The sequence below is a fragment of the Podarcis tiliguerta genome (assembly GCF_965153285.1).
Source record: "Podarcis tiliguerta genome assembly, chromosome: 6".
In the NCBI taxonomy this organism is placed as follows: domain Eukaryota; kingdom Metazoa; phylum Chordata; class Lepidosauria; order Squamata; family Lacertidae; genus Podarcis; species Podarcis tiliguerta.
Window position 1 is genome coordinate 70,711,514 of NC_139539.1, and position 72,089 is coordinate 70,783,602.

At 43.1% G+C, this 72,089-nt stretch overlaps 1 protein-coding gene across 5 annotated transcripts; it reads left to right on the forward strand.

The window, feature by feature from the left end:
• Positions 1-4,475: 4,475 nt before the first annotated feature.
• Positions 4,476-32,571, forward strand: CDC7 (cell division cycle 7). Of its 5 annotated transcripts, XM_083444939.1 has the most exons (14): positions 4,509-4,618; positions 5,379-5,470; positions 11,389-11,448; positions 12,269-12,355; positions 16,437-16,520; positions 18,143-18,278; positions 19,034-19,127; positions 19,214-19,356; positions 20,121-20,370; positions 22,073-22,168; positions 23,761-23,933; positions 25,125-25,207; positions 27,882-28,031; positions 30,788-32,571. In XM_083444939.1, the coding sequence occupies exons 4-14, from the start codon at positions 12,280-12,282 to the stop codon at positions 31,177-31,179; spliced, it is 1,677 nt and encodes a 558-aa protein (XP_083301065.1). In that variant the 5' UTR covers positions 4,509-4,618; positions 5,379-5,470; positions 11,389-11,448; positions 12,269-12,279; the 3' UTR covers positions 31,180-32,571. The 5 variants fall into 5 exon arrangements, with proteins under 5 accessions (XP_083301063.1, XP_083301064.1, XP_083301065.1 ...); XM_083444937.1 differs by lacking the exon at positions 5,379-5,470 and having other exon boundaries at positions 4,476-4,618; XM_083444938.1 differs by lacking the exon at positions 5,379-5,470 and having other exon boundaries at positions 4,498-4,684.
• Positions 32,572-72,089: the final 39,518 nt, after the last annotated feature.

The window sequence follows — 72,089 nt, forward strand, 5'->3', positions numbered from 1 at the left end:
GTTGCTCTGCCCGCCGGGATTTACACACACACACCTTTCTTGGGCCGTAGAAACTGAAGAGAGGCGGGGGAGAAGCGCTGTTTTCTCAGCATACGTTTCTTTGTTCTTCCGTGTCGGGAGTATGAAGTAGTTTTTCTTACGAATCGTCGGGGTTTGTTCTTTGCTGGTAGCTCTTTAGAGCTGAAAGAATGGCAGATAAAGTGAGCAACTATACCGGCGCAGTGCCTTTGTTGCCTCCTGCCACGGCTGTCTATTCAGTGCACAAAGGGCCTGACTCTGCTGCCAGTTGCTTTGGTGTTAAAGAAGAAAAAGAGCTGGCGTCAACGGAGGCGACAGCGATGTGAAGGCAAGGAGGGAGGCACACTTGGCAGATTTACACAACATCTAAAAGAAAGGCATTGCGGTGCGGAGAAGCAGAGTGCTCAAGCACAGAGGTTCTGAAAGTGTGGTCCACGGACCACCAGTGGTCCGCAAGCTTCATTCAGGTGGCCCGCATTCAATATCCATATAGATCCTGAATTGCTATTTTTTTTCATCGCTTGCTTCACTTCTTACGCCGCATGCCTTCGCCTCACCGTTTGAATTCTTTGCCGTGCAAATCGTAACACGACAAAATGCAACGTACGAAAAGATGCACTAAAAATGCCGTTAGAAAAACAGACGGTGTCTAGCTCAGAGCATCACGATTGTGACAATGGGCAGAAAAAGATAATCACTGAGTAAGCTGTCAAGACCATCAGTGGTTTTCAAGTGGTCTGCAGTCGGGGTGAGGGGAGACTGCCACTATAGGAGTTAGGGTGTTGGATTAGGATCTGGGAGTCCAAGGTACAAATTTCCACTCCTCTGTGAAGCTCACTGTGTGACCTTGGGCCTATAACTGTCTTGCTGTATAACCTACCCCTCAGCTTATTGGAAGAACCATGATAACCCAGAAAGTCTGGCTTATCATTTTGTGAAACACCACAACGGCCTAGTGGTCATTGCTATTTCATTGAGAGGAAGCTTCAAACTCCTCATTTTCAATCTATGCACCTTACAATAAAGTATCCCCTCAGGGAAACAAAACAAACAAAATTTTCCCCAGTTCCACTTTTGTCCCACCCGCTCCACATCAATAAAGGGTCAGACTCATTTGTCAACGGAGAAAAATGATAATGCTGCATACATGTGCCCAACGACTGTCGACACTAGATTGGGAAATGCCAATATACATTATGAGGTTCATAGAGAAAGAAATAAAATGATATAACAGTGTTAAATATTCTCCTTAAATGCCATGGTTTCAGTCACTAAATATATGGAACTTTAATTCTTTCTAATCTACCTTCCAAAAGATATCTCTGCCAAGGACTAAGGAGAATGGCAACAAGATAATGAAAGGGGTAAAAAATTCATCTATATAATGCATTGTTTCCATTATAACTCTATAACCTACAATTATGTACTCCTTAAATCTTTGTATTTTGTTACAGCTCTCATAATAACAAAGGCTTGATATATAGATTCTCTCCCTTGGCCGTTACCAATTGAGTGAAAAAATATGCATTTATGAAGCTTTATTAATAAGATGTGAATAATTCAAACAGCTTCTACCGTGAAGAAAAAGCAGAGTCTCTTCTTATTTGCATATAAATGAAATGATGCTTTAGTGTCAGAGTTGAAAATTAAATAATATAAAGTTTTACTGTGCAGTCCTGACACTATCATAAATATTAAGGTCATAAGTTGAGATTTTCTAACATCTCATCTTATCTTCTGTTGCAAAAGTGTGACTGAGAGGCCAAATCCTGCTTTGCCATATTGTGTGAATAGTCACAGAGTCCAATGCATGAATTAACATGGATAATATGAACAGATTCAAAACCTTATTTGATAGTAGAAGACAAAGGACCAGATGCTAATCCATGAAAATAAACAGAAACCGAAGTTATGCATTGGAAAGAGTATTAGAACGAATAGGAAAAAGAGAAAAACAAGCAAGTACTCTTGGAATTCTGCAGGTGGGAGAGGAAAGTATTTTTTTTAAAAGGCCAAGCGGATGAACTCTAAGGCCAAGCGGGGTTTTTAAATATGTGATGCATTCCTACAGCATTCTGAATTAAAAATTAAAACAGTCCCATATTGACAAAAACTTAACTTCCTGCTGAATTACCACAAAATCTAGGGGCTGCCAAGAAGGTAATGTTTCAGACCATCAGTGAATCACTTTCCACCCCACCCCTGAAAAAGAGCTGCTAGAATATGGGGGGAAACTCCTCTCCGAAAGTGAGCAGAGTCACCATCCACCAGTGTAGACAATACTGAGCCCGATAAGGACACGCGTGGCGCTGTGGTCTAAACCACTGAGCCTCTTGGGCTTGCCAATCGGAATGTCGGCAGTTCGAATCCATGTGATGGTGGTGAGCTCCCGTTGTTCTGTCGAAGCTTCTGCCAACCTAGCAGTACAAAAGCACAACATTGAAAGATGATAAATAGGTACCGCTGTGGCGGGAAGGTAAACATTGTTTTTGTGCACTCTGGCACTCGTCACGGTGTTCTGTTGCACCGGAAGCGGTTCAGTCATGCTGACCACATGACCTGGAAAGCTGTCTGTGGCAAATGCCAGCTCCCTCGGCCTGAAGCGGGATGAGCAGCCTGTCAGGCATTCAGCATACACTCGAGAAGGACCCTGGCATGCCCGACTGGCATGTTCCCTCCCTCCTGGGTCTATCGTTTGGAAGCTTCATAAGCTTTCTTCAGCCCGAACATCACAGTGACCGATGCCAACCGACACCAGCACACTTAGCGATCTGCAGAGTTTGCGCAACTTGCGTGTGACAGACCTCAGCAACTCAGCATTTTGGCTAATCTACTTTATTTACATATAAACACACACGGAGCACCGCAACATGGCTCCCTCTCTCTCTAGTATCAGACAGCAAACAGAAAAAAAACAAAGGACCATAGTCCCACTTCACGGAACACAAACATCCTGTCTTCGTCACTTCCCACTCTGTGGAGTCAAAGCATACACCGTCATGTGATAGACAGAAATCCCATGACTGCAATGAAAGATCAGGAATTCTAACACACCGCACCCCATAGTCGCCTTTGACTGGACTTATCAGGGGTCATTTACCTTTACCTATTTACTGAGCCTGAGAGACTACTGCTCCAATTCTGTAGAAAGCAGCCTCTATGAATCCAGAAAACACAAATTCCTACACATGAATGGTATCAATTAGTATAAACCGGACAGAATGAACCCACTCAGTGCCATTTTTTAAAAACTATTTTAGGTTTTGTTTTTTTTTAATGGCATGTGTTTAAATTGGCTTAAGACTCACATGGAAGGAGATTCATAAATTAACAAAGTAAATAACTGGCAAAAAAAAAACAGTTGCTAGAAGTGATGAGGCAGAGGAGCAGCGATTAACATCAAGAATAGTATATTGCTTCCTTTAATGTTTGGCATTTTTCAGGTTAAAGTTTTATCCATTTCTAGAAATTAGATAGCCTCTTTCTGGCAGATCATGTGGTGCTGGTCGAGTTTTCCTTCCCCACTATGGAAATGTTGGGGGGGGGGGATGAATTGTTTTCAGAAATCTAAGGCAATTGCCCCATGTTCTGATAAATACAAAATCTTCCTCCGGATCTGTAGCCATTTAAACTAGAAACAGCTCCCCTCCGCCCTCCCCACTTTGAAAGACAGTGCAAATCCGCTGAAGATCAACTCTTCTGAAATGGGGAAAGGTTCAGAATAACAAAATGGGAGTTTCTGGGAAATAGCTATTTGGAGATGTGATAGATTTCTTTCTTTAAAAAAAATATTTTTAAAATTAATTTTCCAATATTTACACAGTTTTGCCAATTATATGGATTCCAATGAATATCAAAATGATTCCAATTTTGCAGATTTTAACCGAAGTGATTTCCTGAGCTCCTTGATCAATGTTTTTTGTCCAGTTCTTATATTGCTGTGGTTTTTGTATTTTTTTTAATCGACATCCAATTACATTTTGGTTGGCCTATCAATAGCAGCAGCTGCATTTTCAGCAATTATCATCTGTAGATAATAATCTCTAACTTTCCATAGGATTCCAAATGAGGTGCCCTAATTATCTTCCTTTTCTCTGCGTGTGTCAGTCTGATTATGATGTCCTGGGCCTTCTCGACCTCCCTCCCTTGGTAGGATCACAAAACCCAGGCCATTCCCCCAAATATGATGCGCCAAAACCCCCCACTTTTGACTGCTTAGGCCTTAGGCCATGAAGCCGGTATTGTATAGGGCAAGTGAGGGCAACTTAAGGGCAGCGCAGCTTCAGCCTCTGCCAGCGAGCATGCTCGGCAGCTCGGTGCCGTTCTTCGCCTTCCTCCCCAGCACCGAGAAGGGCGGCGCGTGCGTTGGGCGCGTCAGCAACCTCGCCTAGCCAATCCCCCTCCGCGTTTTTCAAGGCGGCGGCTGGATTGGTTGATCCGACCGCTTCGCACGGGCGCTGGGGATTGGCCGCCCAAGAGCAGGCTGCGGAAGGCGGCACCGTCAAGCGCTTCGCGGAGGGAGAGATCGGACTTCGGCGCGCGTGCGTGAGGGAGGAGAAGTTTCCCGGGAGGGAAAGCGAGAGGCCGGCCCGTCTCTGAGGTAGCCCCGGATAAGTCTCCGAACGGACACCGTCTTTCCGCATCTTTAGGCGGGAAGGCTGAGAGGGTGGGTTTCCCGCCCAGTGCTTTGGGTGGCTCTTGCCTGAAATCGTTGGGAAGGGAGAGTTCCCCACACGGGTCGTTCCTTGAGCCCCTAATCAGCATCGTTCCTTGAGCCCCTAATCAGTAGCGAGGGACTTTGGGGGGAGTGGGGTTACCATACGCCCGGAATTTCCCGGACACATAAGGAACACCGCGGCCGCCGGCAATGTCCCGGCGGGAATCGCCTATGTGCCCGGAAAACACCGGACGTGTGCAGCCCATGTCGTTTTTGCCCATTCTCAAAAATACGTAGCTCAAAAACAATGACTACCCTCCCCGAAAGCTCTACAACTTTTCTGCCCAGGTTTTCACTTTGGATTTCACGGTGCAATGGCTCTTTTGCGCCCTAGGCAAGGCTAACTACTTGCTCCCCCAGGTTTTTATTTTATTTTCGTAACTTCAGTTTTCAAAAACTTGTAAGGAAACGCAAAAACTTGAAACTGCAAAATTTATTCCAGATTGCGAGAATAAGTAATACAGCCATTTCCGATTAGCTTCCTTAAATACCTTTGGGTATAGGGAGGTATAGAAATAAAACAAATTAATAATCATAAATAAATAAAAGGAAAATGTTTCTGCGCACAAGTCGTTTTGAATATTCCTGCCAATGACGGTGCTTTCGAGTCTCTTAAAAAGCACGTCAAAATCTCGCTTCGCAGGTTTGGCCACCAGTTTCTTCAGGACTAGCGCAGGTTTAGTTGGCATTTGCTGCCAAGCCATCTGGTCTGTTTTGCAGTGTGGTTGAGTGTATGTAAGTTTTGGCAAGTCTGGGCTTTGAGAAGCTGCGTTGAAGTTGTAGAATAAAAGTAAAATATTGTTGGAAATTTGCAAGATATAACAAGAACTAATTTTTAGAATGCTGCGCCATTCAAATGTCCATTCTGTGGTTGGCTGCCTAGTTGGCCCAGTGATATCACTGGACCTGCACTCAACCCACCTCCCTTATTTCGATTTGCTTGGCCCCTCCTGAGGTGTTCTGCTTCCTACTGCTAATCTAAGTTAGAAGAATTAGCATGCAATATTTGAACCCTGTGGGACACCTGAAAGTGCTGTAGCCCAACCTTAGGCATTTGTGTTCCTAAATAAGACACCCTCCCCCCAAAAAAAATCCTCCTGAAGGTCTTGAAACAAGTATACATGATTTTAGCTTTTAAGATGCAATCCTATAACACATGTCTGAGAGTAACACAGCAGGCCCTGCTTCTGAGTAAACATTCATAGTGTTGCACTGCATGGCTGCAATCCTCTATGCCCATACCTGGGGGGAAATCCCGCTGAAGGCATATGGACTTTCTTCTGAGTAAAGGCTTGATGGCCAACCATGGAAATCCTGGATTCTTCCCCATGCCGTACCCGTTGCTGGCCCTGCTTTCTGGCTGGGAATGCTTTTCCACCCCTAAGTACAGTCGTACCTTGGAAGTCTAACAGCTTGGTTCCTGAACATCACATACCTGGAAGTGATTGCTCCGGTTTGCGAATTATTTTTGGAAGCCGAATGTCTGACAGGGCTTCCGATTGGCTGCAGGAGCTTGGTTTTTGAACGTTTTGGAAGTCGAATGGACTTCTAGAACGGATTCCATTCAACTTCCAAGGTACGACTATGGTTATTGAGTATGCTTCAACATACTGAAACCTACTTCCCAGTAAACATAACTAGAACTGTGCTGTAAATTTCAGCTACCATCTGAAACCTGCTTCTTAAAAAGGAAGGGGTGTTGATTTTCAGGTTCTTTCTGCTCTGACCTCATTGTGTGGTTACTCCAGGTGCTCAATTCAGTGTTTTGTTAAAATTTAGCCCTTTCCTTAACAACTCCCCACAGGTTGTCCTCTTCTTACTCTCCACCCCTTATAAATGCTGATGAGTTCTGTCGCAGTCTGATTGCCAGTGCAAAAAAGAAGGCTCATACTGCTTTAAGATCCTACCTTTCAGTGGATCTTTGTGTCTTCCCCATTCTGTGCCTAACCCCCCTGGGGGGGGTAGTATGCATGACTTGAGAACCAATAGGTTACAGTGCAGTTATTTATGTGTCCATTCAGAAATAAGTCCCACTGAGTTTAATGGTGGTTACTCCCAGGTAAGTGGGCGTAGGATTGTAGCTTTAGTTTCTGAAATGAAAGACTGAAGTGCTAGCCTGCCTAAAAGCTCCATTCATTACTCTCACAATACCTGCATCTTTTCTTACTTTATTTTTGTTTAAAGTACTTCTAATTGCTAAGAGACTTGTGTTAAGGAAAAAGAAGCAAGACTACAAAGGTACCCCTGCCCAACTATACAGCTAAATAAATACTGAATTTAAACAAGTATCCAGTAATTCTGGGTATAGGCATTCTTTGTAATGGTGAGGGAGCAGGCAAAAAGGTGGAACACTAGTTCTTAGTTATTAAAAAAAGCCTCTTAGTTTTTAATTGTGCCATTGACTTCAGCAGCTCCAGGATTCTGGTTCTAACAACTGGATTCTGAAAGTCTCCGCTCCACCAGTCATCTAAAGGGGTCTGGCTTCCTCAAACAATTCTGTCTTTTATTCCTGGCTGCTCCTTATGTGTGAAATTGCAGGCTAGAACATCTCTGTGATACTACCACCCTTACGGTACTTTCTTCAAAGCTCTTTTCCATGAAGCCTTTTGCATAACTCACAGTCCTATATTCTACTAAACATAAGCCTAAGTACATGTAAGTGTACATTTTATTCCCATTTTTATGCCTGCCACCTATCTTCACAGAAAATCCCCCCCCCCCCGGGGGGGGGTCAGAATGCAAGTAGCTCCCAGCAGAAATTTTATCATTTTTTTCTTTATAAAATGACATGTACATTGTTAATACATTTGCAAAAGTAATAGATAATAAATCTGGAGTAAATTACCCATCTCTATCTATGTACTTTGAACTAGTAAGTATAGAATAGCTCCATTTACTTCAGTGAAACTTTCCCAAAGTAAGTGAATTAAGAACATAGTTTGGCACAGTTAGTAAAAGCTTATAACTATGGGGTAATTTATTTTCAAGATGTGCATCATACTTTTTGAAAAGTATGCCATTGACTCCCTTCCCCCCACCTTTGGGACTAAGTTTTGTTGGTTAGGGTAGGATTTAGACTGCAAACCAAAGCATACAGTATTTACCATTTGAAACTTGCACACAATTTTGGCCTTTTTGGTTGGTCTAATAAAGGTACTACCCGTTTTTCTTAAGGACCAGAAATTCTGCCTTTTACTTCTCATATTTACCAGGAAATCCCTTTGAACTCAGTGGGATCTCTGAGTAAGCCTGAGATTGAAATATTAAATATAAGTAAATACGAATAAATAAAACTGTATGATATAATGGATGGATTCTGAGAGCCTTTACTGTGTGCAGATTTCAGTTAGTGATTACTTTTGTCATACAACTTTTTAGTGTGGAAGCAATACAATTGTTTGCTTTTTGTATCAGTGTATGGGGGGGGGGTTTCCTAAATTAATTGTAGACACTGTCAAATCTTCAACTAGAAATATTCTTTTTACAAAAATGGTCATAGCAAATATCTTGCTTTGACCAAAGCCCATCTTTGCTTTGTGTACCAGATCAGCATGTGGTACAATTAAGAAATTTTAAAATTACTGTGCCATACTGTATGGGCTTCACGGCAAAAGGCTAACAAATAACCTAAAGCTATGTTTAAGATCAATATGTAAATTTGAAATGAATTTAAAAAGAAAAATTGTACACAAAGTATTGGGGATTCCATATGTTGAGTGGCATTCCATTCAGTGCTTTTAGAAATAGTTTCACATCATGTACAAACTAAACGACAAAGTTTAAGGTAGCTTGTGCTTGGTTATTTTAATATTTATGCTTGCAACCTTCAGTTTAAATGCAGCGGAAGGTTTGTATTTGACCAGGAGTCTTGCTACAAGCTACCTTGTAAAGTTAACCTGCTCTGACAAGCCCCAGATGTTGTTCTTCTCTCCAGACCAATGATTTGATAGAGCTCAAACAATGATCATGGAACTATGATTTCCACATTTTGAGCTATAATAGATGGGTATATTTGTCCAGCAAGAAGAAATGAGAAAATACAAAAACTTAACTGCAATTACTGTATTGTTCAAAGGGTATTAAAATTTGCCCTTGATCTCTAATCTAATATTGATAAAAGGAAAAAATAGTATAATTTGAATTTGATATTGTTTTATACTTTGGCAGCTGATTCACATTCTTTTCAAAAGCAGTCTAGATAGCTCTTACTACATATTTTGTTCAGTATTCTTGCAATCAATTAGCTGAGTGCTGGATTCCTAAATCTGTTAAAAACGGTCAATAATTGTTCAAGCTTGTAGTGGGCTGAAATAAAGAGAGCTTAATAAAAGACTCCTTATATGCAGTCTTTTTGTTTATTGATTTCTTGAAAAAAAATTAATGGAATGATGGCTTATCAGAATTTCAGGATATAAATGACATTTATTCAGGTCATTCTCTGAAATACTTAATTATCGTTGTAAGCTTTGCTTTTGGTTCCTAAACTCTGTTTTGTTCTGCATTACTTTGATGCTTTGAATCCTTTTAATTAAGCTTACAATTACCTTCCTGCCAAAAGGGGTGATAGAAGGGGTGATTTTCTTTTGACCAATTTCCCCCTTGGCCATGGGAACCCATATCCCTATGCCTGCAGGTGAGTGTTACTGAGTTATTCTATGGGCCAGTTGTGAAAGGGAGGGAAAATCCGCTACAACACTTGAGTCAGTGACCACCATATCCCAAAAGAGCAACCATGGCCTTAACATCTGTGGAAGCATCTCCAGTGCCTATTAGTTAAAGTCTGTGCTGTTGAGGACACTCACAAGCACACAGAAGAAACCCATGAACTGATGGGACGATTCCCCCAGGACATCTCCCTGCATCACAATGCATACGATGGCACCACACATTCCTGCTTATTCTTCCATCTGCTTCTGTGACACAGGCAGTGGTGCTACCAGTTATACTTCATGCAAAGGGCTTTAAGCCCCCTTAAGCTACAGACTGTGCACAGGCACTGTTGTAGAGTGCAGTACAAAAAATAAGAGATGAAAAGTTCAAACTGCAGCACCCTTATGGTTCCCTGGACAGAAGGCCAGCAAAATGCACACACAGCCCTCCAGAGACGTGGATTCAAGACCCATTGACTAGTTGGAGAATTCTTTTATGTTTGATAACTATATTGATTTCTGTAATAGAATTCTAAAAGCTGCAGGATCAGCAAAGCTATGCAGCTAAGCTCGTTCTATCACTTTTATTATGGTTTTTAACTAATGGAAATGCCTCCCGTCTGCTATAGGTTTCCTCCCCCAAAAATGAATAAAAAGTAGATATAGTTATGGTACATAATCCAAAGATGAATACATAGGTAAGTCCGAGTATAAGGTAAATCTTACCAACTATTTTATAGAAGCCTGTTCCCTAAATTCCAGGAACTGAACAGAATTTGTTTTTGAATTACTCTGGTTCAGTTCCCCCAGAAATAATAATATTATAACACCAAACTAAAAAAAAAACATACCTTAGTAACAAGTAAAATTTTATGTTAATCTCTCTCCTGAAAAATTTCTTCAAAATAAAATTAGAAGAACTTTACCAAGCTGAGAACTTAATCACTCACTAGAATTTTAAATCTTCAGAGTAAAGTCCATCAGTTTCTAAAAGCCATTTTAAAAAAAAGATAGACCCATTGCATATAAAAATGCAATCTTCAGATATCAAGGGTTGAAGTCATACTCTTGAGTACACTAATTGAAATCAATGGGACTAACAAGAAGTCCACTGATTAAATGAAATGTCAAACTGAGTCCTACTCTTGACAGCTGGATTCAACTCACAGTGTCTTTTATTAACAGTTAAGATAATGTCCTTTGTGATGTAATCGCTTGACTACTAGTATATCAACTGAGCCCATCAAGTGATTGCATAAAATCTTCCCAATGGCTGTTGGGCAGTGATGCTTTCCAGGTGATGGGGTCTGAGCTGTATATAGAATGAAAGGTAAAGGAATTTGTTTCATCATACGCTTCCTGAGATATTCATTATCCACAAACAATAATGTTTTAATACTATTGTTAAAAACAAATCCATTTATTCATCAGTATAGGAATGGAGTGCTATAGCAGTGTCCTGTGCTAGTAAAATTCTTCTTTGAAGCATATAGAATTACAGTGGTACCTCGGGTTAAGCACTTAATTCGTTCTGGAGGTCTGTTCTTAACCTGAAACTGTTCTTAACCTGAAGCACCACTTTAGCTAATGGGGCCTGCTGCCGCCGCACGATTTCTGTTCCCATCCTGAAGCAAAGTTCTTAACCGGAGGTACTATTTCTGGGTTAGCGGAGTCTGTATCCTGAAGCGCCTGTAACCAGAGGTACCACTGTAACCGCTGTAAGTGATTAGATAATGAACAAAATAGCCTGCTGTTTTCAAACATAGGCTCTTAAGAGATGGAAGGGATATTTGGCATCATCTAGTCCAGCGCAATGCAGAATCCGCAGAGCAGGATGCAACTATGCCATTCCCAATAGATAGGTTCCAGAGAATTGTCTGAAGCTACTGCCTTGCTGACCTGCATGACAACCCTTCAGATATTTTGAAAATGGTTGCCACGTGGCCTTTTAATCTTCTCAATGCCTGCACATCACTGTCTTTAATACCATTTAATGTGTTCTAGGTTATCAAGACACAAGAACATCCTGTGAAAGGTACATGATCTGAACACCCCGATGTGAGGGTACGTAGTTAAAAGAGATTTGTGGTTATCTGTGGGAATTTTGAGTAATTGGCAGCTTTCTGTTAATATTTTCTAATGTGCAATTTTGGGCTTTTTGTGCATGTGCATACTTAAATAAAAATAGCACGTATTTTCAGGATCAGCTTCTCAATTCTGCCCTAATTGGAGGTGTTAAATGAAATAGATAATTGCAAACACTACTCAGACATGGAGGGTGACATCTACTTGACATTTTGAAGGAAGTTAAAATGTGGGACATAAATTCTACCCTCGGAAGAATTCTTGTGTACATACAGCTGTTAATGCGCGTCATAGCTTAGAATCTGACCATTTTGTGGATTTTTATTACTTGCGTATTTTCCATTAATGTCTCCTAAAGTGATATTAAAACTATATTTAGCTAGTAGGGTGGGGAAGCTTTTCAATAGGCTCTTCAAAATTTGGTGCGCATTGCTTGTTATCCTTATGAAAAATCAACGTTTGACCAATACTTTCTGATAATTGGATAAAAGTTTGATTCCTAATATCTCTTTAATTACTGTTGAATAGAAAAGCAAATATATTTCCATATTCATTAAGAACTGTCAGTTTTTATTAAAGTCTTATGCACGCTTTATAGTAAATCTTACTGACCTCACGGGGACTTCTGATGCATAGGATCAGACTGTACAGTACAAACTATCCAATGTTCATTCTCATACAACACCACTGTTCTTTATATAGCTGGAAGGGACCAGACTTGCTTGAACCTGTTTAGTCCTCAGAAGTCTAGCTTGCTTATTCTGAACTTTGTTATCATTGCTTCCCTATTTGCTTGCAGGTAGTTTTGTGATGGATGCAGATGAACACCCTCCCTTGCATTGTGAAGACTCTCGTATGAAATACGACCACAGCAAGAAACTGTCAGGTATACATTGCCACATATCTTAACGTCCTCTGCAATATTATCACTAATTCCCCTGTCCGTTCCCTGTTCCTGTCTTCATATTGTTGCACATTTGCATCCTAGTTTGTGCAATGATTGCTAGGTTCTCTTAAGATGATAAATGGATGCTAACTTTATCAGAGCAAAGAAGTGATCTGGTGAATGCTATTGCAGAGGAACTTGTAGCAGAAAGAAGTTGGATGTTTGATGTACTTGGTTGGTTCATATGTACAGGTTTATTCTTGTTTTGAATTCCAGCCAAACTTGTTTTTCTTAAATAATTGATCTCATTCAAGCTAGACGAGAGCTGTGTGGAGGTTAAAGAGAGAGAGTTTTGTTAGGTTTTTATGGCTAGGATCCAAGAAACTGCTTGGGATCATGCAAGGGGCTTACACTCACCTGCCTGGTTTTTTGATGGTGAAGAACTGATCCCTATAACACAAACCTCTTTCTGAAATGCCCCTCAGTTTCGAAAGCAATTTGCTTTAAAGCAAGAGAATAGAGGGATGTTGGTAGAGAAATGCAAGTCTAAAACCCCTTTGGGCTCACATAACAGATGTAGGTTTATGGTTCTTTGGATCCCAGCCCCTAGCTTTAACTCACAATTTTGTGGGGCGTGAGGAGTAATTGTGGACATGGCTTGCAGCAGCCCAACAGAGGATAAAAAGTGTACTTCATAACAGCATGAGAGACTGCCCGGTGGCTCTAGTGCCAGGCAGCTGAGTAAGCTGTCCTTTAAGGTGGAGCAGATGCGAAAAGTGTGTACATTGTCCTGCAGCTGAAGATGTAATGTGTGTGGTATCTTTTGAAGCGGGTCGGGATTAGCCTGGCTTATCAAAAATAGATTTGTTGTGGAAAAGAGCAGTGCATTACAGCATGCTAAGCCTCAGAACAGGAACACTTCATTTATAAACAACTTTCAGTAGCTTTCAGCTGGTTAAATATAATGAACATGTCCAGTGACACTCAAGTGGTTCACAGATGAAAGCATATTTTACCAAAATTATAGGTAAAGATAAAAAGGTATGGAAAAGGACCCCTGAATGGTTAAGTCCTGTCAAAGGTGACTATTGGGTGCGGCACTCATCTCACTTTTCAGGCCGAGGGAGCAGGTATTTGTTCGCAGACAGCTTTCTGGGTCATGTGGCCAGCATGACTAAACTGCTTCTGGCACAACAGAACACTGTGACAAGTGCCAGAGTGCACGGAAACACTGTTTATCTTCCCACTGCAGTGGTACCTGTATATCTACTTGCACTGGTGTGCTTTCTAACTGCTAGGTTGGCAGGGGTTGGGACAGAGCAATGGGAGCTCACCCCGTTGTATGGATTCAAACTTCTGACCGTCTCATCGGTAAGCCCAAGAGGCTCAGTGGTTTAGACCACAGCACCACCCATGTCATTAATAATATATATAGAGAGAGAGAGAGAGAGAAAGTATATGTATATTTTTATTTCAGATTTTTTTTCATTTAACTCTATTGGTATGACACCAACAGCCCTTTGCAAAATAACAGTATGCAAGTAAGATAACAGAGTTACAGCATTTTTCTAAACTTTAGAAAGAGTAATTAGTCCAGGGGTGGCTAATCTTTGGCCCTCCAAGAGTAGCGAATTAATCAAAATGATCAAGAGGCTGGAGCAACTGCCCTATGAGGAAAGATGACCGCATTTGGGGCTTCTTACTTGTGCAAAAAGTCAAGTAAGAGGTGACATGATAGAAATATATAACATTATGCATGGCTGGAGAAAAGTTTTTCTCCCTCGTAACACTTGAACTCATGGACATCCAATAAATTGGTATGTAACATATTAATGAGAAAGTTTTTTATAGTTTCAGAACGAGGAAAGCAAGCACAGGGTATAGTTAAAAACTATGGAAGTTGCTTCCACAAGAGGCAATGATGGCGACCAACTTGGATGGCTTTTAAGTAGGTTTTTATGGATGGCTTTTAAGGCTGTTGATGGCCCCACTCTGCCTTCCTGTTCGGAGCCAGTATGCTTCTGAATACCAGTTGCTGGAAACAGCAGGAGGCGAGAGTGCTGTTGTGCTCAGGGTCCTGTTTGCAGGCTTCCCACGGCACTTGGTTGGCGACTGTGAGTACAGGATGCTGGACTTGATGGGCTACTGGCCTGGTCGAGCAAGGCTGTTCTAATGTTGTTGGACTTTCCATCAGTCTCAGCCAGCATGGCCAATGGACAGGGATGATGGATTTTGTAGTCCAACAGCATAGGAAGGGTCACAGGTTAGCCTGCTCTAATTGTGTTACAGAGAACAGCCATGTAATACAGAACAGTTGTCTAACAGAATTAGGGTACCTTGTTTGTGTTGCCTTGGTTTTTGCAGAAAATGCAATATAACATCCTTGCCATGCCATCTAGTGATAAAGAGTATGAAAAGCAGTGACTTTTGAATTAGCTTTTGAATTCAACAGCTCTAGGTAATAGTGCAAATCTGCTGTCTGCTTTGTTTCCAAGCCCACCTTTTGTCTCTAGGAAATATTTTTAGTGATTGACATAGTCTGGTCCTTAACATCTTTTGATGGTTAGTTTGTTGTGTGCTGGTAACATAGACGATAGAGATGTTATTTAGTGTAATCTGATCTACCAACCTGATAGCTCATAGAAGTCCTTTGAAAACAGTTGTTGCCATTGCACCCTGATATTTTGGACCGAAGCACAATAGTATATCCTTGGAATATAGACTATTGCAATGCAAGGGGAGAAGGCAAAAAAAGAAAAACTGGTAAAACCCTCATCCTCACATACAGAGCAAATGAAATGTAGACAGAAAAGGCCCGAACCCTGTCCCCAAAGAATCTCAGTTTAAAAATGTAAAAAAATTGGAGGCGCAGTGGGCCTTGGCAAGACACCAAGGGAGAACTCTTGGGGTGCTATGGTGCCAACAGGTGCCACATTGAGGACCCCAGCTGTGGGTTCTTAATGCAATTAGTTCTAATCAAACTATAGAAAAATTAACTGATGCTATTTGCAACTTGCCAAGGGTTTGCTATTTTCTCTACCGCTTTATTGAACAATAGCAAACTCCTAACTAATGGTATTTCTGTGTGAACTATATAGCAAGTGGGTGCCATGAGTACTCATTGAGTAAAGTATGCTGTGGTGTTTCTATCTATGGTCAAGTGGAGATCACTAAGAATACAGTCCTTTGTGCGCGTAGGCTGTGATCAAAGGCCACTTTGCACTGGGCTGGGGTGGAATTAGGTAGAGGTGTCTCTCTTCCCAGCACACCATTCTCTGCTGGCATTGGAGTTCCCCACTCCCACCTGCTGAATTGGGAAGCAGGTATTGCCAGCAGTAAACCCAAAACAGGGAGGGCCCAAGCTGGCCCCATTGTTATCATTTTATGGCATCAGGCAACTACAGACTGGAACAGTGATGTGCATGCCCTGAACCTGCCAGCCAGCCAGTGTGCTGCTGCCGCTGCCCAGTCAGGGTTCCTACCTGTTGGCACTTAGCCCTGTTGAACTCTGGTCTTGCTTGTGTGTAAATCTGTTTAGGATTGTGCTGTGCATTAATATTATTACTGTTTGTTCGGCATACCAGAGGAAGGTTTCGTGTTCCTGCCTCTCCCGTCATCACAGGAGGTATATAGCATGTGCCTTGAGCCGTGCTGATAGAATAGAACTGGCCACTTATTTTCAGATGTCAGTCACTGACATTCTTGTTCTGTGCGATGAGTATTCCAATGGAATGTGCATGTAGTGGAAGTGTTGTAACAGTTTTATTTATCTTTAAGAGAAAGTAACGTATCCATATAATCCATGGGAGACTTTTTATTTATTTATTTACTTTAATTTATTATTAAATATTTTCCTCGTTTACAATTCACATGCATTGCCTCTTTCTTCAGGTTGCATTTTCTACATATCAGTTACATTTGTTGTGAAACATTGGTGTTATATGCAGTATTGGGTTGTTTAGGACTAAGATAGTTCATACTAATATTTAATTTCACTATTGAAGTGTTCACTTTGCAATAATGGTATGTAACATATTAATGAGAAAGTTTTTTGTTTTGTTTTTTTTTTATTTCTCAACAGGAGCAAGTACAGATATTGAACAGCTTTATCAAGCAGTGCCACAGCTTGCAAATGTGTTCAGAATTAAGGGGAAAATTGGTGAAGGTAATAATCATGATAATTCTTGCTTTTTATCCTAGAAAATGTTGCTTAACCTGTCCTTGTGGGTGGCATTCAACTCCATTTTATTCAGACTTGAAATTAAGGGACCCAACTTGGTCATGTTCATCAATTTCAGTAGATGTACTCCAAATAAAACGTAGTTGAATGCCACCCAGTCTGTCCACTTTAGGCTGCAGGTGGGAGCCTGTGTGACTGAATCCTTATTCATACAGAAAATTTCCCTGTATGCAGGGAATAGTTTGTGTGTGCAGGAGCATTAAGGGAATCTTTGGAGCCCCCACTTGCAGTTGGAGGTGCTATGGTCCAGAAACAGGCTTAACCATCTGTCATTTTTGAGGGCCAGACCACATGGTTTTCCTAATGCTTGTTCCATGAGAAGAATGTCTGGAAAAATGCATATGGTTACAAAGTATCCAGCTTCATGCCTGCTATCATTTTTCACATTATCCAGCTGCAGCAACAGGATGTGTGAAAGGTTGCTTGTTTGGAACCTTCCCCAGTATTCTGTTTAGATGTCCTCCCTTATCTTCTGCTACCTCTGCTAAAAAAGATCCCTTTGGGTCCCCAGATGTTGTTGGACTACAACTCACATCATCCCTGAGCTCTGGCCTTGCTAGCTAGGGGTGATGGGAGTTGTAGTTCAACAACATCTGGAGACCCACAGGTTGAGAAAGGTGTGCTTTAGATGAGCATGGGGAAGAGGAAGTGCCAACAACTCTGGAGGGATGTGGGAGCATCTTGGTTCCTCTGTTTGATAAGTATGTCTTCTAGCTCTCAATTACTTAGTCAACAGGTGCTAGATATAGGAGAGGGAAAGTTGTCTGGCAACCTAACTGCTTTGTGCTACCAACTCAATCCACAACTGATTTTTTTGTTTAATGTCAACATACATCTTTTGCTGGAGTGGTACCTTTAGCCCTGTCCAGATAGTCAAAGAATGTTTGAAGGTGTAAAGTGTGTAGAAATTGTGTGTGTGCTGTCCCCACCCTCAATAGTCCTGGTGTACTCCACTCTTGACCTTCCTGGTGCTTAGAAACCTCCCCACAATTGGGAACTTTGTGTTATCAGAATCTCCAGTCATGCAGAGGTTTCTAAGCCTAATTTCCTGTAAGCTATAATAAATGCTTTGGACTACACAAATGTGTCAGATGGACTGAGCATATAGTATACTTTATTTATCTATTTTATAAGAAAAGACCTTTTTTTTTAACTCTCCACAAGATACTCCCTTTGAAGATTCTTGTAAAGCTTTTGCCCCACTTGAGAATCTCTTGTCACATTTAACCCAACAGATAAATTATTCAGTCTTTTCAGATGGTATTCCTTTTTAATGATTGCTCTGAATTTCTGAATACCTTTATTCAAAATGTAACTATTCACTTAAAACAGAACTCTATATTATTTTCTCCTTGTTCCCTTAACAGCTCAACATTCACAAAGCCTTGTCTCTAAATACCGCTGCTCTCATGATTATGTACCCCAATTTTAGTTTTATGAAACTGCGGACTGTCAGCATGGAAGCAGATCTGCTTTACAAGAAATTTGCTTTTTCTTGTAGCTCATGAAAGTTCAGTGTATACTAAAGAAATTTTGCCTTTTTGCAGGTACGTTTAGTTCTGTTTACCTGGCCATAGCCCAGCTACGAGGAGGCCATGAAGAAAAAGTGGCTTTGAAGCATTTGATTCCTACCAGTCATCCTGTACGAATTGCTGCTGAACTTCAGTGTCTTATAATAGCAGGGTAGGTTCAGAAATGTACCAAGTTCTTAAATTTACAGGAGAATCGGTTTTTTTAAGCCCAATCACGTGGCCTTATATGATCTGAGGAAACCTACCTGTAGAGGAACATTCCTGAAATTTTAATAATGTGGTGGGCCCATGCTCACAACACATCAAATGTGGCTCATAAAGTGATCAGTTTTCCAGAGAAATATGTTACGATGTAGGGCTGTTGCGTTTTTTTTAGTGTGCCATTTAAGGGGAGGGAAACAGCTAATGCAAACTATCGTAAATCCTACTCCTTCAAAAATCAAGGTTTTGTAATTTTGAAAATGCTTGTATTGCATGACTCGCTTAGTTTACACAGTTCATGCTGAAATTCACTTTAATTTGCATCACCATTTTTATTTCTGCTTGCCATGACGAGGAGATATATTGGGCACTGTATGCCAACGCTACTCCTAACACAGGAAAAAAAGTATCAGCCGGCATTGCCCACATAACTGTCCAAGCCCATCTTCAGAGCTACAATTAACATTATTTTAAATTTATGCCCTACCTCAAGGGGAGTGAACGCTGACATCCATCTAATATGGCATTCTGCACTCTTTCTGTGTCATAGCATACGTATAGCCCTATGTACTGATTAGTAACTGTTAGATATAACTGTTTCTAAATGAAAGGTTTTAAGAATTGGAGTATAGAGAGAGAATAATGCTAGCAAATGTTGAATACATGGGCTTAATGAGAGCATTTGTGTGTGTGTTTTCCTTGTAGGGGACAAGATAATGTCATGGGAGTTAGGTACTGTTTTAGAAAAAACGATCATGTGGTTATTGTTATGCCATACCTGGAACATGAATCCTTTTTGGTGAGTTACAAATCCCTTCTGTTACAGGAACTAAACACGCTTAATTGCAAGTTGCTGCACAATTATTTATTCTGGCATTCTTACAGGACATCTTGAACTCTCTCTCCTTTGAAGAAGTAAGAGATTATATGTTTAATCTCTTCAAAGCTTTGAAGCGTATTCATTACTTTGGCATTGTTCACCGTGATGTCAAACCCAGTAACTTCTTGTACAACAGGCAAATGAAACGGTACGTCTGCCCAAGTTTGACACTGTTATGATCTTCTGTAGGAATACATTTCTTAAGCGTAACAAACTGCCATTTCCCAGTGTCCAGCAGCATGCCATGTAAAGGCTGTACGAGATGTTCAGTGACAAGCACAGGGCTGTGATCTGCTGCTAAGCAGCAGGCAAAAGTATAGCATATTTTACAATGGGAGAGACAATGCGTTGCTGCCTGTCAGGCCAGGTTCCAGACCAGTATTTGCCACATCTAGTGGTTTTCGGGAAAAGTAGTGAAAGAGTTAAATACATCCTGCTGTTTCTCTGCTGAACACCCCCCCCCCCCACTAACCCAAAGTTTTATAAGTATTTGTCAAAGGAGGCTCACAATGGGTCTGAAATATATATTTGTCACATCTTCTGTAGGATATAAGACCATGCAGGGATGCTTCCCACCCTAGTCAGTGAGAGAGAGGCTACTATAGCCTCTGTTGAGGGTTTGCTGCTTCCTTCTCTTCTTTAGTAGTTTTCTCTAGTCTAGATAATGCACCTTGTCAAAACGGAGAGGGCTCCCTTGTTCAAATCAAGGAGCCAAATTATGTGCCCTTTAAAAAGCGTGTTAAAATCCTCGGAACACAGGAATGCAGGCCACCCCTTTTACATGCTGCTATAGCACAACCAAACTTCCTTTAGGATAGCAGCTAAAGCTCACGGGGTTCTAACACAACACTTTTGCAGCTGAGGTACGTATTAAATCGTTTACAAATTGTGTGTTCTCAAATTATCTTTTAGGTATGCCCTGGTCGACTTTGGTTTGGCGCAAGGAACTCCTGACACAAAAATAGAACTTCTCAAAGTTATCCAGTCGGAAGCCCAGCAGGAAAGTTGTGCATGGAATAAGCCTCAGATAACTTTGGGATCCCAGGTTTCAGTTACTGCTAGAGCACCTAGGCAGCTAGTTCGTCAGCCAGCTGCAAGAACGGCTAATAAAAGGCCTTGTTCCCTTTCCCAAACACAGATTAAACAAGGACAGAAAAGAAAGGTTCTGTGCTTCTTCCTTAATTTTGTTGCGTGAATTCGTTTAATGAGCCGCTTCATCCACCAGGGGGAGATGTAGTACCAAAATGAAACTTCAGTCTCCTTTTTCGAAATCTTTGTGATTGTGTAAAGAATTTTTTTAAAAAACAACAACAACCCATTGTACTTACAAAATAGGAATTTGTTTCTGTGCAGCAATGGTTTTTGCACAACTTTTGTATGAGGGCCTTGCCCAAGAGATTGTATTCCAGACAAGCTGTTGCAGGGATGACTAAAATCCTGGGGCTGGTTCTTGCTGTCACAAACACCTTTCCACAGTCAGGTGCACAACATTTGACTGTGTGTATGCTATGAACAGGTGACACACACTCTCTCTCTCTAACTGCATGTGCACATTGGAGAGCTGTAATCACTTGTAGCTTCTTGCCATTTAAAAATGGTGGGAAGGCTGTAAATAGGCATGTATTAGACATGACAAGCTGCATTAGATATGACAAGAGTACACCTGTGCTGAGATGCCAACCCCAGGTCCCATCTTCAGTCAATAAACTAACTCTGAATAAGCTGGCATTTTGATATGTTTAACTATCTTGCTGCTTGTTCAGTCAGTGTAAATTAGAGCAGCAGGATGAATTTTCCAGGTTACATTTTATTAGAATTTCCTTGTAGCCTTGTATGTATTATTTCAGATCAGTTATCCTAAACTGCTTTCAAAATCAGGGTCTAAGGTTAGAAATAATCTTACTAAGATTATTTTTAAGAGAGCGTTGTGGGTAGATCTGCTTTTTAATGCTCTTAATTGCCATGATTTGCTGTAATACAGTCTTGGCAAGTTTACTCATAAGTAAGTCCTCGTGAGTTTAAAGTGGTTTACTCCCAAGCAAGTATACATAGGATAATAAAAAAATCCTAATGCTGAAATACCAGCCCCACCTAACATGGGAGTGCCATTGAATTCATTAGGACTCACTTCTGAGTAGATGTGTTTAGGATTCCACTGTAAGCCCCTAATGTGCAAGCTGATATTTATGAATGACACTGAATGTTTCGATTTAGCTAACTTTCTTCCGTCCCTGAACTGACGACAGTGGTGGGAGAATCAACCCTTATCTGTTAGTTCAGTAGATTGAGCAGGTGGGGTGGGGGGAGTCGAAATGTATCCATGTATAAAACCACAAATGCAGTGTTAGGAAATCAGAAAGTCAGGGCCGTTGTGTGTTTAGTGTTGCTAAGCCCTTTTAACGGACTGAGCATCTCCATATAAGGAGAATTTACATGCCAGTTAGAAAGTTGATTCATTCCCCAAATGAATTTTCTTCTCCCCTGCAGAGGGCTAATTCTGTCACCATGTTAGATTAAATTTTTAGATTTATAGTTTAGCTCCATTATCTCAACAATAATATTTCTCGGCATAAAACTCGGCCTCCTTTCTCCAAATGGTCAGGACATTCTGAAGTCATTTATCAGAATTTTGAAAGCGTATCCTTACCCATAGCATTACCCAGCTGAACCTTGCTGGAGGACTACCATGATTCGGGATGAGTAAGCATTCGCCCTAGACTGTGTTCTCTTTGCAGTAAATTAGTCCCGTGAGACAGCTTATATGCACCTTTTTGTTTTTGCGCTATCTCGCTTTTTAAAAGCCATGCCACAATTGACTGTGTGTTAAAGATGGAATCCTTACTGTCTTCTTTTTGACACTGCAGGAGGGGCCTGAGAGCCTTCATGTTCAACGCTCTGTCTTTGGGGAGAGGAATTTCAATGTCCGCAGTTCTGCATCTCAAGACAATTCCACAGTTAAAGTAAGCATTGCTGGTTAACCACAGATAAATCAACTGCATATTCAGCAGCACGTTCAGTGTTTATCATTTTTTAAGACTACAGAGGTCAAGTTTGCTAGGCAGATGTGGAATGTGAACTGCGCTTGTTGGCACAATGCCTATTTTGTATTACTGTGGTGGTGGTTTTTACCCGAACCGCTTGAAAGCCGGTGGGTGTGCTTGCAGCATGCGTGTCTTCTCATCTGAACCTTTTCTTTTTTGTAGCTTTGTTGTTGTTGTTCAAGCAATGTACTCGTCTAGCTAAGAACGATCGGGCATGTGAAATGGTATTTTGTGAGCGCCCTTTAACACAGAGGCGAAAGGTCTAATAATAATTCTGTTCGGCTTTACTAGACATGACGCAGATACAAAGTAGCGCAGATTCACTGAACTGAATTGGACAACTTTGTCAGGAATGTTTTTACTCTGCAGTAGAACAGTCTTGCAATTGAGTATACAAAAGTTACTAGCCCATATACAGTTTGATTATCATGCGTGTTGTCCACATGGCTCAACAGGGCCTTCTCGGTAGTGGCGCCTGCCATGTGGAACACCCTTCCATCAGATGTCAAAGAAATAAACCAACTATCTGACTTTTAGAAGACATCTGAAGGCAGCCCGGTTTAGGGAAGTTTTTAATGTTTGATGTTTTATCATGTTTTTAATATTCTGTTGGGAGCCACCCAGAGTGGCTGGGAAAACCCAGTCAGAGGTACGGGGTATAAATATTATTATTATTATTTATTAATCAACATTAGCCATTAGACACACTTTGATGGCCTGAAAAGTGAGGAGAGAGAGGTATTTTGTAGACAACTGGAGATAATACAGGAGCACCAATATTCCTGTTGAATAATATTCAATAACTGCTAACCTAATGAATAAGAATTGCCTCTAAGCAAAGAGGTATGACAGTTCTTGTAAATTGTGAGAGAATTAGTTCCCCCTTTCGTCTTTGTCTGTTGGTGCATGATGCCCCAGCACAGAAAAAGCTGGTCACACTTAAGTCCCTTTGAAAGCAACGAGAAAACTTTGCCACAGATATAGTGCTGAAATAGATTTGACAGCAGATGGCTACAAAATGGCAGCTTTGTGTTGAATTCTCCCTGCTTTTCCCTATAACATGTAAATTCCTAATTCATGTGTTTACTCACCCCACTGGCACGGGGTAATATAGAACATTACGGAGGGACAGTGGTTCTTGAGATTGGATTTCTGGTTTTGGCAGCAGCCTCTTTTGAGCATCACTTGGTTCCTGTATAAAGCCCTTTAGTGTAAAATTGACTAACCTTTTGTTCAGATTCTGGCCTGGAGTTTACATCTCTATAATTTTATAATACTAACGTATTCTAGATATTAACACAATAGACCTTTTCCTTGAAACCCACTAAATTAGAATTCTTATAATACCTTGTTAGGTTTAATAGCCATTGGGATTTATCGCTCGCTAGTCTGAATTTGGCAACCTGCCTTTAAAAATGCTACCTAATAGAACTTTTATGTCTTGGAGGGCAGCTAGAGTCAAAATTGTGTTTAAATGTGTCTTGGATTAAAAAATATAATTTATTTTGCAGCCCATAAAGCAGCCTAGGGTGACAGATATTGCAGCTAGAAAATTATTGGCGAAGAAGAAGACAACTTCAGCTGTGACTAATGGCTTAGTGAAGAAAGCTGCCAGCAGTTATCCAACTAACGTGACCTGTGACTGTTATGCAAAAGATAGAGTCTGCAGTGTTTGTCTTTCAAGGTAATTAGCTTTGATGCAATCGCATTGCTGGCAAGAAATGATTAAAGAAAAAACATTTGTCCAATTAATCCATGTTTAGTAAAGCACAAGTTAATATTAGGTCTTTGCAATGCAACAGCAGATAAATATTCCAAAAGCTCATTTTGGGCAGCCTGTTTCATGCAGGTGTTCATTTTCACAACTAGATTTTCAGCACCCACAAATTCTGACTTAGTGCATTTGTTTAAATGTTTTCTGCAGAAGCTTTTCTTTATAATACTGTCAACACTCTCTGTGCAAGGCTACAGAAAACCACTTGATCCCTCTTAAGTTTCAGCTCTCTTCTGTGACACAATCTCCACGGTGTCTCACACCAGAAAGCTGGTCCAGTGTTATAGAACATTCACTGGAGTTGGAAGCGCAATGCAGTGTCACAGGTTCAGAGGTCCGGTTGTTATGCCTTGGCTTGTAAATGGGTCTAGGTCAGTGGTTCCCAGTTGGTGGCCTGTGGACCCCAGGGGGTCTTCATATCCCACTCAAGGGGTCCATGGCACCGTTCACGTAACAAAAACTACCACCGTGATATCAAAATTTTCAAAAGTAGGGGGTTCATGACTTGGCTGTTTGAAAAACAGGGGGTCCTCTGTACTCCGCTAATTGGAGACCAGTGGTCTAGGTCATATAACTATGTCAAATATCTCTGCTGGCAGCATGCAACAGTTGAAGATGTACTTCTGATGTTTTGTGCCCTGCTAGCCATCTGAGATTGAATGGGATCTGCATGCATAAGCAGACTTCTTGTGATCACGGTGTGGTAAAGGTAAAGGGACCCCTGACCATTAGGTCTAGTCGTGGCCGACTCTGGGGTTGCGGCGCTCATCTCGCTTTATTGGCCAAGGGAGCTGGCGTACAGCTTCCGGGTCATGTGGCCAGCATGACTAAGCATGACTACAGTGTGGTAGCTAGCTGCAAATCCCCTGCACACATGTAGTTCTCAGTCTCTGGTATCTGGAGGAATATGATTCCACTTCTAAATTTGAAAGGTGTTGCAGCCATCTCATCGGGAGGAATTAATAAGAGTGGCATTCTATTACTTTACAAAATGCTTACTCATGTTACCACATAGCAGTTGGTTAATTTACTGTCGGACCCCTAAAGGCTCAAACTGTGCTGTTATTTGCTAAATGTGCTTTTCATGTTTTAATCCCCAAGGCGCCAGCAGGTTGCTCCAAGGGCTGGTACACCAGGATTCAGAGCACCAGAAGTGTTAACCAAGTTTCCGAATCAAACTACAGGTATATTTATATATTTATATGTATATTTCCATGCACTAGATACCACTGTAGGTCTTCCAGACTTTATATAGTCGGACTGTTATCTAAAGAAAAGCTATTATAAAACACATTTCTTTATTCCAATCTTCTTACCTGAAATAAAGACAAGTTAGGTGTATACCTAACATAGATAGCTATTGTACTACCAACTTTACTGTATGCTTGTGAAACATGGACCAATTATAAACGCCGTCTCCAACTCCTTAGAGATTCCATCAACGGTGTCTCTGAAAAATTATACATATCACTTGGGAAGACAGGTGAATTAATGTCCATGTACTGGAAGAAGCAAAGATCACCAGTGTCGAATCAATGGTTCTTCAACACCAGATGTCTGATTATTGTCTCCCAAAGCAACTACTCTATTCCCAACTTACGAATGGGAAGCAAAATACCGGTGGACAACAAAGGAGGTTTAAAGATGCTCTCAAGGCAAACCCCTCCAAAATATAATTTAAACACCGACAACCGGGAAACAGTAGCCTGCAAGTGCTCCAGTTGGAGAACAGCTTTTACTAAAGGTGTCATGGACTTCGAAGAAGCACAAACTCAGGACGAAAGGGAGAAATGAGCTAAAAGGAGGAATCCTCGCCGTTATCAGCTCTCACCCGGAAATTTATGTCCTCACTGTGGAAGGAAGTGTGGATTCAGAATTGGCCTCCACGGTCACTTACACACACACTGTTAAGACTATATTCATGGAAGACAAGTGATTGCCAAAGAAGAAGAGCATAGATATTTACTATGATATTGGGAGTTAGCATTTCTCTTTTAAATGATGGAAAGTGGGCAGAAAGTTCCAGCACTGAGGGTTTTGCGTCAGCTGAAGAATTTTTTAATCCCTCCCCCCTGCTTATTCTTCAGAGATTGTGAGAGATCATATCCATCTTTGTATTCTTTTAGAGCAAGCATAACTAACATAATACGCTTGCAGCAGATTTTTTAAAAGATTACATGAAAAAGCTGACATTAGATATTTAATCTTTTTAAGCAGATGGAAATCTGCTCATGACGACTGGAAGGCATAGTCAAGTGACTTGCTAGGGGATGAAACACCCTGCCCTTCCAGATTAGTCCTGTTTATAGGCAGGAGCCAAGGTCTGTGAAGTCTAGGAGTTTGTTTTTGTTTTGCTTTTAATGGTTTTTCTCTGCACCCTTACTACTACAACTACAGTCTGATGGGCCCCAAGAAAGAGGCATTTAGGAAGGTTTGGGGGTAGGCATGGGAAGCCGGAACAGAACCTTCCCTTGCTTGGGAAGCCAGGACTTTCCCTCACCAGTTCAGTCCTGCCAGCAGCAATTCAGCAAATCCCAGTCTAGCAGTGGTGTAGAGTTTGACAGATTCCATTAAAAATAGCTCAAAAACCTCATTTTTAAAAAATAGATTTCACACAAAAAATATCGCAACAACTTTGCCAAGGAAAGCTCAACAACTGTTGTGTCCGGATTTCCACTTTTCAAAATATGGCAACCCTAACTAAGCCGTTCCAACCCTCTCCACTTTCCCACACTGGTTTATTCCACCTCTTCTCTTTGATGTTGATCATCCTTCTAAATATATATGTTTCACCAACACTCCTCGCATGTCACTGGCTTGACGTGAAGGTAAAGGACCTCTGGATGGTTAAGTCCAGTCAAAGGCGACTATGGGATGCGGCGCTCATCTCGCTTTTCAGATGTAACCATATGGCAATACAGCACTAGCAAAAATTAAGCACATTTGAGTTCCATTGACGTGATTTCATTGGTAGTTGTAAGCATGTACTTTTAGCTCTCTTTCACCGAAGTCAGTGAGACATAGACATACTTAGCTTGGGATAGTACCCATAGAGTTTGATGGCACGACAAGGCAAATTAGAGCATGTACTTTGTCCATTGCAATGGATCCCATGTGCTCTTGCTTTCAAGTGCTTTCCCATTTATGTGGGAGCATCTCTAAGAGTTCAGAACTGTCCTTTCCATTGAAGTGAATGAAGCAGCAAAACTTTGGTTTAGGGGTATGTACCAACCACAAGATTCGGTTGAGACCCCAATGGGGTCCCTCATGAAACAGCCTGATTTGGCTCAGACCAATTCAAAGCTTTTCTGATTCAGTTCAGGGATCTATTTGAGTCTGCTTTGTTCAGTGCACCTGCAGTTGTTACTGAGATTAACAAAAGCAAAAAAACAGCTATAACTTTAGGGTTGCCATATGCCTAGAATGTCCCAGACATACCCGGAATAGTGTAGTTGGAAGCAGTGTCCAGGCGTAAATCGGCAAAATGTCCGGGAAAATCTGGATGTATCTGCCCATGTTGGCAGTGTCATTTTTACTGATTTTCCATTAAATTGGCTCAGAAACGTCGGGGGGGGGGTGGTGTGGTGATAAAAAGCTCAACAACTCTTGTTTCTGGATTTTCACTTTTTGAAATATGGCAATCCTATTAACTTTGTTCTTTTATAACAGCAGTCCCATTTTGTAAATACAGCAGTTTTATGCTGAGCAGAAAGTCTAGCTCTGAAAGTAACTTTCTATAATACCAGTTATCATCATCACGAGTAAATGTAAATTAAAATCAGCTTTCGATTTTGACTCAGTCTTTCAAACACACTGGGAGTATAAGTAATTGTAACTGAAGTTTGTTTTTAATTGCAGCAATTGACATGTGGTCTGCAGGAATCATATTCCTTTCTCTGCTGAGTGGCCGGTATCCATTTTACAAAGCAAGTGATGATTTAACAGCTTTGGCACAGATTATGACTATTCGTGGATCCAGGGAGACAATTCAAGCTGCTAAAACATTTGGTGTGCAGGTTTTGTATTTATATTTTTTTGTAATTCAGTGTACGTTCAGACTGTTTTGTAGCCATCCGCTTTCTGTAGATAATTTGTGTTTATATTCCTAGAGACTTTCGAATGGCATTGGAATTTATTGGTCTAAACACCAGAATCAGGCTGACCTCAAGTTAGTTTTAAATAATCCCAGTAGAAATTAAGCTTTATAGACATAGAGGATTGCTACCAAAGATGTGTCTGGTTGTTTTTCATCAATATATGAACTTCGGCTTTCTAGCAGCTTCTGGTCCAGCCCACTGTTCTGAATTCTCCCCATTTTCCTCTCCTAAAATCTCCCATATAGTTACCTTTTTGCTTCAGTCCTCTGTACCATTTCCTCTTTCATCCCTCCTGCCCTAGACTGCCCCCTGCAAATTTCCCATGGGCCTGGTTGCCTTCTTGGACCCCTGCCACTTCCTTTTCTAAGCCCTGTGTGCTTGACCTGGCACTTGTTAGGACAAAACCGGCTGACCTCTCAGCCCTTGGTGACTTGAAGGCAGTCCAGCTGCCAACGCCTTCATTGTCATCACCACTACTTCCTCACAGAAGTTATTCCTTCATGCATCATCATATAAATATTTATCTGGTATCTGTTACTCCTGATATTTCAGAAACTGTTCAAACAACCAAATACGTTGGTGTGTACTTAAGAGATTGTGTTTAAAGGTCCATTCATGCAAATAAAAGTAGCAACAGGTAATACATTGGCTAATCACACCTTAAAACTGCTGCTGTCAGTTACTTGACATTTGATTATTATTTATTAAATTAAATATATGGAAAAGAACAATTGGCCTTACCTGAAGTGTAGATTTAAGAGGGGGATGCTAGAGCCAAAGGACCCCACCCTTGGGTGCTCTGTGATGCACTGATGTTAATGTGGGGCTCTCAGTTGTTATTTGTTCCTGAGTATCTTAGTCCTACTCTTTGAGTTTTTTCCGAGATGGGGAGGGGGAATTAGGCAGGTATATTGTTTTTCTCAGTGACTCCGTTAGTACCATGTTGCTTGGCGAATCCGGAAAACTGAGGGAATTGAGCCTGTTTCCCACAAGTCCTTTCTCCTGCCTCTCATCAGCTGATGAGGAATGTCCCACAGCATTGGCTGCAGCGTCCCTCAAAATAAATTGCTGTCCGTCCCCCCCTAAACCGAAACACATAGTGGATTGCTGCATATTTTCTAAAGGTGTCTGCCTCTTGGCATAGCTGAGAGTGTGCAGACGACTGGCTTCATAACCTAGTATTCCAGCCATATGCCCTGCTTGTCTTAGTATGTACCTGTGCTTCATGTAGCCACAGTGGGGATTACTGCCAGTGTCACCAGTACTGCTCTTTCACAGATTCACACGGGTGTATATGACTGAGAGGCAGAGCGTCTGCTTTGCATCCTGGGTAGTCCTGCAAATGTCCTCTGTTGGAAAAACTGGAGAGCTGCTGCCGGAACAATGGTCTGACTCTGTTCAAGGCAGCTTCTTGTGTTCCTCCTATCCCTATTCATTCAGGGGTGCAACATGGGTTCTTTGCATGCCCGCACATCCCCAAAACTCACCTATCAAAAGTTCTTTTGGACTTAGCCAGGATTTAACTCAGTTCTGTTAGCTGTTCTGTATTCCATTACAAAATAGTAATATGGCAGATTCATCTCTTGGCTTGTGTGTGTGTGTGTGTGTGTGTGAGTGAGAGAGAGAGAGAGAGAGAGAGAGAGAGAGAGAGAAATCTGTTTTGCAAGCTTTGGTTCTATGAAAGGTCCAGTTGATCCAATTGTGCATAACGTTAAACCAGTTTAGTTCAAAAGTCCCTCTTTACTCCTGTGCCAAGGGTGCCAACTTGAATAAAATTTTGTGGGGCCCTACATAATCGGATAAGGGACACGGGTGGCGCTGTGGGTTAAACCACGGAGCCTAGGACTTGCCAATCAGAAGGTCGGCGGTTCGAATCCCCGCAATGGGGTGAGCTCCCGTTGCTCGGTTCCTGCTCCTGCCAACCTAGCAGTTCGAAAGCACGTCAAAGTGCAAGTAGATAAATAGGTGCCACTCCGGCGGGAAGGTAAATGGCATTTCCGTGTGCTGCTCTGGTTCACCACGACTGGACCTAATTGTCAGGGGTCGCTTTACCTTTACCTTACATAATTGGATCACATGACACTGTGCACACACACCCCATTTGAATGGGAATGCCCATCAACTTTGTGGGGTCCGAGCCCCCTCAAATATTTTATTGTGGGGGCCAAAGCCCACACAGCCCCTAGGAGTTGGCTCCTACGTTCTGTGCTGTGCTTGCAGGAAACAATTCACAGTGCTGACTTAATGTTGTGTGCAAGCCCACTCTTGTTGGTTTCTTTCTCTATTTTAAACCACAAACAGAACCCATGGGCTTCCTGTTCATGGTTTTGGGGAAAACAATGAGCTCTGGTACACATGCAATGCCAAGCCAGTGATGCAGGTTTTTTCCTCCAAGCATGGCACAGGTAGGGACGAAGTGGGGACAATAGAACAGTATTAACCAGCACACTGCCCATTTACATTAAGCCATAGTTTATTTAAAATTATGGCTTTAATGTGAAGTGCAAACCAGTTTGCTAAGTGACAAACTAGCTTACGTTTTTTGAAAGGTCGACAGTGCTGCTTTAACGTATTGTATGTGTGCATCCACTGTCTGCGTTACAGTGTTACAGTGTGTCTTCTGAAAGCTGTCGAGCATCCATTCTAACCACAGTGCTTTTCACACAGGTAAATCAATACTGTGTAGTAAAGATATCCCAGCGCAGGATTTACGACTGCTCTGTGAAAGGCTGAGGGGAAGCAAAACCAGCTTTGACATCTCGACAGGTGATGGGCAGATCAACCTTTCTCAGGAACCTGCGTTACAAGCTGAAATCTTCAACATTTCAGAGCCTGCACTTCAGACATCTAAAAAGCACCTGCAGCATCAGAAGCCAGGTTGTCATGAACGTGATGGCCTGGTTATTAGAACTTCTGAAAAGCCAGCTGATCTGGGATGGGACAAAGTCCCTGATGAGGCCTATGATCTTCTGGATAAACTGCTAGACCTAAATCCTGCTACAAGAATAACTGCAAAGGATGCCTTGCTTCATCCTTTCTTCAAAAATATTAAGCAGTGAAAAGATGCTCGGCTCTGTACCACCAGAAGCATTGGAAGTCATAGTTTCCTTATCTTTAAACGAAATCAGAATCCCTAAAGGGACATTGTTTCCTCCAAATTGCTTCATAGCTACATCCAACTTGCGGAAACAAAACAAAACAAAACAAAAACCTTGTCAGCTATTAAACATACTGAAGTCCAAATCAAAGGCAGACTGGGACAGATTTTTCCCCATGCTCTTACACCATACATTTCTAAATTATTTTAATTTTGTTGTGTCGCTGATGATGCAATCTGCAGGTGCACTGAACCTCCATGAACCAGCTTGCAACCCACAGTGGTCCCAGTCTGGTCTTGGCACGATACCTGCATGGGCTTCCTTTGGGCTGCCTTGTTCTTGACTTCTAGGAGCGCCGCTTCTTCTTAACCAGCTCCTAATACCTGTACAAATGTGCCTTTACTATGTGAAGGGTGCTAATGTGAGACTGTGATAGAAAAAAGATTCCCGCTGTACTTCTAGCCTCGCAGACCGATAAGAATACTTGAAAACTTGTCTTAGTCATCAAAACACATTCTCTCTTCAGAGGAAGAAATGGAGAATTCTGAAGTTTTGAGAGCCCACAACAGTAGTTTCTAAAGGCTTCGGACTGTAGCTTTTGAATGCATTTTAGGTGGAACGAGCAGCAGCTGTGAAAATAGTTACTCTAGTGTGCCCAATCCTAGCCAACTTAAAAGACCCATGTTTCCCTTCTTTCCAGGAGCTGGCAGGTGGGGAGTGATGCCCCTGCAGATGTGGCCTCCCAGCCTCAGCATTTCTGTCGCTTACTGGAACATTTCGGGCAGAACGGTTAGGACAGGGCAGTGCCAGCACCCCAATAGAGCCAGCCTGCCACTCCTGCTGGTGCAGCCATGCCACTCTGAGCTTGCTGCTCCCTTGCCTCACCCATATCAGCATTACTGATGCCAGCTGGCCAGATCTGCAGTGTTGTCCCTCCCTGCCAGCCGTTCCTGTTCCCTATCCATGTCACTATCAAGACTGAACAATTTTCATATCATTAAATGGCCATTCAGCTTAATAAGGCTTAGTGCTTGCCATAAAGATTTTGCCCCCCCTCCCGCCTCCAAATTTTTGGAGTTTAAGGAAAATATGGATTGTGTTCTTTTTGTCCTCTTTGAAAACTTCTACCTTTCCTCCCTGCTCTGCTAGCATTTGAGATAGGTACCAGTTGCTCTGCACTGTGTGCCATAATATCTACATATGCAAGACCTGTGTTTTTGCTTGTCAAGCACTAGCTTACATTACTTTGTATAATGTGTACGATTGTCGGAACAATTTGATTTTCCTAGAATTTACCAAAAGTAAACTTATATTTCATACACTATAAAATGGATATTATTATCGCACAACAATGTGTTATAGGATCGGGTGTGTGTGTGTGTGTCTTATTTTTGTTCTTTGGTTGCAAAGAAAGAAAAGAAAAAAAGGACAGACTCAGCCAGCACATGTCCTACTGTAAATGACAGAGGCATCTTGCCACTGATACTGGAGATAGTATACAACCATCATGATGAGCCATTGATAGCTTTAATGTTTCATGAATTTGCCAAATCCTCTTTTAAAGCTACATCATTCACTACATTAAAGGCAATGTAAGAGAAGCTAATAATTACATCATAAGCACTAATTGGCAGAACTGAATACCATAGTAGTGGATTTTCTGCTTCCCCAAGAGGTTAGCCTCTGAATGTTTAGCTTTTGTCACCTTGTACTAAAGATATATTCATTTAACTTCTGTGTTATTTCACAATTTCCCCCTAAAATTGTTTTAATATGGAATACTAATGGCAGAGTCCTATAAACGTCTGCTGGGGAGTAAGTTTCATTGAGTTCTTTGGGACTTGCTCTCGAGTAAGTGTGCATCGGTCTGCAGGCTTAATTTTTTTACATAATTACATGTCCCCACACTTTTTAACATTTGCAACAAAACCTTTTCCATAAAAGGTCTCTATTACAGAAAAAAATAATTGCACCAAGCTGCAGATGAAAAGCAGCTTTTAAATGGAACGATACTTGAATCAAGATCTTTGGAAGAGTGATGGTAAGTTGGTGTGTGTGTGTGTGTTTTACTGCTTTTGGCACCAGCTGTTAGAGATAAATGTTTGCAGATGTCAGAATATTGATTGCAGAAAGTCCTGAAACCCACAAAACCCTGGGGCCTACGTCTTAGCAATTTCTGCTGTTTATGTAATTTCAGCGCAGCACGTCACTGAGAAGTTATTTATCTAAAGGAACTGTGGCCAAATTTGGCAAGCTGAGCCTTCTGCCAGTGTTTGTAGATGTATTATTTCCTCCTATGTTCTTGCATTGTGGCCTTACTAGAATATTAGCTAACACCAAGCGAAAAGGACCACTTTCTATGCTAAGCTCTCAAAACTGAATAATGGGGGGTGGTGAGTTGTTTTGTTTTTCAGTTTGTGTTTTTGCCTTTGGTCTTTTCACTACATATGGAAATGTTGCCAGTTTCAGCTGGCTGAATATCCCAAAATTGGGCATGTGATGTTTTTATACAATTGCATCTGGACAGATTCAAGTACCATCGCTCCCTCGTTGGGGGGAGTGTGGAGTTAAATCCCTTTCTGCCTGTTTTTGAGCAATAAAAACAGATTTCTTGCATGACTGAAGCAGGAGAGTCTTGCAGAACTGACTTAACCTTGCCTTGCTCTTAGATCACAGAGATAGCAGAGGGCAGGAAGCAGTCCCCGCTTCCCCCCATAACAACATGTCATGAGGAGCTGCAACACCTTTTTCCCCCCCTTTTAAAATTAACTGCTTTTTGCCGAGTCAGGAAAGAGTAGCTGTTGTCTGAATAAGCAAGGAACTGATGCCTTAAAAACAGGGTGGGTGCTTGTGCTACAGACAGCTTCCCTCTCTGAGAATGGAGCAAAGTAAGGATATTTTTAGGAATGTGGGTGGTGCTGTGGGTTAAACCACAGAGCCTAGGACTTGCCGGTCAGAAGGTTGGCGGTTCGAATCCCCGCAACGGGGTGAGCTCCTGTTGCTCAGTCCTGGCTCCTGCCAACCTAGCAGTTTGAAAGCACGTCAAAGTGCAAGTAGATAAAATAGGTACCGCTCCGGCGGGAAGGTAAACGGCGTTTCCGTGCGCTGCTCTGGTTCACCAGAAGCGGCTTAGTCCTGCTGGCCACATGACCCGGAAGCTGTACACCGGCTCCCTCAGCCAATAAAGCGAGATGAGCGCCGCAACCCCAGAGTTGGCCATGACTGGACCTAACGGTCATGGCTCCTTTAAGGATATTTTTAACAAGTTGCTTCTCGTCTTAATTCCTGTACTGGCTGCTGGGTACAAGGGAGACGGCTCTGTTCTTCGTAACTTCAAACTAGGCAGAAGGGCACCTAGACACATTCCTTTCTTCATTAGGAGGTTTATTTGTTCCATAAAATTTATATGCTGCTTGATTGTAGGGGGACGACGACCTCAAAGTGGCTTACATAAAAGGTAAGGCAATAAACAACCACTAAAAATAATTACAGCCTGATTTTAAAACATTAAATTAAAACTGCAATAGAACAGACTTAAAACTCACATGAATGGGTTGCATTGTCTAAATAAGAATGTCTTCAGCAGGCAACAAAAGGAATGCGCTGAAGGCACCTGTTGGATATTGATGGGTTGCACCCCCAACACTTCCAAAAGTCTTGGTGCTGCGACACTAGACTATCAAGTTCTTGCAGGCGCAGTACTGGCAAATGTGAATCATCTTTCAATCTAAAGACTATCTTAAGGAAAAGCAATGGCAAGAAATGAACCAGATTTGAAATGGTAGATTTGGGAATGCCAGGACCAGACAGCATTTTTAACTGGTGGGGGAAATCCCTTATAATAACATACAAAGAGTGTCTTTATAGTGAAACTACATGTTACGTGGGAGATCTGCTGACATGAATGGAAGCTCTGGGAAATGTCCCTTCAAAATTGTTCTCCCTTCCCCAGGCCGCTGTTTCCAAACAGTATAATATGAAATACATTTTGTATGAAAAATAGTGTGAAATTACTATAATTTTTACTCCCTGTGTATTCACCGCCACCACGGAAGCAAGTAAAAACAGCTTCAGGGGCTGATGTAGGTCAGGAAAATAGCGCAGGATTAAATGAACTTTACTCACATGTTGAGTTCCTATAGCAGCTTGTTAATACACAACGAAAATGTCAAGAGATGAGGATAGATCTGCATTATTTGTAGCTTTAAACATGATAAATAAGACAGCCAAATGGAAGGGCAAAAATGGATAGACATAAAGAGGAGGATGAGAAACAAAAAAACCCCAACACCTAGTACTTCATCAGCCTTCACCAGAATGGTGCCCTCCATGCAGAAGATTATCATAGAAGTTGGGAGGGAACCATTTTGTTAGGGTTGCCATCTTTTTGAGAAGTAAAAATCCGGGAAAGTTGGGAAATCACTCCCCAAAAGTTGGTGAGCTTCTTTTGGGAAACCTGGACATTTTGCTGATTTCTGGAAATTCCCCCTGGACATGCTAATTCCAACATGTCCTGGAAAATCTGGATGTATGGCAACCCTAATTTTGGACTACAATTCCCATTGGCCCTAGCCAGCACAAGGGTGTCAAAGGGTTGGCAAAAAACAAACAACCCCCCCCCCCAAACACCCGCTTCCTGCTGAGTTGCTGAAGGCCTCATCTTATATCCAAGCAGACTGCAATCTGTGGAGTTCCTGTAAAATGCTTACTATCCTTATTTGAGACCATGTGACTGGAGTCCTCACTTTCGATATTTTATTTATTAAAGCTGCCTTGGGAGCAAGCCTTGGATTGCTTCCAAACCACAAATTGGGACTAGCTCTTCGAGCTCCAGGAAATGTCAATACAGTATAGTAAGTAGCCTTGCACTGCACAGGGAGGAAATTGGTCTCCTGTGGCAACGAAAGGACCTAAACTGTCATATGGGCCCAAAGAGGAAAGCACAGAAAGCGTCCCTGATATTTAATACCTTTTGTTGGGATACTGCCAGGGAGACAAAGTCCATCATGACTCCACGTCGTCTCCGGACGTCCATTGATCTCCCGTAGACACGCAGTATCAGCAATTAGCGACACGAGCTCCAGAAATAGCTTGCCACATTCCAGAGCTGATGCAAGCTCTATCAGCAGATAATGCACAGCGAAAGATGCACATAGGAGAGTATTATGTACAAGTTTATTCAGCGTTGGTCAGAACAAAGAAAAACATGACTGCCTGCTTCAGTGTTCAGGCACAGAGAGAGAAACGAAAGCAAAGACACAACATAAACTTCCAGTGAACAGGAAATACACAGACTGTGACTCACAAAGCCTGCTCCCTTTTAAGGTGGAACGGAAATATCCTAACACCTTTGACCAGTTCTCACTCTCGATTTCTACTAGAATGCTGTTGCCGGGACTGCAGAACTAAAGGAAGCTGCTCTCTGGCTTCTTCCACCAGCCAGGAAGAACATTGTGGCAAGGAGACCAACGTAGCTCCGTCAACTGGCCAGTGAAGGAACAGCTATTCCCGCTCTCGCTTTCCAATTCTCTCCCACTTCTCTTCCTTTTGTATCCTGTCAATCAAAAGGTCCTGCCTGAAGACGTGCAATCTTTTAATACAGAAGTTAATGTGTCTGCTAGATAGTAATTAGATGGATTTGTCACATATATATGTTTAAAGCACATCTTCCTCCAAAGAAATCTGGGAACTCTGGTTTACCCTTCATAGAGCTATAATTCCCAGCACCCTTAAACTACAGTTCCCAAGATTCTATAGGGGAACTTATGTGGCTGTACACACACACACACACACACACACACACACACACACAGTGGAACCTCGGGTTAAGTACTTAATTCATTCCAGAGGTCCGTTCTTAACCTGAAACTGTTCTTTACCTGAAGCACCACTTTAGCTAATGGGGCCTCCCGCTGCCGCCACGCCGCCGGAGCACGATTTCTGTTCTCATCATGAAGCAAAGTTCTTAACCCGAGGTACTATTTCTGGGTTAGCGGAGTCTGTAACCTGAAGTGCATGTAACCTGAAGCGTATGTAACCCGAGGTACCACTGTATAGAGAGAGAGAGCGCGTGAGCACAATGCTATTTTCATGGAACTTGCCATGAATGCCTCCCTTGTTCTCTTAGAATGGCAATGGCGCCCACCTGAGAGGTGCGGGAACTAAGTTCCGGCCAAAAAGGCCTTGGAAATAAGGCATATGAATTTGGAGGTTGGGAAGCCAGCTACAGTGTCTTTCGAGCAAAGCCAAGAAACAAGCATGACTATAAAGCAGAGCAAAAAGGTAAATCCTTTTCAGTGCTGGCATGATGGTATAATGCAGAGCTTTCCAAACTGTGTGTCGTGACACACAAGTGTGTCGTCTGCAGTGTGTAGCTGTGTCACGCGAATCCTCCCCATGCTCCTTCCAGGGCTGGTTTAACCTCCACTTTGCTAGTAAAATTAAATTACTGCATTGCGAAATGATGCGTGTCTAAAAAGCCTGTCACCAGCATGAAAAGTTTGGAAAGCTCTGGTACAATGGGTCTAATTGGGCCAGGCCTCATCGCCCTCCCCCTCCCCCCCCGCACATTCTGATTCCTAAATTAATACAGTGGTACCTCAGGTTACATACGCTTCAGGTTACAGACTCCGCTAACCCAGAAATAGTGCTTCAGGTTAAGAACTTTGCTTCAGGATGAGAACAGAAATCGTGCTCCGGCGGCATGGCAGCAGCAGGAGGCCCCATTAACTAAAATGGTGCTTCAGGTTAAGAACAGTTGCAGGTTAAGTATGGACCTCCGGAACGAATTAAGTACTTAACCTGAGGTACCACTGTAGTCTGCTCAAAAGTATTGAGTTCAGTGGGCCTTATCGCTGAGGAAATGGGTATAAGATTGCAGCCTCAGTTATATAAACAAAACACCCACCAGAAGACTGACAAAATGCTTCCCCCTGGAGTAAAGCTCAAAACACACATGGTAGGGTTGCCATATTTGAAAAAGTGTGTGTGTGTGTGTGTGTGTGTGTATATACATATATATATATATATATATATATATATATATACACACACACAGTGGTGCCTCGCAAGACGAAAAGAATCCATTCCAGGAGTCTTTTCGTCTTGCGGTTTTTTCGTCTTGCGAAGCAAGCCCATTGACGGAGTAGCGCTATTAGCGCTATTGGCTAAAAAAGGGCTAAAAATGGCTTTTTTAGGGGGGGGATTAGCGGTTTTGCTGCTAAAATGCTTTTAGCAGCTTAGCGATTCAGAATAAGGGGTTTTGGAGCAAAAAAAAAATTCGATTTTTTCCGTCATTTTTCATCTTGCGAAGCAAGCCCATAGGGAAATTCGTCTTGCGAAGCGCCTCTGCAGACAGAAAACCCTTTCGTCTTGCGGGTTTTCCGTCTTGCGAGGCATTCGTCTTGCGGGGCACCACTGTATATATATAAACCACCATAATTGTTTAGCTTTTTAAGGAAAACCCTAGAGAAATGAATGACCCTGTATCCAGGAAGCTTTCCATATGGTTGCCGTATTTTAAAATGTAAAAACCAGGAATTTTTTTTGAGGAAAAGCCCCTAACTTTTTTTACCAAAAAGATGCACATTTTCAATTGACTTGCCTAAGATCCAGGACAGAGTGCCACATTTCAGAAATTTGCCCCTGGACATTATTTCTGCCTTTGAAATCCCAGTCATGTCCAGACATGCCAACACTACAGATGGCCATAAAAATAACCTGCGAGGAATTGCCTAATACAAGAAAAGAAAGACCAAGGGCCAAGTACAGTAGTAGTGAGTGAGACTGAGTTGAGAAATAAGACTAAGAGCACATATTGATATAGGAATGTATTAGATAATATGTAAAGAAATATACAATAATAAGAGTACAGTCATTTGTAAAAAAAAAAAAAAAAGGAATATACAACGGGAAAGACAGGAAGTCTAGTGTTTTGGTATGTATATGATGAATATGATTTTGGGGGGGGGGAATTGTTTTTGTTTTTTCTCTTTGTTCTCTCTTTTTTGTTTGTTTCATTTTCTTTCTAGGTATATAAAATTTGTATATAACTTTTGTATACATGTTGGAAATTATATTATAGTTAAGTCCTGTAATGTAATATGACAATGTTTACCAATGTAATATAAGAATGTTAACAAATAAATAAAATGCAAATTAAAAAAAAAAAGCAGTGAGGAAGACGATGTATTCGCTTGAGGCAAAAAAATGTTATTTTCATGTTCATTCTTACACCATAGCCTTGTTTTCCTCCTCCAAAGCTTCTGCAAAAGATTAGTTTCAGAATGGCTTCTCAGGGACCACCCAGTCGGCTTCATCCCCTGATGAGCACAGAGGCTTCCCGCTCAACCAGGATGCCAAAAGAAACAGTTAGTGCTTGCTCTTCAAGTGAGAATATATACGTAATCTATAGAGGTTTATGGAAATGTGAAGTTATAGAGAGGCAGTTTAGGAAACGCAGCATCCTTTTCATACCTGCATTTCTGCTGAGCTCATTGCTTGGTCATTCGCAACTCGAATGCCACTCAGTTCAATGGGACTTGTTTTCTTCTGTTGTTGTTTAGTCATTTAGTCGTGTCCGACTCTTCGTGACCCCGTGGACCAGAGCACACCAGGCACTCCTGTCTTCCACTGTCTCCCGCAGTTTGGTCAGACTCATGTTGGTAGCTTTAAGAACACTGTCCAACCATCTCGTCCTCTGTTGTCCCCTTGTGCCCTCCATCTTTCCCAGCATCAGGGTCTTTTCCAGGGAGTCTTCTCTTCTCATGAGGTGGCCAAAGTACTGGAGTCTCAGCTTCAGGTTCTGTCTTTCCAGTGAGCACTCAAGGCTGATTTCCTTCAGAGGTTTGATCTTCTTGCAGTCCATGGGACTCTCAAGAGTCTCCTTCAGCACCATAATCCAAAAGCATCAATTCTTTGGTGATCAGCCTTCTTTATGGTCCCTGTAGCTAAGATTAAAATAGCTCCGGAGATAGCTCAGTCAGCAGAGCAAGAGGCTCTTGAGATCAGGGTCATGGGTTCGAGTCAGGTTGGGCAAAAGATTTCTGCATTGCAGGGGGGTTGGGTTACATCACCCTTTTGGTCCCTTCCAACCTATAAGCCCATGAAAGTCTTTAAAATGGGGGTGGCATTATTATTAGACCAGTATGGACGACATATGGAGTGACACCCCAAGAATGACTATTACCGTTTTTGGATTTAGCAGCTAAATTTGGACCGCCAACCGAATCAAGAAGCCAACAGCAGAAGCTTATACATTTTTTACAAATGGAATTTGGGCCAGACGCTATTTTTTTTTTCTGCCTCAGGGACACCGGCATTTATGAATATTCTGGTAAAAATCAAAAGGCCTGCTGTGCTCATTTCTACCCACAAATAAGACTTTTCAGTGGTGCTGGAGCACTTCCGCAGCAGCGAGTGGAATCTGACGTTTGGCACACACATTTGTCAACAGTGGAAACGCCTCTGGGATCAATTTTGTCCTCCTTGGTCTTTTGCTTCTGAAATTAATTAAGCAAAAGACTGTGTTGAAAGTACAGCAAATCAAGGTAAATGACAACAAACGCTATTGCTGAGTAGGGATTAGGGTTGCCATATTTCAATAAGTGAAAATCTGGACACAAAAGTTGCGTTGCTGGCATATGTCCAGATTTCCCCCGGACATTTTGCTGATTTCTGCCCGGACACTGCTTCCGACAGCAATGTTCCGTGTATGGCTGGGAAATTCAGGACATTTGACAACACTAAAGATGCAATGCACCAGAGGTCATGATACTGTATGTGCCACAGAGTTGCTATCTAATAATATATTGAAATAGTGTGTATTCTCGTTCTCCTTAGCACATCTGCGTACTTTTTGAAGCTTGCATGCTTGCTTCCCTTAGGACTAAAGTGACTGGGGCAAAAGCTGCTTTGCAATCAAATTTAGACAATTTCACCACAGAGTGCAGCTGAATCATATTGAAATTAGATGAAGACATCAATGCAAAAGGTCGCCCCAAAGGTTCTGCTTTCTCTTCCTGCCCCCTCATTCGTAAACAGTGTTTCTTGCATACCATAAATATTATATGGTAGCACTGCATGACAGCACTGCATCAGAAATCTGCCCATTTGTAAAGGATGTGCCGTATTTTTCGCTCCATAAGGCACACCTAGTTTTTAGAGGGGGAAATCAAGAAAAAAAATTATTCCCCCCCCCCCAGCCCCAAAGAGCAGCGGACAGGCTGCGCAAGGCTAAAGAAGCCAAGACAGCGAGCGGGATGGATCCTGCTGGCTGTCTTGGCTTCTTTAGCCGCGCGCAGCCTCTCCGCAAAAGCCTCCCCGCAAAAGCCCACAGGAGCCGCGCACCCTTTAAGGAGCGTGCGGCTCCTGTGGGCTTTTCTACGAGGAGGGAAAAGGCACTGACTGGTCCCTTTTCCCTCCTGGGGAAAAGCCCGCAAGAGCTGCGCAGAGCTTGTGTGCGGTTCTTGGGGGCTTTTCCTGCCTGCCTCCCCCTGCATTCGCTCCATAAGACGCACACACATTTCCCCTTACTTTTTAGGAGGGAAAAAGTGCGTCTTATGGAGCGAAAAATACCGTATATTGTACAGCGGAATGTACAATCGTTTAAATATTGTAACTTTTCCCGCAGAGGGAACAGTTGGGCGAAACATTCTTCAAGCTCTTTCGGATACTACTGGACCAAGACTGCTTTCTCTGGCTTAGTGTCAAACAACGTGGAAAGAGGAAAAGGGAAAATAAGTGTGATTGGGGGAGTGCATGGCTGTAAGGATGGAATAAACCATTTAAAACGCTCCACTTGCATTTCATTTACTGTGAAATGAGTATGACGTACAATAAAACCGGAAAATAAATTAGGTCCAGGGATTTCACCAAGCATATGGAGATGCCACTCCCTGTGGTCCTCTAGAATATATAGAATAAACATGTCTCTGTTGATTTTCTTCCTCCACCCACCACATGCTGTTCCTTGGAATGTCCACAAAACGCCAGTTCTCGTTGCATTAAAGAAAATAAGAAAAGACAACCCAGGTAGAATAGTAGAACTTCCCCTATGTTTAAATAGCAACCCTGAAGAAAGATGAGCTTCTGACTTCAGGGAAAATCTCGTTTGCCAGTCAAAAGTGAGAGAAATGCTGTTTTAATACAACATGAACACAGGGAGATCATCTGCCAAATTTACCTAACTCCCTGATGCTTCTGAATCTCATTTGGCCATAATGGTTTTGTTTTAGGAAGCTTTGAATACGTTCTGCAGCATATGTATTACTTCATTGAGTCTTCTTGGGGCAGGGGGAAGGCAGCTAATAAGCCCTTTGATAAATGAAAGGAAACAGAGGCTCACTCTGAAGGATCAGTTATGTGTTTGGAAATCTCAAGTGGTAGAAGACTTCCTGGGTGTCACTTCAAGTCACAAGTGGACAACTGCATGCTTCAGGGCAGTCCCAAGTCAAAAACAATCTAACACAGAATGATGAACTCTTCAACCTGTTGCAATCAATGTGATTAAAGTAAAGGTAAAGGGACCCCTGACCATTAGGTCCAGTCGTGGCCGACTCTGGGGTTGCGGCGCTCATCTCGCTTTATTGGCCGAGGGAGCCGGCGTACAGCTTCCGGGTCATGTGGCCAGCATGACTAAGCCGCTTCTGGCAAACCAGAGCAGTGCATGGAAACGCCGTTTAACTTCCCGCCGGAGCGGTACCTATTTATCTACTTGCACTTTGATGTGCTTTCAAACTGCTAGGTTGGCAGGAGCAGGGACCGAGCAACAGGAGCTCACCCTGTTGCAGGGATTCGAACCGCCGACCTTCTGATCGGCAAGCCCTAGGCTCTGTGGTTTAACCCACAGCGCCACCCGCGTCCCATAATAAAAAGGCTTAATTCTTTTCTTTTTTTTGCATTATGGAAGTGCCTCTGGAAAGCTAGCATGTCAAGGAGAAGAATGCTAGGTTAATCTTCCTGATGTGCTACATTTCTATCCACACGGGGCTTTTTTTCTTCTCTTACATTTTTGTCCGTACGGGTGGGGCAATTTATTTTGTATCTCCATTACACTATACATAGCCTGTGATGGTCAGACTGTCTAGACTGGGGCTTCTGACTACTATAATTCTCACACAGCAGGGGCAGCCAACCCCTGGGACTACAACTCCCATCATCCCTGACCACTGGTCCTGCTAGCTAGGGATGATGGGAGTTGTAGTCCCAAAACATCTGGAGGGCCGAGTTTGCCTATGGCTGTCATAAACTATATTGGCTGCAGCTGATGGAAACTGGAGTCCAAGAGCATCTAGAGGCATGGTTCCCACACACCACACAGGGGGGAAATTTGATTTGGGGGGGGGGAAAGCAATTTGAGAATGAGTTATTAACCGTGAATGGCCTTTTAGGCTTCCTCCACGTGAATAAGAGTTCACTTTTTGAATAATAAGAATTCTATGTCATGGTGTGTGGGTGTCAGGATTTTAGAGATGCTTAGGTGGGGCAAACTCTCAACCCGTCTAGCTTGAGTTTGTAGTCAAGAATAGTTAGGGCTGCCACACGTCTGGATTTTTCCGGACACGGCTGGGATTCAGGCAGCAGAATGGCCTCTGTCTGAATTTTTGCCGAATCTGCGAAATGTCCAGGACAACCTGGACATACGGTAAGAGGTATTTTTTTAAAAAATCCATAAAAATTATGAAAAAGCCCCCAAACTTAATATTTTTTGGCAGACGTTCCCCTCAACAATTTTGACCCCCCTCCAAAAAAAATAGCTCAACAACTTTGTGCATATTTTCACCTTTGAGGATATGGCAACCCTAAGAATAGTTGGACCATTCTCACCCAACTTGGCATAAACTTCACCTGACCTTAACTAGTAATTCCCTTCCTATTCCTAGTGGAAGCCCACTTAAACAGTAGCAAGATCAGGAGAGATTTGGGGAAATCAAAAAGAGGAAAATATCTGTGGCTTGCTCCAGCCAAGCACATATTCTTTGAATTATTGGCTAAGTGGTGTCATCCAAAGTTACAATGTAGGGTTTGGAAAAAGCAAAGTCCACGCTTATTATTTTACTGGAAAGCTTAAGGGGTGCTCTTGGAATCTACTTTTAATAAGTATGGGAACCTTTTAATAAGGGGCCAATGGGAAGAAAATGCCAGGTAGAACAATTAGAACAAGCTGAACGTGACACAGAAGCTGAAGGAAGAGTATTTATCTTTCAGATGGCTGGAGGCAGAAAGGCTCGAAAATTAAAGACTTCTGCACTCTTTGGCAGGAGCCCCTTCACTTCAGGGCAGGAGGCTTCCAGCAATGAAAAAAATTGAAGATGCTCTGAGGAACAGGATGAAAACAGTAGATCATGTTGGTCATAAATGTTCTCTCGGTAGGGATGTTGCTATAAATGCTATAAAGTTTGCCGAGAGAGGGTTAAAGCATGCGATGATTTCACTCCTACTGAAGTCAAAGGACTTCTACTTTTTTGGCCAGGTTGTATGGACACAATCCAGTTGAAAATACTAAAATCTACACATCACTGAAATGTGTTCCCCAGCTTCTTATTCCGTGGGCGCTCAGAGAAGGTCACGATAAATTGATAAAAGTCTGTATAAAGGAGCAATGACTACATAACTACAACAAAATCCCATATTTGTGTGTTCAGACCCAGAAACCTCCCCCCCCCTAAATAAATTCACACATGACTCAAATTTTGGTTTTTGGCAGAATTTAGGCCACAGCTTTATTGATTACAGAAAGTGACTGGTTGCATAGGCTCTGGTTCAACTAGCTCCCTGCCATGCAGGTAGTGCTGACCCAGGGTCCCAGCATAGGTCAGCCAAGGGTGAACACCTGGATAAGCGGAAAGCCGGGAACGGGCTAACTCCGCCACCCAAATGTCCCCCTGGACTCAAGCACGGGCACAACCCCCTCACAGAGGTTGACCAAACCATCGAGTCCCTGGATTCCTTTAACAGAATACCCTTCACATAGGGATGGCGAGAGCCTTCTCCCATCCCTGTCACCTGAACCAGAGCCTATCCGCAAGCTTACAAGTTGTTACGCAGCAGGCGAAACCCAAATGGCAACAGCCAATCAGCCAAGTGGGGAAAATTCCTGCCGTGCCCCTGTCCCCATGACAGATGGCACACGATGGCATAGCAAGGTGAAGCGCAAGCCCTAAATATAAGGAGAGGTGGGTGGGTGTTCCGAATGCACGCGCCAAAAGAGGAAGCTCTGGGTCACATGCATGGGCATAAATAGGTCCCTCAAACTGTTTGGACTGCATCCCATTGGCCAGATTGCATCCATCTTCGAGGGACCAATCGGTTGTTGTGGCTGACCAGTAGTACCCACCCACCACACAGGGTGTCGGTTGCCCAGGTCTCACCGCAATACATGCCCTCTTTAAGGGAGGACCTGATAAAACAATATCCCCTGGAAAAGACCCTGATGTTGGGAAAGATGGAGGGCACAAGGAGAAGGGGGCGACAGAGGACGAGATGGTTGGACAGTGTTCTCGAAGCTACCAGCATGAGTTTGACCAAACTGCGGGAGGCAGTGGAAGACAGGAGTGCCTGGCGTGCTCTGGTCCATGGGGTCACAAAGAGTCGGACACAACTAAACGACTAAACAACAACAAAACGATATCAGCTATTGGTCATTTTCAGGTGCTGGGAGGCTACGGCTCAGCTTACTGGTATCTTGCAAAGGGACCTGCAATGACTACCAATCTTCCTATCACCGGTATCAGAGACAGCACGCAGCAACAGTACAAGAGAGTTAGTGCCCTTATGTCCTGCTTTTTGGTTTCCTATAAACCACCACGGACAAGAGGATACTGGACTAGTTAGATCTTTGGTCCAGCAGGACTCTTCTTAAATTCTCTCATTTCATGAGGTAGCACAGAAACACCATCTTAAACTCCTATAAGATGTAAGGGATCCAAAGCGAGGTCCGTATAGTTCAAATTCCTCTGTTGCTGCCCACCCAGAATCTTCATAGTAATTATGGTGCTGAACCCTAACCCTACACAAAGCTATTCTGGGAAATGTATTTTTGACTCCCCCACCCCCAATGAACATAAGGAACTGATCTCAGTGCCCCTTCCCATCCCACCCAGTCCAATAACTGTCTGCCTTTTAACTCATCTAGAGAGATGTTAATTACGGTTGCCATATGTCCAGAATTTCAGTATCTGGAATACTGCAGCCGCAAGAAGTGTCCGGCCAGAAATCGCCCAAATGCTCAGGAAAATGGCAAACCCAGCCAGCAATTCCTTTGCTCAGCAATTTTGGGCAAAACTCAAAAAAGCTTATCACATACACAGCCCAACAAGACAACGACAAGAATCCACCAACAGCATACAAATCAATATGGCTAATCTGATCCAAAAACACCCACTCACCCCACTCACACATGAAAACAAAGTTCACCACAGCCAATCTGTTATGTACTGAGTTGAGTAGGATCCAAAATGCAGCAGTCTGATTGGTCCTAGAACAATAGGATCCAGAATGCAGCAGTCTGATTGGTCCACAGGAGCCACCCAATCCAGCTCCAGGTGGAAGTGAATCCGCAACCTGATTGGCCTGCAGGAGAATCCAGGAATTAGGCAATCACGTGGGCCCATTGTGTAAATAATGTATATAAAGCAGACATTGTGGGGGAACTTCCATTCCTCCTCACCACTATGAGCTGAATAAAGAGCATGAAATCCACTCTTGACTCCAAGTATATTTCACAATCACAAACAAACAACCGCACCCTAGGCCATGGGTAGGCAAACTAAGGCCCGGGGCCCGGATCTGGCCCAATCGCCTTCTAAATCCGGCCCGTGGACAGTCCGGAAATCAGTGTGTTTTTACATGAGTAGAATGTGTCCTTTATTTAAAATGCATCTCTGGGTTATTTGTGGGGCATAGGAATTTGTTCATTTTTTCTCTTTCAAAATATAGTCCGGCCCCCCACAAGGTCGGAGGGACCGTGGGCCGGCCCCCTGCTGAAAAAGTTTGCTGACCCCTACCCTAGGCCAACCCCAACCTCTCTCACCACCAAAAGAACACAAGCGAATAGCAAAGAGAACCCGCACAAGCAACACTGACACAAAACCCCACACATACATTAAGTAAAATAGAAATCCCCACCTGATCCCACCCACCATGGCCCCCTCCACCTCTTCCCCCCTTTTCTTCCTAATGTAACACTAATGACTCAACAAATGAAACTGATCTGTAGAAAATGTAACTTGAAAAAAAGAGGCGTTGCACATACTTTTGTAAACCAATAAATCTTTAAGAAAAAAGGTTCACCAACTTTTCTGTCCGGATGTTGAGTTTTAATGGCAATACTATGTTACTTGCTTTTTCCCTCTTGCATCTGGTGAGCATGCAAAGGAAACAGGATAATGAGAGCAGGAGAAATCTGAAATAAATCTACCGATTTCCTGCTCTAGAATCTGCGCACAAAAGCATGCTCTAAACAAAGCACTACTCATAATACTTAAGTTAGATTACATGGAACATAATTTAGATATGCATTCATGAATGCAAGAAACCAGCACAAGGCGTAGTGTGCAAAGTTGAAACCAGACCAGATAGATTCCATATTATTTAAAGCCCTAAAAACTATTTTTTTTAACAAAGGCCAGATATTGAATTGAGCAAGGGCCAACATCCAAAGTCTTTTCTTAATGCAGAAGACAAGACACATGGGCAGAAGACTCTTCCCTCCAGTGTAAACAGCAACTGAGGCATTGGCAGAACGAAGAGTCGGACATGACTAAACGACTAAACAACAACCTTCTTTGATTAACTCATCTCTCACAACATACAATCAGTTTCATCTGACTAGTAATCCTTATGTAGTCTGACAACTGTTGTGGGAAGGGGAATACTTGCATACCCTCCAACATTTCTCCAATGATAATACGGACGTCCTATTCCATAATATATTTTTTTTACTATTTATACCCCACTCATCTTATTGGGTTGCCCCAGCCACTCTGGGCAGCTTCCAACATAAGAAAACATTAAATATTGAAAAAGCTTCCCTAAACAGGATTGCCTTCAGATAGCTCGGGAGTCAGATAACTCCATAACCTCCAACATTTGTCCAGTGAAAATAGGGATGGCCTAAGGAAAAGCGGGACATTCTGGGATCAAATCAGAAACTGGGACGACTTCTCTAAATCAAGGATGTCCCTGGAAAATATGGGAACTTGGAGGGTCTGTAGTTGCCTGTAGTTTTTCCAAAAATTGTTTAAGGAGACCAGTAAAATGAAAACACCATTCCACAAATTGTTTTAGAACAAACAGTCCATAAGCTGCATTATTCTGTGTGACTAGACTATGCCAAGAAGTAGAATTTTTTTTTGAGTCAGCTGTTCCTGTTATTATAAACCTATAATGCCAATAAAAAACTTTTCGTTAAAAGAAAAACCTTGCCCTTAAGGTGATAGCTGAGGAGTTTCCAGACATGCTAGTCATGCGATAACATTGTTAATGTTTCACAAAAGTATTGTTTAGATGGCCACGAAAAGCGGGCAATGAATTCATGAGTTCCCCAAATCACCTAAACACATTCTTCTTCCCATTCCAAGAAACCAGAAGAGACTATTCATCTGTGCTGCCCGGACTTTGTTAGCCCAGAGAAGAATGGCAGATAAAACTGATGGACTACTCCAAAATGGCAAAGCTGACCGGAAGATTTAGGAATCAGGAATATCTAATTTTTAATAAGGAATGGGGGAGATACATAATTCATCTTTTTAAAAAAACCTATTGTAAACAGCTAAACGTATTAGTAGGATTGATATGAGACTTGTAGCTAAAAGTTGAATGGTGGATTAATGAAAGACAAGATAGAATTGGAATAACAGATGAGATGCAGGAGAAAATGTTGACGTAAGAATCTGCACAAGGGGAGAAGGGAAGTCAAAGGGGATTTATTGACTGTGTCTTAATTGTTTTCCTTCTGGTTGTTTGTAACCTGAAAACCCAAAATAAACTTTAAATAAATAAATAAATAAATAAATAATTCTTCCATGAAGTATGCAAGAGCTGTTTATATCTCTCTATGCGCATGTGTAACCAATCTGGATTTTCATTTAGCTGCGGCAAGTGAAATAAGAAACTTCAGCATCCTGGTAGAATAATCAGCGGGAGTTTCTTCTTTTTTTCGAAACACCTCACACACTAATTTTGCAATGGCTCGCAAGACTGGCAAAATCAACCACTCAGAGGTTGTGTGTAAGCTACAATCCTATGTCTGCTTACTTGGGAGTAAACCCCACTCAACCAAGCAAGTCTTTCTCCTGAGCAGATGTCCATCAGATGGCACTGCCGTTTATTAAAGTATACTAAGCACTTTACTGATCTAACTTTTTTCATCTTCAAACAACCTGCTGTAAAAGTGTTGCCCAGAGGTCTTACTCACATTTCTTAATAATTTTATCACTGTAGGGATAATTCACATATGTGAAGGGTTTGCTTTATCTCCATGCAATCTCTCCATTGTGTAGAAAGGCATGCAAAAGCCGCGGTCATTTCTATGATCACAACAGATGCAAAAATAGGGGAGCCATATGTCCAGATTTTCCCTGACATTACCGGGATTTCAAAGGCAGAAATGACGTCGGGGGGGGGGGGGGATTTCCGAAATGTGGCGCTTTGTCCTGGATCTTAGGCAAGTCAATTGAAAAATCACGTTTTATAAATGCAACAACTTTTGGGTTTTCATTTAAGAAAGCTCAACAATTTTGAGGCATCAAGCTTTTACCATGTACAGTGGTGCCTTGCAAGACGAAATTAATTCGTTCCGCGAGTCTCTTCGTCTAGCGGTTTTTTCGTCTTGCGAAGCAACCCTATTAGCGGCTTAGCGGATTAGCGCTATTAGCGGTTTAGCGGCTATTAGCGGCTATTAAAGGTTTAAGGGATTAGCGGATTAGCTGCTAGAAGGCTATTAGCAGTTTAGCAGCTTAGAAAAAGGGGGTGGGGAGCGAAAAAAAATCTCAAGACTCGCAAGACATTTTCGTCTTGCGAAGCAAGCCCATAGGGAAATTCGTCCTGCGAAGCGCATTGAAAAACGGAAAACCCTTTCGTCTAGCGGGTTTTCCGTCTTGCGAGGCATTCGTTTTGTGGGGCACCACTGTACGTACATTCACAGAAGTTTTTTTCCTGTGATTCTCTGCATGTTCTAGAGTGAAAATTTCAGGAAATTAAAGCCCACCTTCCAGCAGTACATGTCATTTTAGTACTTCACTGTTCCTCAACACATTCTGAAATTCAGTGAAAATGGGTTTTCCAAAAACTGGTGGCCCCAACTGGTGTGTTCACAACATAAGTGTTTTTAAACATATAATGTTAACATGTGAATCTCCAAGAAAATTAGATTTTTCAAAAATGTGCAATACTTCCACCTCAAAAATGAAAACAGTTGTCTCTCTGAAGGAGGAAAGCATGCTTTCAAGTGTATTTATAGAGAAGCAGAACCTGCTCTGCTTTCAACTGAACTCAACAGAAGGTGGAATAATTTTGTGTGAGTGACCATTAGCATCTAATATTTCATTCAAACACTAAAAGTATTTTCGTACATGGGGCTCAACTCACCTTTTAAGGGCTAATCCAGGTGGCCTATTTACTCAGCATGCATCCTGATTTATTTGAACAGAGCCTATAAGGGACGCGGGTGGTGCTGTGGGTTAGAAGGTCGGCGGTTCGAATCCCCGCGACGGGGTGAGCTCTCGTTGCTCGATCCCTGCTCCTGCCAACCTAGCAGTTCGAAAACACCCCAAAAAGTGCAAGTAGATAAATAGGTACCACTCCTGCGGAAAGGTAAACAGCGTTTCCATGTGCTGCTCTGGTTCGCCAGAAGCAGCTTTGTCATGCTGGCCACATGACCTAGAAGCTGTACGCCGGCTCCCTCGGCCAATAAAGCGAGATGAACGCCGCAACCCCAGAGTCGGCCATGACTGGACCTAATGGTCAGGGGTCCCTTTACCTTTACCTATGAATAGGTTAGCCTCTCTGTGGTCTTTATTGAGCATTCATTCTGACTTATTTTCAGCGTGGTTGCCATACGTTGGGAATACTGCAGTCGGAACCATTGTCCGGGCAGAAATCAGCAAAATGTCTGGGAAAACAGCAACGCATATCAGCAGTGTCGTTCTGGGTGATTTTTCTTAAAAACAGCTCAAAAACGTCAATTGTTTTTAAAAAAAGCTTTCCCCAAAAGCTGAACATCTTTGCCTGCCCCCCAAGCTCAACAACTTTTTGGAGCAGATTACCAAAAAAGCAGCTCCATTCCTCCTCATTTGCATTCCAAACGTCAAAAGGCCCGTTGCTTTAAATTGAGTCATTGTGCTCGGGAGACAGCGTGCTTTGATCTCCGTTAATGGCACAAACCTATCTTTCCAGTATGCACTTGAATCCCTTCTGTAAAATACAGCTCACAACAGCATCACCTCTTTCAGAAACAGGACACATTAACAAGGAATATCGCCCCCAGCTTGTAATGACAGCTTCACAGTGAGGAAATGAACCGTCCTCCAGCGGCTCCCAGGCACTTAACATATTGTGAATAAGAGGCTCAAGGCCAATTTATTGTCTCAACATTTGCTTCTGCTGCCTTTACCCCTTCATAGAAAGTTAATTCAAAATGTTCTTGCTTGATCTGCGACTATATTTTTCAGGCACAATTTTCTAATTAAGAATTTGTATTTCGTGTGCCTCCTCAAGAAGTCTGGAGGGTTGCAACACAAGAACGGGGCCTTCTCTGCAGTGGCTCCTCCATCTTCATACCTTTTCTGGTCCTGGAAGACCAGGGGAAAGGGGAGCTGGTTGCAGCAGGAGCAGGAGACACCCTGGCTTCTTCACCAGCCGGACTCATCTCTGCCTCTGGGCCTCCCTCCTCTCCAGCCTCCACTTCTGCCTCTGATTCTGGACTGCTCTCTGCCACAGACTCTTCCTGCTCACTAAATCCTGTTACTTCTTCAGCTCATCCTCCCAGGCTGCTTCCTCTTCTCCCTCTGACCACCTCACCATTACCCTACCATCAGTCTCCGGGCTTTGAGCCTTCTTCCCTTGGGTTGGGGGTTCCCCAGCTGGCCCCAACCACCACTTCAGCCAGTCAACGATATCTAGTATCATACACTGTCCACAAGCTAAAGCACCATTTCGCTGCATTTAAATGCATATCTGTCTTGGGGTACGCAGCCAAGGTTGATATTGGTCATGTGAAAGGAAATGGCACATAGCCACATGAAAGGAAACAAGAGCCAGAGTGGTGCAGGGTTAAAGTGTTGGACCAGGACCTGGGAAACCAGAGTTGAAATCCCCAATCAGCCACAAAACTCGCTGGCTGACCTTGGGCCCGCCACTGTCTCCCCATATAGCCTCCCTTGCAGGGTTATTGTGGTGAAGTTTTCTGAATGCACGTCCCATGATGGCCACTTATGTTCAGTTACTAAAGTGCAGATTGCCAATGTGGAAGTTCTGTTCTCTTTGAAGCTGTGGACATGATTGTTTCTAAGGCCTTAATCCCCATAAACATTTTCAAATCTTGCAATACAAATGCCCCTCTCCATTATTGAGTGGTTACATATCTCCATAGCATAGATAGATATAGCCATACCTTGGAAGTCAAAGGGAATCCGTTCCAGAAGTCCTTTCGACTTCCAAATATTCGGAAACCAAAGCGTGGCTTCTGATTGGCTGCAGGAAGCTCCGGCAGCCAATCAGAAGCCGCGGAAGCCCAGTTGGACATTTGGGTTCCAAAGAACGTTTTCAAACTGGAACACTCACTGCTGGGTTTCGATCGTTTGGGAGCCAAAGCATCCGAGTACCAAGGCATTCAGGATCAAATGTATGACTGTAGCTCACTAGCTAGCTAACGAGAGATCAAGATTGGTAATTTTATGATTTTTATTGTATAAAGGCTGAATGAACAAAGATAAACATTGATAAGAGATAATTAGAAGGTTGGTCTTATGTGCCTCTGTCCCTACTTGTGGTGTCTTGTGGGTGGCGCTGTGGTCTAAATCACTGAGCCTCTTGGGCTTGCTGATCAGAAGGTTGGTGGTTTGAATCCCTGCAACGGGGTGAGCTCCTATTGCTCTGTCCCAGCTCCTGCCAACCTAGCAGTTCGAAAGCACGTCAAAGTGCAAGTAGATAAATAGGTGCCGCTGCGGTAGGAAGGTAAACAGCATTTCTGTGCTCTCTGGCATTCGTCACAGTGTCCTGCTGCACCAGAAGTGGTTCAGTCATGCTGGCCACATGACCTGGAAAACTGTCTGTGGACAAATGCGGGCTCCCTTGACCTGAAGGCGAGATGAGCGCCGCAACCCCATAGTCACCTTTGACTGGACTTAACCATCCAGGGGTCCTTTACCTTTACCTTTTTACTACCAAGTAAGTCCAATGGGATGTGGGTGGTGCTGTGAGTTAAACCACAGAGCCTAGGACTTGCCAATCAGAAGGTTGGCAGTTTGAATCCCATGACGGGGTGAGCTCCCGTTGCTCGGTCCCTGCTCCTGCCAACCTAGCAGTTCGAAAGCATGTCAAAGTGCAAGTAGATAAATAGGTACCATTCTAGCGGGAAGGTAAATGGCGTTTCCGTGCGCTGCTCTGGTTCACCAGAAGCGGCTTAGTCATGCTGGCCACATGACCCGGAAGCTGTCTGCGGACAAACGCCGGCTCCCTCAGCCTATAGAGCGAGATGAGCGCGCAACCCCAGAGTCGGTCACGACTGGACCTAATGGTCAGGGGTCCCTTTACCCTTTTACCTTTACCTAAGTCCCAATGAAGCAAGAATTGCACTCCTTAAAAAATTTACCTGTTGAGTTAAATGGGGTTGCATTTCACAAGTACAGGATTGCACCTTAAATTATTCAGATTAATATGTTTGGATACAAATGCTAAGGATCTGATGCCAACCACTTTTGTCAGTGTATTAACTGGCTGACAATCTACTTAGAAATGAGAAATTGCAAGAATTCTCAGTGCTGCAATGGCCTTTGTGTTGTATTTATTTATTGAAAGGCATATTTCATTTTTTGGCTTGGTCTCCAGACAGTTCATATTCCTTGAAGAAACTGATCCAGCGGTAGCACTATGTCAGAATATTTTCACTCCAGTAAAATTGCATCGAATGGATACTTGGAACATTTTGTTCTGCAGATATTGAAATAACACGGACAGAACCCTAATTAATGATTTTTCCATTCATCTGCTTTGAGTTACATTTGTTTTGAAGGAAGTCATCTAGGTAGGCTTTACAGATTAAAGAACTAACCTCTAATCTAATTAACATACTGCTTTTACGAGCTTTAGCTTTCATTTAGAAAACCTCAATTGTTCAAATAGAGAATCTCTTCTGGGATTTAACAACCTTGAAATTATTTGTAATGCCAGGATAGGTTTCAAGAGGACTGATCTGTTTGCTGGGTCCAAGACTTAGCTCATATTCCTTGTGTAGCCATCACAACCACATGACTCCTCATTCTACTGCAGGCAATGTTAAAGAAAATTGATTCCGATCTAGGGGACAGAGGGGAGAGGTGACATCATGCTTTTCTCTTTCACACTCAGGCCTTGCACAATGACACAGAGTACACACACGTCCCCTGCCATCTGTGTGTACACATAGGTATACAGTGGTACCTCAGGTTACATATGCTTCAGGTTACAGACTCTGCTAACCCAGAAATAGTGCTTCAGGTTAAGAACTTTGCTTCAGGATGAGAACAGAAATCGGGCTCTGGCGGCGCGGCGGCAGCAGGAGGCCCCATTAGCTAAAGTGGTTCTTCAGGTTAAGAACAGTTTCAGGTTAAGTACGGACCTCCGGGATGAATTAAGTACTTAACCTGAGGTACCACTCTACGTCTACAACAGCTCACGCAGGGTTGCCATATGTCCTCTTTTTCCAGGACATGTCCTCCTTTTCATGGGTAGAGTCGTCATAGCAATCCATAGTTAAAAGTCGGCACATGTGTCCTTTTTTTGCTCTTCAAAATACGGCAAGCCTACTTAAATAGCTTATCTGATAGTGAGAATTAATGTTAATGTTTCTGTCTTAAGAGACAGTTAACATAACCTCCACAGGACATTGACAATGACTCAGTTCACCTATAAAATTAAGTGATGGCATAGCATGAATGACCAATGGTGTGGATTCCCACAGCAGACCTTCCAAGTATCCCTACTTTCCAGGGACATTCCTCATTTAGAGAAGCTGTCCCGGTTTCTGATTTGGATCTGGTTCTCAGTGTGATTTCGCCAAATGAATTGAAAGGGAATAAAGATTGCCATATTTCAAAACGTAAAAACCAGGACACCCCAAAAGTTGTGGAGATTTTTTTAGGAAGACCCCAAAATGCATTTTCTTTAAATTTTAGTCGGCTTTCGGATATCCTGGTTTTTCCCCAACAAACAAGGAACATTAATGACAAACTGAATATCTAATACAACGTTTTGCTATCCTTCAGGCTGCACTACCCACTTTTCAGCCTTACAGTAACATTTCTTCATAAAAGGCATTTGGGTGCAGGGACTGCATTTAGATTTTAACGTGCGGTACGTGTACAGATCGCCCCCCCCCCCCATATGTGCATGTTGGGAACCATTATTTTTTGGGAAAGGCCTCCCCAAGAACCATTAGATGGTCTCATTTTCAGTGGCTTAAACTAAATTTGTTACTACATTCCCCTGAGTGTGGCCTGATGTCTTCAATTAAAAGGAAATTTTATTTCATCTTCTTTAATTAAATCCAATCATGTCTTTATTGCACAGTGCCTGTCAGCATCTTTCCTAGACTTTTCTGGGGCTGTTTTTTGCACAGTTCATAAATCATTACATAATTCAGATTGGATACTACCGGTACTTTCTTATTGTGAAAATCTGCATTGTATATGAAACACTTCACTGTCTATAATAATTCTATGGGCATAGTCATTTCATGTTTTTTCTTAGGACATGATTATGTCACATATTAGAAAAGCAAGCATCTTTAAAATACATCTGTATGTTTAACGTGATAAACCAGATGCAATGTTGCCCATCACATGCCGTTATCCACTCAGCAGCTGAAAACGTAGAAACTGTTCATCCTTGCCAGCAAAGATGGGCAGTGTTGCATTTAAGTTGACAATTCTTTTTAATTTGTGGGAAATTAGCCAACACAGATGCTCTCATTCACAAACCGTGTGAGTGTGAGAAATTGTGAATGATTGGGATCAGACCTACCTGGTCTGATTAGAATAATCTGAGTATGCGGTTGTGCATCAAAGTCCACGCAAGCACCACAACAGTAGCAACAATTTATTTGAAAACAGAACAAAACAGCTGGGGCTATGTGTACTGAAATTACCCAGTTACTCTGAGGTGGCTGAGCTTTTTGGCCATAGGCCCGTATTTGCTGTTGGCCAACCTTCTGAGGGCAACCTGACATGACTGGTTGGGCAAAATGTGCTGATGTGCCCATCATGCTCATGTAAAAATCTTACCCGAATGACCCATAATCAATGCAATGCCTGTATCTAGAAGCAACCCAAGCCTGTTTTTGGAAAAGATGTGGGACAGAAAGATTTGGGACTAGATAGAAGTGTTGGAGACTGCCGGGGAGACGGGGGCATTTGGCAGGCCCCCAGCTGGCTCCAACCACCGGCCGGCAGCCGGGCAATCTCCGGTACAACATCAATCAGCGACATGAGCCTCAGATATGTTTAGAGACTCAGCAGGCTCTTATCAGCAGAGTGAATAAATCCTCACAACGGAAGTGGCGGACAGAGACATGTGTAAGCGTTATTTACAGGCGTTTATTCAGCATAGTTCAGGAACAAAGGAAAAACATGTCTGCTTCCCTTCGTCTCCAGCAAACAGCAAGTAAAGCAAAAGCAATATACAAACGGAAGTTCCCAGCAAGCCTGTGCTGGAACTAAACAGGCATGTGACACACAACAGTCACACCTGTTCCCTTTTAAGGTGGAACGGAACTATATCCTAACAAGAAGGTCCCAAAGGCACTGGGGACTCTTTAGTATTGCCCCTTAATGAATGGCCGGGTGTTGCCCTGATTAGGGCTGGACGATGTCAGCTTTTCGACACTGCGGTGTATCACCAGCCAAACATTGTGGTCTGGCAATATACCGCTATGTTTAAAAAACAAGCTGCGTTGGGCTCAGCCCACGAGGTGATGGGTGAAACTGCTGCAGCTCTCACTGCGGGAGCTGAGGTGGTTTCACTCCAGCGCCTAGCGGGCTGGGACAATAAAGCTGGTTTGCAAGGCTCCTCACCCCTGGCAGAGCCATCCCCGGAGCTCCCCCCGCTTGCACAGGAGCCAGCGCCGGGCTGGGGGATCCTTTAACTGCTTGGCTGAGGCGAGAGGCAACCGTACACTCCTCAGCCAAGCAGTTGAAAGATGCAGAGGGAGGCACAAGCTGTATATTGGCGCCTCACTGATGTACTTGTTTCTCCCTCTGCGCAGTGTGAGGGCAGAGTGGGATGGCGGTTTCACTCAGCTGGTGTATTCCTGGTGAAACCGTGCTGCTGGAGGGAGTCAAGAGTCTTGCCAGGAAGAATGGACGAAATTTAAAGATTATTTAGTTAAATATGTTAAGTTAAATGAATTGGAAAAGCTTGCAAATACCAGATAGGCTTATGATTTAAACATGTAATGTGATAAATTGATATGTTGAAATTTAGATTAGGAAAGAAAGAAAGATGTTAAGTGATAAATTAATTTAAGAGAATATAGATTTGGAAAACCGTTAAAATGATATACACTGAAATTCAACCAAGGGGATACGAGGAAGTCGCTTAACAATGTTAATAAGATTAGTTTTAATAAGGTTTAAGATTTATGTTTGTTTGTTTGTTTGTTTGTTTATTTGTTTGTGTGTTTTAAAATTTGTGGAAAACCCAAAAAAATTGGGAGGGGGGGGAAAGGAGTCTTGCCTCCCTCCAGCAAGTGTTGCTGGCAGAGGGACTCAGGAGCGGGGGTGGTTTCACCAGCGATGTACCACAGAGGGAAGCCAACATCACTGTCTGCCCCTCACACCGGTCCTGGGCTATATATCGTTATATCACTCAGGCCTAGCTCTGATAGCAATTTGATGTTGGACAAATTGGCACATCTAGGATGCCCTGGGCAACAGTGGGGGGAGGGGTAGGACACCCCATTTTCCCTTTCAGTGGAGTTTGGAAGCTAGTCTCACCAGTCCACAAGCCTTGTCCTTCATTGCTGGTCCTTGCCAACTGAGCAACCATAGACAAGATGGAGCTTGAGACTGAGTAAGAAAAATGGACGTGTGGAAAGAAACTGGAGGTAATCGGCCAGCTGTCACTCTGTGGTTTGGAGGGAGCAAAGAGCGGAAGGGGTTCCCTTTACTTTCCTCCTTGCTTCTCCCTGATGCTGACTGCCCATGGATCCCTCTCCAAACGCTGGAGAAGAAGAACGAGCAGTAACAGACTTTTCCTCGTCTCACAGACTCCTGTTCATGAATTTGTCTCAGTCTGTTTTTGGAAACATCTAGGCTAGTGGTCGTCGTCACCACGACTTCTCATAATGAATCCCAGAGGTTTTCTGTGATGTAATCTCTCTCTCATAAGTTGCTTTCGTAGCTGGGGGGGCTTTCTTAAATGCACCAAGTGTTTCTTTTCAGTCGGAAACAGTCCAAACAGGTGGTGTCCAAAAAGATATCAGAGATATGAAACAAGAACAAATGATGATGGTGATGATGATGATACCACCATATTGGCCCGAATAAAAGCTGCCCAAATATAAGCTGCACCTTTAAAATTCAAGAGGGAAAAAGGAAAAAAAAGACAATACCCAAATATAAGCCGCTTTCTTAACATTCCGCAGGCCCTCACACCCATTCCATTTTACCATATGTCTGTTTCAGCAGCGATATCGTAAAAGCCAATTTTTGCGAGGTTGTGAATTTAAGCTGCACTTTAACTTTTCACGGTTGGAATTTGGGGAGGGTGGGGGGACGGAGTGAGGCTTATATTCAGGCCAATATGGTATATGTGTGTAGATTCCACCACTATCTCTTCTTTGGTGTCCATGGAGATGTAGCCATTACAGTCAAGCCACTCACACACACAACAAAATGGAGGCTGTAATAAGATGCCTCCCATGTGACCGTAGTTAACTAATCACACGAGAGTTACTGGGGAACATTCCAGAATTAAACACACAGTAATGCGTTTAAGCAGTCCCAATTTCAGTGAATTAAATCACTATGCTGAACGTGTTCTGCGGAGTGAGGCCCTTGATATCTGCCCTGAAGTCCTGCCTTGATGATACCCACTGCCCAAAATTCACCTAAGGATTCCATCTGGAAACAAAACAATACTCTTCTTAAGAAAGCAGCCGGTTCTTGGTCCTTGAGGCTATTGAGATGGAAGGAAGCCAGTGGGAATACTGAAGAGCAGGTCCAGCATCTTGGGGACTAAGCGTTACACAACCAGGACTCGAAAATAGCAGCCAGCCTTGTCCAGACATGACATCCAAGCCTCCAGACAGACAGCTCAGAGTTCAAGTGTCTCTACTAAGCCAAACTGCTTTTCCCACATCAAATCTCTGTAAACATAGCTGGATATTTATCTCCTCATCCCCAAAGACGTTCACAATCCTTTCCAAGCTCAAGCCTTCAGACACAGTTACCTTCCAGGATTTGGGGCTGTCCCGTCTTAGGGTTCACCAGCTTTATAAATAAATTGAGGCACATTGCAGTCAATTTTAACCCAGAAACCTCTCATTCCAGGCCTGGAAGATGCAAATTAACTCCAAGAGAACGAACAATTCTATGGACTAATACAAGGCAATTTAATAATGAGCAAACAGAATGCTCCTAGCTATTGTTTTATGGGTACTTTGACTGATTTTGGGGTGTCCTGGTTTTTACTTTTTGAAATATGTCAACTCTGTAAATACTTTTCCTTTTGTAGGTGGCGAGTGAATCTATTAAAACACAGAAACAACAGGTACAGTGGTACCTCGGGTTAAGAACTTAATTCGTTCCGGAGGTCCGTTCTTAACCTGAAACTGTTCTTAACTTGAGGTACCACTTTAGCTAATGGGGCCTCCTGCTGCCGCCGCGCGATTTCTGTTCTCGTCCTGAAGCAAAGTTCTTAACCCAAGGTACTATTTCTGGGTTAGCAGAGTCTGTAACCTGAAGCGTCTGTAACTCAAGGTACCACTGTACTTGTATCTACGTCACTTGTTCTCCAGTGTTTAACTCATTTTAACTGTTTTTGTATTTTATGCCGCTGTAAGTTGTTTTGCAGCAATAAAACTGCTGGCACATTTGCAAAGCTAAGCAAGGTCTGGTATGATTTCAGATTGGACGGGGGACTATGTCTTGGAATTCCTGCATTGCAGAGGACTAGATGTCCCTGGGAGGAGAGTGGGTTTTTTTTTATTTAACAAAACAATACAATCAGATAACATTAACCATACAATAAGCAACTGTATCTTAATTTACACATACAGATTAACAGATGCCATCCAAATCTCTGAGATACAGTTTTGCTGGCCCATGCAAAATAACTAGTCTGACACGAAAACTTTTTTAAAAAAAGGAAAGAAAAAGAAAACATGCCCTAGGCAACTTCTTATACCTTAAAAATCGAGTTTTTCACTGCCATGCTATTTGAAAAATCCCAAGCCATGATGCATTTGTTGCACACAACAAACTCCAGCGTTCATGCCATTAAACAAATATTTTATTCACAAATTTCATGGCTGACATGTTTATAGCCTCTCAGAACCAAACGAAGCTGTGTGCTTTGCATCAAGTTTTTATAGGAGAGATAACTTATTCCTTTCTGGCAGCGTTCCTTTCTTTTTATACTGTTAGTATCTACAATGGAAAAAAATCCTCCTAATTGTAAAAAAAACACACACACCCAAACGATAAACACTATCAGAAGATCATACCAAATAAGGTTTGTAAGGATCGTTTTTATTTAAATAAGTAACCAGCTATTTTTACTTTTACAAGCATCTGCCCTATTTTAGTAAATATTTGCTGAAGTGGCTTGATAAAAAGAGCAACTTGGCCTTCTTTAAACTTGCCGTAACTACATCTTTCATTAGTTCGACGAAAGGTGAAGTTTAAAAACAGCCATACAACTCTCCGCTATTCAGAAGAGAAAGACTAAGAGCCGTTGTGATGAATAGATTAAGAAATAAAGATGGTAAGAGACTAAAAGAGGACTAGATATGATATATGGATTATATGGGGAAATACCACAACAAGAATATAATCCTAATAGGTCGGGCGGAAATACTCAGCAGTAGATGTTATAGCATGAGATTATGCAAGGTAATGAAAATAATTTGGTAAAGTCAGAAAACGCAGTTAAAAGGAAACAATGGAAAGAGTGAAAGGGAAGTAAAAGTTAAGATATATAAGATTTAAATAATGTTATTACCGTATTGGCCCGAATATAAGCCACCCCCCAATTCCAACTGTTAAAGTTAAAGTGCAGCTTAAATTTGTGACCTTGCAAAAATGGGCTTTTACGATATTGCTGCTTGAATTTTAAAGGTGTGGCTTATTTACAGGTGGCTTATATTCGGGCCAATACGGTGGTATCATCATCATCATTTGTTCTTGTTTCATATCTATTTTGTAGCCCCCCCCCCCCCCCGCTACGAAAGCAACTTATGAATGAAGGAATGGAGCGTTGTTAAAGCAGCAACCTGGAAGGCAGAAAACATTTTGGAACAAAATGAAACTGACCTGTAAAATAAAGAAGATTAATGATAAAGGGGGGGGGGGAGGCCGTGTGCGCTGTGCTCTCAGTGACTTGGGATGGCAGCTGAGCATGAGAGGCCACAACAGGCACCCACCCAGGAAGGGATAAGCGTCCACTGTGGACGCAGTCACAGTGCCACCCACCCCTTGTCAGGTCTATATATGATTAATAACTCAGTGGATAACAATTTTGTTATGTACTAAGCTGAATCCTAGAACAATAGGATCCAGAATGCAGCAGTTTGATTGGTCCGCAGGAGCCACCCAATCCAGCTCCAGGTGGAAGTGAATCAGTGACCTGATTGGCCTGCAGGAGCAGCCCGGAATTAGCCAATCATGCGGGGCCCATTGTGTAAATAATGTATATATAGCTAGACGTTTTGGGGAAAGTTTCATTCATTGCTACTATGAGCTGAATAAAGAGCCTGAAATTCACACTCGACTCTGAGTATATTTCAAATTCAGATTAATAATGGCCGCAACTTTGTGAGCTATTATACGGCAACCAGTCTCCTCTTCTCTTATTATACACAGACAGTAAGCTAAACACGGGCTGTTGTAAAGCATTTTCCTAGGGTTGCATTAGCTTTTTTTAGGAAGACCCCCAAACTGTTGAGCTTTTTAAAGGAAAACCGGAAAGTTGTTGAGCTATTTTTGAAAAACAAAAACACGGTTTTTCGATTGACAAAGCAGCCCTACTGCAAACAAACAATGAGAGGGGTGTGTGTGCCATCCCATCTCCTCCAAACTTGACCCTCCCATGTTGAGCAGGGAGGTCTGAAGTGGGATTGTAAGATCATTTGGTTGATCATGGCTAAAGTCCTCTCTGCAAGTGGGAAGGCCACCTCAATCATCTTGAGAAGATGACACCCACCTGACGCATCAAGCAGTTGGTCCCTTACCTTTCCCGCCCCGACCTGGCCACAGTGATCCATGTGACGGTTACCTCCAGGCTTGACTACTGTAATTCGCTCTACGCGGGGCTGCCCTTGAAGCTGTCCCAGAAACTCCAGCGGGTGCAGAATGCTGCAGCGAGGCTCCTCACGGGGTCTCTGCCATGGGAGCATATTCACCCAGTGCTTTTCAAACTGCACTGGCTCCCGGTGGAGTACAGGGTCAGATTTAAGGTGCTGCTTTTGACCTTTAAAGCCCTTCAAGGCCTAGGACCCTCGTACCTACGGGACTGCCTCTCCCAGTATGCCCCACGGAGAGCCTCAAGGTCCATAAATAGCAACACCCTAGTGGTCCCGGGCCCTAAGGAAGTTAGATTGGCTTCAACCAGAGCCAGGGCCTTTTCAACACTGGCTCCGGCCTGGTGGAATGCTCTGACTCATGAGACCAGGGCCCTGCAGGATCTGATTTCTTTCCGCAGGGCCTGTAAGACAGAGTTGTTCTGCCTGGCTACATTTTAATATTTTAATGTTTCAGTATTTTAATGTTGTATTTTAATTTTGTTTTTAAGTTGTAATCATTCAACTTGTTTTTTTTATTGCTTGTAAGCCGCTCTGAGCCCAGCCTTGGCTGGGGAGGGCGGGGTATAAATAAAAATTATTATTATTATTATTTTATTATTAGAAGATGACACCCACCTGACCGGGTTCCTTAGCCACTCTGGGTGGCTTCCGACACATATCAAAACATAATAAAACATTAAACATCTAAAGCTTCTCTGTACAGGGCTGCCTTCAGATGTCTTGTAAAGCTTGTATAGTTACTTATCTCCTTGGCTCGGGGGTAACATCATACCTTCCAACATTGCTCCGATGAAAATAGGGACATCCTACGGAAAAGCGAGACATTCAGGGATCAAATCAGAAACCAGGACGGCTTCTGTGAATCCAAGATTGTCCCTAGAAAATAGGAGCGCTTGGAGGATCTGCATTTTCTGTCACTTTGCTAATAGCAAAAAATAGAATTCCAATCTTTTGAGCAAGTCGCTGTGCTGTTGTGCAAGATCTCCCAGTCAGTTACAATTGTTCATTCGAATTTGCCCGTCTGTGTGATGACATCCCACTTGAAAATAGTGACAGTTGGAAGTGGCCCAAGGCACCTGGGAGCCAGCCGTGAAGAATGCTGTGTTTATTTAGGCTTTTAAAGTTCTCCCCCACCATTTCTCTTGACACAGTTTGCCCTGTGCACCAGTTCTTACCCTTTGTTGCAACATAATTCTCCTCCTTCCCCTTGGGGGCATGAAATACTGGATGAGCGGTCCCTTCAGATCCTGCTGTGGTCTGAGACTCACGGCACCTCACACCTGGAATCTGTGGACTCTCATTAAAGGTAAAGGTAAAGGTACCCCTGCCCGTATGGGCCAGTCTTGACAGACTCTAGGGTTGTGCGCCCATCTCACTCAAAGAGGCCGGGGGCCAGCGCTGTCCGGAGACACTTCCGGGTCACGTGGCCAGTGTGACATCGCTGCTCTGGTGAGCCAGAGCCGCACACGGAAACGCCGTTTACCTTCCCGCTAATAAGCGGTCCCTATTTATCTACTTGCACCCAGGGGTGCTTTCGAACTGCTATGTTGGCAGGCGCTGGGACCGAACAGCGGGAGCGCACCCCGCCGCGGGGATTCGAACCGCCGACTTTTCGATCGGCAAGCCCTAGGCACTGAGGCTTTAACCCACAGCGCCATCCGCGTGGACTCTCATTCCCTGCACCTAAATACCTATACATACTGCAGTTCCAACGAGGCCAGCAGCCTTCCTTAGAAACAGAAGAGCTGGACAAATCTTTAGTTAGCGCAGTTAAAGCCCCATGAAGCCTACAAATTGGAAACATGTTGCTGATACAGTGCTGTTGTAAGAAGATCGGTGGAAATGAGCAGATGAGCAGATGATCTGATGAGATCCGGGCTTCGTCAGAAATCTTGACAACCTTCGTAAGCCTCGCAAAGCTCTATCTGCTCTGCTGCTCAGTCTCTCTCGGTTTGGTGGCATCTTGCCAGGCTGTCAAAAAGAAATGGGAACAGGTCTTGGCAATGTAAGCCTCTGCTCTCCCCCTTTGTATGACGATATGAGACACAGATAATATCCCTTACCCTGGGATACTTTGGCCTCCTGCGGGCTTGCACTTCTGCCAAAGGAAATTTGAAACCACCATTCATTTCAATACCTGGGACTCAAACTGAGATGCGTTTGCATCTTTGCAAGAAGGGGTGTGGGCAGTGTGTCTCCCCCCCCCATGTTCAAATATTTAGGCCAAAGGGTGGTATTGCTCATGCCTGTTTTCACATCTACTAGATTCCTAGAAAGTAGGGCTGCCATAGGTCTGGATTTTCCCAAACATTACTGCGATCAAAGGCAGAATTGACGTCTGGGGGGATTTTTCCGAAAGGTAGCGCTTTGTCCTGGATCTTAGGCGAGTCCATCGAAAATCGTGTTTTGGGGGTGTTTTTGTATTGGAAAAGGAAAAGGAAAAAGCTCAACCTGTGCTTTTCTACATTATCAAAATTGGTCCCTCCAAGCTAACAGCTAAAATATACCTTTCTGACTGTAAAACGTCTTTCTCTCAAGAAATACTTTAAGGAATATTAATACTAATAAAATGATAAATGACAGAGAAGTTGAACTCACAAATAATAAGAAAGCACAGTGTTCAGACCCATTGCGCATTGTCATTTTCGAGGCACAAGTTTCCTAATATACCAGGCCTCCATCATGGAGGGCACATCTTGCGGTGAGATCACCTAAACTGCCTCCCTGTTGTGTGGCGGGACCATTTTGATAGCCACAACACTCCATTGGTTGGCCCTCGGTTGCTGGGGCAGAAATTTGGCCTGTCTATTGGCTACCAAGGGGCTATTTAAGCTGCTGCACATTGCTGGGAGCTTTCTCTTTCCGACGACGTGTATCAGATCACCTGCCCTCCCACCCTATATTTAGGGCTGTTCTTTGGCCTTGCTATGCCTGTCTAGGGGTTGTCTGTTTAGGAGCAGGGGCCCAGTAGGAATTTTGCCATTTGGCTGATTGGCTGTTGCCATTTGGTTTTTGCCTACCGTGTAGCAAATCATCACAACTTTGTAAGGTTGGTGGTTAGGCATTGGTTCAATGTTTTGTGAAGCAGAAGTGGTTGGCTGTGCCTGCCCCTCCATCGCTGCTGCTAGGGAATTCCGTTAAAGGAATCCAGGGACTCGCCTTGCTTTTGTCCGGACCCTGTCAAGGGGCTAGGGCCACGCCAGAGCCCCTGGGAGCATCTGGGGTGAGCTGTGAGATTGAAGGAGTTCTTGCTCCCCCAGGATGCTTTCCCTTACTGACATAAGGTGGTGCCCAGTGTCAGTCCTGTTCCTGCCATCGTGCAGGTTCAGGTAGTCTGGAACCAATGCCTAAGCAACCACACACATGCTGTAATCAATAAAGTTGTGGCCAAAATTAATGCCAAAAACCTTAAACTAAATTCTGTGTCTATTGTGTCTTGATTTTGGGGGTGGTTTTGGGGGTCTTTACGTGCAACAATTTGGCTAAAAAACAACAACAACCAAAATGTTTATGCCATGCACAGATCCGCCAGCAGGCCACAGAGGGGCGCCTTGCCAACAGAAGGACGGACTGTGGTGATCAATGGCGCCCAGCAAAACATCACTACATTTTGGGGTCTTCCTAAAAAAAGTCCTGGTTTTTACTTTTTGAAATATGGCAACCCTCTAGAAAGATTCCTAAGAGTAGTCATGCACCACACAGCACAGGTTTAGTCATGCTTGGCGTGGGTGGCGCTGTGGTCTAAACCACTGAGCCTCTTGGGCTTGCCGATCAGAAGGTCGGCAGTTCAAATCCCCGTGACGGAGTGAGCTCCCATTGTTCTATTCCAGTTCCTGCCAACCTAGCAGTTTGAAAGCACGCCAGTGCAAGTAGATAAATAAGTACCACTGTGGTGGGAAGGTAAACAGCGTTTCCATGCACTCTGGTTTCCATCACGGTGTCCCATTGTGCCAGAAGTGGCTTAGTCATGTTGGCCACATGACCCGGAAAGCTATCTGTGGACAAACGCCAGCTTCCTCTGCCTGAAAGCGATATGAGCGCCGCAACCCCATAGTCGCCTTTGACTGGAGGTAACCGTCTAGGGGTCCTTTTCCTTTACCTTTACCGTTACCTAGTCATGTACAAGGGTTATTTGTTTCTCTAGGACTTAATTGCTAGCAATTGTGCAGCAGATCATAGCCGGTTAATACAAACAGCCTTTCTCATCTTGGCTAGACTAGTTTTTAAAACTTCCACTGAACCGAGGAGATCAGTTCAATAAAAGAAGAGTGTAGAAGTAGCAACAAAGAAACAAACAGCTGTATAAAATCAGACTATTAAAACGGAACCCAGCACATAGGCTGAAAGAGTAAAAAAAAGTGTTTCTCATTACAAAAGTGGAGCAGCCCTGTCACTTGGGGACTAAAATGGCAGAAGAGGTAAACTGGAAGTCTTTAGCATTAGATCAGTAAGTCTAGAGAAAAACCAATATCGAGGAACTTGGAAAGTGCCTGGTGTGGAAGCTGCAAGGAAAGGATTTCAGGGCTTATGAGGGTTTCATCCGTTCCCTCTGTAAAGATAACAGCTGTCACTTTGTAAACTTTGAGGGCCATCCCATCTCTCCGCAAGCCTGCAAACATTCACTGATTTCACTGATACAGTAAATCACAACTCTTTATAAGATAACTATTCCCAAACAGAACTAAGGATACAGTCCTAATGGGGATTTTGAGGAGGCCGCCTAAAAAAATGAAATACGTGCCTCAGCGATAATCTCAAAAATGTGCTGTAACAAAACAAGCAGAATAGTTTAAATGAATTATCCAGGAGGAAGAGCCCCAGTCAGTCAACTTTATCCCACCTCCCTTTCTCCAACTCATTTTTCTGTCACCCAATGAATAAACACACTCCCCTACAACTTATGGTCAAAGTGCTCGGAGGGCAGCGTTATCCGCACTGCAAAACTGACGATGCCTCAGATTCTTCTGAACAACAACAACAAACTATCCGAGGCTCGCTGGGAGAAGGAATGCATTGGAGAGAACGCCGAAGGGCAGAGGGTTTTTGCTGACGCGTCCTTCTACTATTAAAAACCCAAAATACGAGGCCAGTTGTGATAGCAGTAACAGCGCTGCTCTCATAACCTCCCGCATCCTGGAACCTTTGGAGACAGTTTGTGGCACTTCCTCATAAGCAAAGGCCGACTCCAAAAGCCTGGAATGACAGACCCTCCAAGTGTCCCTATTTTCCAGGGACATCCCTGATTTAGAGAAGCCATCTTGGTTTCTGATTTGATCCCTGAATGTCCCCTTTTTCATAGGCTGTCCCTATTTTCACTGGAGAAATGTTGGAGGGTATGGGAGCGCCCTGGATGTAGAGTAAGCAGTGGTGCGTACACAGCCTGAGCTGAGGCTCAGCTACACAGCTGCAAATGAAACGGTTTAAGTGCGTTGTAAAGTGAAATATACAAATGTGACACTAGATGGCGACGGCGAGCTACGGAAATCTGATGTATTTTTCAAAACTTTTTTTTTAAAAAAAAGCATTTTCACAGAGTTTTTTTATGTGTGTGTAGATTCCACCTTGGTAGAAGTTCCTCTCACTTTATACATCAACTGGCTGCGGCTAGAAAGGAATCTTATATAGGAAAGTATGTGACAGACATTACGGGGCCTACACTCTGGAACAGCCATAAAGCTAAGGTGGAGACTAGAACATCTAGAGGGATTTTAAATGACCACTGGGTTTTTAATGGTTTCAGTACGTGGTTCATAATATCGGACCATCTGGTCACCCTTTCACTATACCACTATGTTTTATATTACCAAACCTAAAAAACGCCTAATAAACAACATTTCTTTTACTCCCCCTTGCTTAGAGTTGCATTCATTACTTATGAAACCTAATACGGAACATGTGCATCGAATCCACCCATTTATTTACACAAAATTCATGTTTGATTGTAAATTCTACATCCCCGCATCCATTAGACACAGGTTCTCTATTTCCTAGGGCACCCTGGAGATGCCGAGGGCCCCACGCTGGCTCATAAAAAGGCATTCCCTGCTTAAGCAAGCTAACGGCAATAAACTGCTGACAAAACATCTTTTTACACACAGGAAGCATGCTGCGGCAAGAAACAAGCACACCGCATGGGAGGTTTCAGGGAAAATAAACACAGAGACATGAGAGGGTGAAAGAGCAGCCCTCTCCACACCACCTTCTCGTGCACCAGACCCAACCTGTTAAAAAAACGTTGCACATTTATTTCTTGGTAATCTGCTGCTCTGTGTACACCTGGCTGTGTCCAGTTCACAGCATGTGTGATGGCCTGGGATTTGGACTGGGAGGCTGAACCTGAGGAATCCCAGCCTGCACAGGAGTTCCCGCCTCCAGAACCAGCTGAGCCGGGGCTGCGGCTTGAGCCTGAAGGGTCCTCACCTGTGCTGGATCCTCAGGTGCAGGCACCAGCTGAGTCTGCTCTGGCTCCTGAGGTGATGGAGGACCCATTGCCTGCAGGTGCTCCACTCTCAGCCCTGTCAGAGGAAGAGGAGGTTGCCTCTGGGTCCGGTAATCCTCCAGCCTCTCCTGAGCTGCAGAGACTCAGGGCAGAGAGGCGGAGGGAACTAAGTTCCCGCAGGAGGAGTGCTCGCCTCCAGGCCAGGAGAGGCGAGTCACCTGTGGACCGGGGCCGCCCTATGCCTCGGGGCAGATAAAAGCCAGCCAGCCCCAGTCCCAGGTTGAGGGAGCAACGTTGTTGGTAGCCTGTTCCTGCCTGCATCCTGTCCTGCTCTTCTGCCAGAGTTCCTGACCTCACCCGACTCCCTGCCTTGGACCCAGCTTCAGCTTTGATGGACAGCCTCCATACCGCACCCTTGACCTTGGACTGGACTCAGACCTTGCCGCAAGGTTAACCCTCAGGACCAGCACAGCATGTTAGATGTATTTAGCAACAGCGATAAGGTTGCCATATTTTGCAGAGCAAAAAAGAGGACGCTATGATGACTCTCCTTTTAAATACACCCACGATATGTAGGCTATAGAGGCTGTGGTGTGGTGATTGAATAGGACGTCCCTATTTTTATTGGAGAAACGTTGGATGGTATGAATACATTGCAGTGCAGGCTTCCTCAACCTCGGCCCTCCAGATGTTTTGAGACTACAATTCCCCTCATCCCTGACCACTGCTCCTGCTAGCTAGGGATCATGGGAGTTGTAGACCAAAAACATCTGGAGGGCCGAGGTTGAGGAAGCGCGGTGTAGTGGTTAGGACTTGTAAGACCAGGGTTCAGTTTTCCACCTAGCAGTAAAGCTCAGGGTGTGACCTTGGGCCAGTCGCTCTTTCCCTCAGCCTAACCTACCTCACAGGGTTGTTGTGACGATAAAATGAAGAAGGTATAATGAATCCCAAGGTGGCATCAGGCTCGGCCTTGGATTGGCAGACTCTCCTCTCCAAGAATCCAGCAGCTCTGGGTGGGGAGGCAGAAACCCCAGCTCTCCCTTCCCAGGGAGAGGCATTGATGGAGTCTGGGGAGGGTATTAATCAAGGGTGGAAGAACGAGAGTCAGAAGGGGAGAGGACAGTCAGGTCACCCAGAACCAGGTGGTGCTTCCACTGCTGGGAACAGGCCCCATTTGCTTCTGAATGCTTAATATTCCTGCAAGGGACACAAGTCTTTCAAGTAACCTCACTTTGCCTTTAAAAGCTTGGCGGGTGAGCAGGGCAACCTGTTGGGACAGCTCTATTGCTTCTGTGCACTTTTGTGCCTTGGCCTGATCTTGGACTCTTTAAACTTGGAGTGTGGCATTTAGTCTGGCTAGGCGTGTCATTTCCATTGCCTACTCCAAGCTTTGAGGGTGCTGTGACTTATCTCTTCCTTACTTCTGTCGTCATGGTCTGAGCGGCAGCCGAGAGAGCAAGGGAGAAGCATCAACGGCGCTCAGAAGAACACATTGGAGGAAAGGTGGAATATAACTGTAATAAATAAGCATATTAAGAAAACAATAAATAATTTCTGTTCCAGTCAGCTCTGCAAGGGATAGGAGTCCTGGGCCATAAGGTAAGGATTCTACTAAAGTTGCCATATGTCAATTAATCAAAAAATTGTGCTTTTTTTGGCGGTTTGTTTTAAACAAACAAACAAATGCTCAACAACTTTTGGGTCTTCCTAAAAAAATCAACCCCATTCTTCAATATGTCTGGGAAGCATGCATTCTCTGGACGATGGGGGGGGGGGGAGGACTTAAATTAAAAATTACTACACCAGCAAAAATATGTGCTCACTCTGGAAAACTCCCCAAACATGTATTATTAGTGATAATAAAAGAAAGCATTCCTCTGGTAGACTCTTTTCATAGCAACAGGGCAGTCTTTGACATTCTTTCTGTTCATAGGAGCGGCCTAACCCCAGGGTTCCACACTCTGCATTGCCTTCTAATACACCAGTGGAATTTAACATCCTCCATCTATTTTCCCATCATTTCATAGAGCTTTTGTGCATAAATCTTCTGAACTCTAGTGGGAATTCCTCACTCCCTCTAGCTGAGGAGACCACAACAGACCCCTCACTGCTGCTGACCTTTTGTCTGAGATCTGATTTTCAATAAAAGCTTCGCTCGCATGCTTCTATCCTTTCCTTTCCGACAGCTACCAATAACTCTTCAGCGGCCTATTTTTGTTCTTTCCTGTTTCCTCCGTGTGCCCCAGGTGCTGCAAAACCGGTACATTGACCTCTGGGAGAAAGGACTCCCAGGCTGTGAGAGGACACCCAGGACTCATCTATACAGCTGGGAACCGCCCCCCCCAGGCCAAATGGGAGGCAGAGTATTCAGATGTGAATGCTTGGGTCTGTTGCTTTCACTTCATCTTTACTAAGTTTTAGATTAAAAGTTAGCTTTTGCGATGCCACAAGCGCCTTTCTTGATTTCGCTACATGGTGGCTCCTCTAGAAAGAAAGAAAGAAAGAAAGAAAGAAAGAAAGAAAGAAAGAAAGAATTCAATTTCTCAAAGACAAGAACCCCACCAGTGAGAGAAACAAAATTAATACCAAATTTTCTTCTATGTAAATGAATCCATATTCATGTTTACAAACTCATATTCGTGACCACGATTCTCCCAGAAGACAATAACCAGATGCCGTCCTAGTAAATGTATCCACATGGATTCTTCCTTGTTT

Coding starts and splice junctions, on each gene's coding strand:
- CDC7 (XM_083444937.1), top strand. CDS start 12,280: ATGGATGCAGATGAACACCCTCCCTTGCATTGTGAAGACTCTCGTATG. Junction 18,279..19,033: donor CAGTGTCTTATAATAGCAGG/GTAGGTTCAGAA, acceptor TTTTCCTTGTAG/GGGACAAGATAATGTCATGG. Junction 22,169..23,760: donor AAGACAATTCCACAGTTAAA/GTAAGCATTGCT, acceptor TTTATTTTGCAG/CCCATAAAGCAGCCTAGGGT.